The sequence below is a fragment of the Apodemus sylvaticus genome, chromosome 23 (genome assembly GCF_947179515.1).
Source record: "Apodemus sylvaticus chromosome 23, mApoSyl1.1, whole genome shotgun sequence".
Taxonomy (NCBI): Eukaryota; Metazoa; Chordata; class Mammalia; order Rodentia; family Muridae; genus Apodemus; species Apodemus sylvaticus.
The window spans coordinates 32,391,488-32,463,576 of NC_067494.1; the positions used below are offsets into that span (position 1 = coordinate 32,391,488).

At 44.7% G+C, this 72,089-nt stretch overlaps 2 protein-coding genes, 1 non-coding gene and 1 pseudogene across 3 annotated transcripts in view; 1 reads left to right on the plus strand and 3 right to left on the minus strand.

Moving 5' to 3' along the window:
- Positions 1 to 796: 796 nt before the first annotated feature.
- On the minus strand, positions 797 to 26,554 carry LOC127674203 (UL16-binding protein 2-like). Its single transcript, XM_052170041.1, has 6 exons — positions 26,407 to 26,554; positions 7,498 to 7,569; positions 7,065 to 7,181; positions 2,194 to 2,448; positions 1,591 to 1,860; positions 797 to 906 (listed from the first exon to the last, which is right to left on the minus strand). Exons 1-6 carry the CDS (start codon positions 26,552 to 26,554, stop codon positions 797 to 799), a joined length of 972 nt encoding a protein of 323 aa, XP_052026001.1.
- A 332-nt stretch (positions 26,555 to 26,886) lies between these two features.
- On the minus strand, positions 26,887 to 54,209 carry LOC127674204 (sperm motility kinase 4A-like; annotated as a pseudogene).
- On the plus strand, positions 35,467 to 35,572 carry LOC127674280 (U6 spliceosomal RNA). The gene has a single exon (XR_007975331.1). It is a non-coding gene; the product is annotated as a U6 spliceosomal RNA (small nuclear RNA).
- A 17,667-nt stretch (positions 54,210 to 71,876) lies between the features above and the next one.
- LOC127674205 (sperm motility kinase 4A-like) overlaps positions 71,877 to 72,089 on the minus strand; it is a 12,513-nt gene continuing 12,300 nt past the window's right edge. The window contains exon 2 of the mRNA XM_052170042.1: positions 71,877 to 72,089. This exon is cut by the window's right edge and continues 192 nt beyond it. Within this exon, the coding sequence (XP_052026002.1) occupies positions 71,877 to 72,089 (213 nt within the window).

The following is a 72,089-nucleotide window of genomic DNA, read 5'->3' on the forward strand; positions in this document are numbered from 1 at the left end:
CTTAGTGCATATCACACAAAGTATTCTATAATACTAATAATATTAAAAACTATCACCTTATGCTCAGAAGTTGTTTTGTGCCTTTTATATACAGCCATATAGAATAGCATATATGTATAATATATATATTGTTGGTGGTATAGAGAATGACACCCTGTACAGGCTCCCCCTAGTCTGTCTCACTTTGATGTAGATACTTGTGAGTTATATACACAGGAATAAAGCTTCACACTCCTACTAGAGAGATCTGGACATTCTGTTTTTTTGTTCTGGTTACGGATACATAACAATGTTTTTATCCAAATCTCTAGATCAAGTAATTCCATGTTATGAGCAAGTCATGCAGAGAAAAAGTTGTCCATGATTATATTAGTAGTCATGCCATTGGGCCATCTCACAATGTCTATGTTTATTTTCTAGTTCTGTGAGATGGAATCTTCTTCCCTCTACACATTAAGAACACACACATGTGTGTGTCCCCACAGTTTCCACATCTACAGCATGAGATGCTCCTAAGTAGGAACCTGTTCTGACCATGCACCTGCTGTGTACCCTTGGTTTTCCCCTACTCTGTGAACAATTCCTCTCCTGTCCAGGATAAGCATGCACAAGCCTTTGCTAGCAGGTGACCCGAACTCTGGGTCTCCTGCCTCCTGTCTCAGTAAGACTCTGCAACTGAGGGACCAGAACAGGACTCCTGGAACTCACTCACTCCTGCTTCCTCAGTCCTCACCACTCTGTCCCTTCCTCCATGTCCAACATTGTGCCCAGTACCTGTCGTTGTCAATGATTCTCCTCAGAAAACATAGAGGAGGAAGCAGCTGAGCATTATCAGCAGAATAGAGGGATTGGACATACACTCCCAGGTTGCAGATTTGTCCACATGTGCAGTAATGATTGGTAAGGCTAAAATGAAAAAAAAGTTGAGTCTCTGAATAGGACTCAAATCTGGACAAATCTTACATCAGCTTCGCTGTCCTCAGGAAATTCTATAACACACAGGGTTGCAACCACTTTGTTGTGCAACAGGTATTTGTGTGGGTCCTCACTTGGAAGGGAAAAACCATGTCCCTGACCTCAACAGACTCATGTAAGTAAGGGAGCAGGGTAATGATGGGGCCTCATCTCTCCTGTTGGCAGAAGAGGAGCTGACCCGTGAGAGGGTGAAGGGAAGAAGAGAGATTGGTTGAGAAGAGGGCAACAGCATTCTAGACTGAGGAGAAGGCAGGAAGTAGGATGCTCAGTCTGTGAGAGTGGAGAGACACGAGGACAGTGACCAGTGTGAACACAGTGAGTGAGACAGGAGAGGATGAGGAGGGAAATCAGAGATGGAAAGAATTCATTAACACAAAGACTCATGGGGAATACATCACATACCCATGTACACACACACGCACAGATAGATACATGGACACAAATGCTCATGCACACAGGAATACACACAGAGAGACACACACACAACAGAGACATATACACAACACAGACAGACACACACAGAGAAAGTGAGGGAGATCGAGAGAGAGCAGATAGACAGACAGACGGACAGACTCTCCACATCTGCAGAAAGATTACCCCCCTCTTCCCAGTTACCTGTAGGCACCAGGTTTTCTTTACACTGCAACATAGACTCCTTAAACTTGTTCTTGAGTTCGCAGTGTGAGGCCTGGTTTAAGAAGTCATTCATATTTCTGATATTATCCAATATCTCTTTTGTCCAGTTGTCTCCAGAATAGATGTGAAGCCTTTTCTTAGTGTCACCATGGAATATGATGCTTCCATTGAGGCGTACCTTCCAGGATCCCCTGACACATCCATCTTCTGCACACCAGCCACACTTGATGCACTGCAGAGTCTGGGGCTCTGTGCACACTGGAAAGAGATCAGTCTCTGGTGTTGTTTAATCCTATCTGCCTACCTCCCCTTTTCCCATCCTTATCTGGCTTTATCCTCCACATTTTGCCCCTGATAATGGACCTCTTAGGTGGGACTAATACTGGTTCATTTTGTTTGTTCACACAAACAATTAATGTCCCTAACCTGTTACAAATCCTGTTCTTTCCTTCATGGGGCATCTGATATGTTCTTTTACTAATTTTGTAGCAGTGGGGATGGAACCTAGAGCCTCATGCATGCTAGGCAAGAACTCTTCCACTGAGCTACACTCCCAGCTCTATGAAGCTATTTGAAACTTACCTGTGATTGTCTTATTCTTCCCCTGTATTTGGTACAGCATATCTTGCAAGTGATCAACTTGTCCTTTTAGACTGTGAAACTGTTTTTCACAGATCTCTGTGGCATTGAGTCTGTTCAGAAGAACACCAGTGGCATGACATTTATTATTTCTGCTCAGAAAGAAATGCTCTGTCTTCACTTGGCCTTCGACTTCATAGCTCAGCAGTCCAGACACTGAGTTGCTAACACTGAAACTGCAGCAGAGAGTAGCAGCCTCTGTGGAAGAAACATTCAGTGTGGTTAGTGGAAGGGACCAAGGGACTCAGAGATGTTCTCTACCTTGGGATCTTCTGGAAAAGTGACTTGACAGGTTGGGGACTGGAAGGAATCCCTGACCAATCTTCACTGTGCTAAGTCTTGCTCATTCTCTCCTGCTCTTCATCTGGACGATCCACTTGTCTGTTATTATATAATCTTGTTAGCCCTGGCTACTGTCAGTCAAGGTGAGAAATTTAAGGCTGTCTTTTCCACATATATTCACTCTGGAGAGTCTCCAGAAGCTGCCCACATAGATTATGAGGAGACAGGATGGTGTGTGAGGATGCTGGGTCACAGGGGAGCAGGGCAGGGGTGTTACTGAAGTTGCATGGAGACAGTTTTTCTGATCTGTACTTCCACATCGATTGAACATCTATAACAAGTTTTAACTGTCAGTGTGATCCAGCCTAGAGTCTCCTAAGAAATGGGTCTATTAATCTCATCTAATGAGACTGTTTTTGATGGTGAATGATATAAGAATGCCTATATTAATGTGGACATTATCATTCTCTGGTCAAGTGGTCTCTGGATGGATAGGAAATCTAGCTATTTATGAGCTCGTGATCCAGACTGAGCTACTATCCTTTTCTGTTCCCTGTTCCACCTTTCCAGCCAGGAAGTAAGTTCCTTGGCCATAGGTAAAGCTCTGTGGAATAGCACGTGAGCCTGCCTCTGAGATCCTGTCCTGACTTCCCTCCATGGCAGACTAGAACTTTGAAGGAGACATCTAATAAATCAGTTTCTCCCTTAAGTTCCTTTTGAGAAGAGTGTCTTATCACAGCAACAGAAGGAAACTAGAACCACACAATGCCAGCTCTCCTGGACCTAATGTAGCATTCCAAGGATGGTTTTCTGGAACTGGTCAGAGGATGGTCCTCACTACAAGAACAGCACCGATAGCAGAGAAAATCTAAGATGGTTAAATCTGATATTCAAAGAGTGGTGATAAAAAAAATCGCAGAGATATTCATGTTCTCAGATGAATGTAAAAGCAAACATTTCCAGGGAAATGTGAAGAGCCCATGCTACACTGTGGGATGCTCAAGACCCTTGTTCAGAAGCATATTTAGAATGACCAGAGTGCTGGACAGTGGTGGCACATGCCTTTAATCCCAGCACTTGGGAGGCAGGGGCAGGAGGATTTCTTAGTTCGAAGCCAGCCTGGTCTACAACGTGAGTTCCAGGACAGCCAGGGCTACACAGAGAAACCTTGTCTCAACCAACAAAAACAAAAACAAAAAACAAAAACAATGACCAGAGAGAAGGACATTAGCATGGTGAGAAACTCAGGGAGGGTGCTGATTGTTGAAGGCTGGGTGGGGTAGTAAGTATCTACATCTCTAACCTGAAATCCCAGCAGTGTGGTACAGAAAATCCCATCATGTGCAGTGGTCAGGAGACAGTAACATCAAGGACAGTGGTCCTTTGATGTGTAAAGGGTACAACACCAGATGCCTGACTGCTTTAGTGGACTTTGGCTAACAGAACCCAAGAGACTAAATATAGATGGATGGTTAGTCTACACATTAGGGGCTGGATTTAAAATATTAAAGACAAAACAGATGGTAAAGAATCTTAGAGCTCCTGTCCTAGGACAACCCCAGGCTCCTGTGCTCATGGTGTGAAACTGAAGCATTGGTGTTAGAAAGGTGAAGCATCAGTTAGGGCACTTGTTGCTCTTGCAGAGGATCCAGGTGATTCTCAGGAACAACACATGGTGGCTCACCACTGCCTACAGCTTTAGGTCCAGGAGACCTGATGTCCTCTTTTGGACTCCAAGGGTACCAGGGACATGTGTGCTGTACATGCATACATGCATGTACACATGCATACATACATACATACATACAAAACACTCATATGTATAAATGAAATAAACCTTTTAAAGTGAACCACCTCAAAGACAGATCCCAACTGACATCCTAGGGGGGCAGATCAGGTCCCAAAAAGCAGAGAGCACTCATCCCCACAGTATGTGAATTCTTTCTCTCTGAGTTGCTTTATTACTGCTCTGTAACTTCGGTATGATTCCCTACACTCTAATGTTAATACGTAGTGTGTTATTTTGAATGAGCCTCTACTCTATAGAGGAAGACATTTGCCCGAAGTTGTAGAAGCTGGATGTTTCTACATGTTTGTTTAGGTTTAGGAGGTGTGGCCTTGCTGAAAAAAGTAAGTCACCAGTATGAACTGGCGGTGTGTTGTTCTAGTGACATACGTGACAGACATTCCCATTTACTCATTTCTGGACCTTGCTTGAGGTTTAAGATGTTGTCTCCCAGTTGGGCATTATCTCACATGACTCTAATTCCAGCATTTGAGAGGTGGAATCACGTGTTTTTTTATGGGTTTGAGGCAGGCTGGTCTACATAGTTCTAGATCAACCAGAACTGAACAGTGAGACTTTGCCTCCAAACCAAACGCAACTAAAAGTAGGTAGAGCCTCAACTTGCTACTGGAGCCACCATGTCTGCCTGCTGCCATGCTCCCCTGCTGTGAGATGAAATTGTCCTTGTGAACTATAAGTCTTCTCAAGCTCTTCTTTTTGTATATTACCATGGTCATGTGTCTTATCACTGCAGTAGAAAGTAACTAAGACCATCATCATATAAGTACTGGAGTGTTTATAGGCCAGAAAATCTGTGTTACACCTGCTACATTGTGTGCTTGATGGTTGAAAGCAGCCAGAGAGAAAGCATCTTTGAAAAGGAAGGGTACACCTGCCGCAAGGGACCCATGAGCCAGGTAATCTGTCAGCCTGAGGTGCGAGTGCGAGAAAAATGTCCCTTGTCTGGAGTTCATGGCAGTTCCTAACTGGAGAATGACCTTTCTTGGGCAGAAGACACCATGACCCTCCTGCTGCAGAGAAAATGCTCTCTATTACAAAATGGCCCCTGCCATGGTATTGGACTCTGAGAGAGAGAAGTTTCTGGTTGTAGGCTATCAGGAAAGGCATCATGATCTGAACTCTTTCTCATTTCAGTATTAGGTGAACAGGTCATAGTCAGGCAAGATATACCAGAAATGTGACATTGCTGCAGGAACATAAGAAATCACTTGTGTGTTAAGATCGCTGTAGGAGGGAGAGACAAGTACATTTTTCTGACAGAACATCTCCTGCTCCCTAGAAGGCAGTAAATCTTATCTTGATAAAGTGACTAAGGTCAGTTCTCAAATCAGCTGCCTCCTTTCCCTCAGCAAGCATCTGTGGCATCAAGGAGAGTTTTCTGTGTTCCATGGCAGCCTAGGAATCCACTGGGTAGCAATGGAGAAGTGAAGAGGCCTTAAACCCAGGGCTTCCTCCTGCCATTTCTAGATGACCCAGAAGACACAGGCAGTAGAGAACCCACTGCTGCCTGGGAAAGAAGCAGCTTTCACAGACCTCTTGAAGACAATCTGGGGGGATGGACACCAATACTGGTCCATACAAAAAAATTCTAATCTGGGTTAGAGGACAAATCGCTACACTTTCATCAGCTTGTTGTCTTCTGCCTCTGTCAAAGCAAATGCAGAATTGAGTAGATGATGCGGGGATATACAGCAAAGCTTGCCTAATGACAGTGAAGATTTAGTGTCTTCCATTTACAGAAAAAAGAACCCTCTCCTGCCTACTGACTCCATTATCTGATGCCATTTACCTAGGATATATATTTCTTGGGACTAGGACCAAGGGCAGAAGCTTCCATAGGTTCCCACCAAGTACCATTGTCAGGCTCTTCCACAGAGGACAAGACTTTCCACCTCCACATTAGCTGAGGTCTACTCAGGCATCAGCACAGATATGCCTCATGGTGGACGAGGGTCTAAAGGACATTATTCTGTGGATGGACAAGTGGGGGAGGCTAAATGGGCAGAGAAGGGAGCCAAGCAGGCTGATGACTCATGAGCCATGTGGGCATTGAGGCTGAGCCTGCTGTCACTCACACACTGTAATCCCAGCTCTTGGTACCAAAGGAGAGAGGGTTTGTTTCAGATTCTCATGTGATAGAGTGAGGCCTCCAAACAATATAAAACAGAACAAAAGAAGGGAGGAGGAAAAATAGTAAGACTGAGAGTGGTGGTGGCTACTTTTTCCCTGGAAGTCTCTACTGTTATCTGCTGCACAAATACCATGGGAAGTGGGAAGAAAGGTCGAGTACAAAGAGCTCCCTGAATGGTGGAGGGCTTGGGAGGAATCCCTTGGGATGGCCGTGTCTATAGCACAGGCTGCCTTAGGTCCAGGGACCTGTCTGAGACTGCCTCCTAGTTTTGCACTGCTCTCAAAATACCAATCCTGTTGCCAGGGTTTAGGCTTCCTACAGACCAGATGGTGCTGGAGGCTTCTCCATGTACTCCCTTCTGCTGCCTGAGTTCTTCATTCCTGCCCAGCACCCACGCTGTAGCTTTTCTCTTAACTTCTTCAATCCACTGGAGCCTGGGTCTGGGAGAGCCACGGTTCCCAGTCACTGAGGTGCTGGACTGAAGGCTGAAGGAAGCCCTGGAGCTTCTGGTGCCCCAGGCCTGGGAACTTCCTGACATAAGCCAATCCCTGTTCCTTGCACCAACCCTGCTCCATGTAGGCGCTGGGAACTCACCAGCCAGCAGCATGGTGGATCCACAGCTCAGTAGAATTAAAAGCTTCAGAATCAGAGAATGTTTGCTCTTGGTGACTGCTGCCTTGCCATGTTTTCTTTCCACAAATGCTGTTGTTGCTGTTGGCAAGAGAATGGGGAAGTCCTTAGAGTCTCCCTGATGTAGCCCCAGGGCAGATTATGCAAGAGTTCCAGGCACCTGGCTGTGAATTCAGGCTTTCTGTGCTCTGACCAAGTATCCACCCAATCCACTTTTCCTCAAGTTTCTTTGGGGATTGCTCCTGTGCCTTGTGGCTTGGAAACTCCATCCCTGTGAACTGTGGTGGCCCCTCTCACACTGGGTCCTGTGGAGATTACAACTGTGAACCCAGTCCTGAGGACAACATTATTCAGAACTTCCATGCTCCACCCTTGGTCCTGTCTTCATCTCACTCACCTGCAGGGAATCTTGGCAACAGCTTCAGGAAAGGAGAAGAAAGAATTAAGTTGGTGACTTGAACAGGTGCCTCTGAAATGAGGGACCAGAGTTTGAATCATTTATTAGGGGCCACACCCTCAGCCTTGAGGACCTCATGGAGTTCCCTTGGTCACCAAATCTTTGCTCCAGCCTCTTCCCCAGATTCTTCTCTACCTTCACATCACCCTCAGTCTAGCTCTGCACCCTTCCTTCTGGGATCCCTGGGACACCCAGCCACTCTTCCTCACTTCCCACCATGTTTCCCTTCCTCTGTCTCATTTCTCCTCCATCACAGACTTATTTGCCCTTCCCATCACACCATCCCTTTCTCCCTCCCCTCCTCCCTCTCCTAAACTCCCCACCCCCATTTCATCCCTACTCCCCTACCCATGCCTCACATTTACTGTTTTGTGGGTAAGGAAGGCTGGTGCTTTTCTACTTAGCTCTGTGACAGCACAAGCTAAGACCTTCTAGAAAGTTCTGCAATCACAGTTCCTGAGGTCTGAAAAATGCTCAGAAGTTAATAGCACCCACTGCATTTTTAAAGGAACCAGGTTGGACTTCCAGCACTGACAGAGCAGCTCTGTGACTGCTGCTTCTGGTGATTCCAGGCTGGCTTCTGGCCTCTGCACACATTGCACGCACATGTTGTAGAAACAGAAAAAAACACTCATGCAGCTCATAATCTAGGCAGCTTAGTGCCAGCATCAGTGGCATCATGAAGGGGTCCCTGGGGAGCCTGCGAGGCACTGTGGGAACATTCAGATGAGTCCTGGCTAACCACTTCCACCAGCTGCTGGAGGAACAGTCAGACCAGTTCGACATCCTGCATGAGGAAAAGCTGCAGAGCTGGCAGCAGTTTCAATGCAAGTCTCACAGTGAGAGAGTGGCAGCCAGCAAGGCTGGGCACCTTGAAGACAGGAACCCAGGTGTGGTCTCAGGACAGAGGAAGGGTGCAGGTGACAACAGGGAGTTGCAGAAGAAGCACAAGAGCCTGGCAGCTTCAGGTGCACAGCAGACAGACAACCCTGGGAGCCCAGACGTGGACTCATAGAAGAGGGAAGCATCAGGGATGGAATGACACTGGGTGGGAGGAGAGACATGGTGCTCCACAGAGCAGATGGAAGGTCCTACAGGGAAAACCTACCAGCCCTAATTCTCATACCATTTACCTGTTATTGCTCAATTCTGAGAAAATTCCTGAGTTGTGGTTTAGACACTGTGCACCAGGGACAACCAGTCTGAAGCAGAGGAAGAAGTACTGGTTTTCAGTGGTGATTTCAGCTACCTCATGGTCTGTGTGTGCACACATTCTCACTTAGTAAGTGTGAGCAGACTTAGCATTCAGGTGATTGTTGAATATAATTGTGTTATCTAACTCACTAATCAAATGAAAAGGCTTCCTGATAAAGTGTATTTCTTTTCTCCCTCAACACTGTGTACTCTGAGCAGACTGACTTGCAACTCAAATTCATTTACTGACTGTGAACATGGGCTGCTCCCTCCTCTGGGCTGTGTTCCAGTTGTGTGTTGTTAAGGCCTCAGGTGGAGGTTTAGGGTTAGAGACACCCCCCCCCCCCTTAGAGGCTCAATCACAGAAAACAGCTTGAGACCTAGGGCCACCCACCCACCACTCACCCACTGGCAGAACTAGGGAAGATTCACTGTATGTGGGAGGGACCAGCCAAGGTGATGGACAGCTGTGAGATGGAGGTTTGCCTGTTGAGCTTGCAATGGAACCTTGCTCCCAAGACCTGTGCTCTCCCCACTTGGCCACAAAGGCTGAGCTGGTGCTGAACTGGAACCCAGGTGCAATGAAGGTTGGTGTTGTGTTTCCTCTGAACTTTGTATAAACGCTGAACTGAAGTATTGTCATCAAAATTGAAGCCCTAGACATAACAATTGGGGATGTTTAATTTGGGTGAGCACCTGCTTCCGGCCCCATGTTTACTAAATGAATAAGTACAATGGTAAGAATAAAACACTCCTACAATGAGATTTTAAAAAGTACTGAAGCTGGGCGGTGATAGTGCATGCCTTTAATCCCAGCACTTGTGAGGCAGAGGCAGATAGATTTCTGAGTACAAGGCCAACCTGGACTACAGAGTGAATTTGAGGACAGCCAGGGCTACACAGAGAAACCCTGTCTCGAAAAACCAAACCAAACCAAAAGAAAAAACCTTTTTCTTTCTGTTCTAGAACAGGCATCTGCATGGGAAATGTTCAAATACTTGGCAGATCATGTGTGGATCTCTTTTTTTTTTTTTTGAGTCTGTTTTGCAGATGCACTATATATTTGTAAAGGTGTGTGTGTGTGTGTGTGTGTGTGTGTGTGTGTGTGTGTGCTTACAGGACAGAGATTAACCTTTTGTGTAGATCCACAGGTTCCATGAACCTTGCTTTAGGTCCCAGAGTCTTTCACTAGCATCAACTCTCTGTGTTGGTAATCATGTCTGCCCAGAGACCCAGATCTGAATCCCACATGTCCTAGACCTCACTGGGGAGACATGTCTCAAAAGGCTTCTGTTCTCCTAGGAGTTCTTCTTTATTGACTTTCCAAATCCTCTTTCCACAGTCCAGTGAACTTACCCACCACTGTTACATTAGGCCCTTGTGAGCAAATTTGTGAATATGCTCTCAGTTGTGTGTGTGTGTGTGTGTGTGTGTGGTGTGTTTGTGTGTGTGTTTGTGTGTGTGTGTGTGTGTATGTGTGTGTCAGATGAGTGAATATACAAGACAGAGATTTAACTTTGTGTGAAGATTAACTAGTACCTCAAACTGGTGGGTTATTCCAGGAAAAGAACTCGAGGTGCTCACTGTTTGCCTGCACAGGATGACCTGCAGCTAATGACACCCACTGATGAGTCTGACAGGCCCCTGTGCAGTGCAATCTCCTCACACATTGGTTTGGGAACTTTCAAGGTGGGCAGGACCAGAGCTTGACTGACCAACATAGATGTCCAAATCCATGGCTTTCTGAACCTTAATCTTACCACAAGACTCCAAGATGGACTTGGGGGTTCATTGGTCCTCATCCCTCTTCCTATTGTGTGGGATTGACCAATTGAATTCATTCACACACCCCCATATAAGAGACTGAAATAGTCAGAGTCTGAGAGAGAAACACTGTCCTCACAGAACTCACCATTCCTTGCTTTTGGGATGTATTTAAAAGTACAGCTGATGATCTATTCAGGAACTTTTCCCCTATGCCCATGTCCTCAAGTGTCTTCCCCAGTTTCTTTTCTATTAGTTTCAGTGTGTCAGGTTTTATGTGGAGGTCCTTGATCCATTTTGAGTTGAGCTTAGTACAAGGAGATAAGAATGGATCAATTCGCATTCTTCTGCATGCTGACCTCCAATTGAACCAGCACCATTTGTTGAAAAGACTATCTTTTTTCCACTGGATGCTTTCAGCACCTTTGTCAAAGATTAAGGGATCATAGGTGTGTGGGTTCATTTCTGGGTCTTCAATCCTTTTCCATTGATCCACTTGCCTGACATTGTACCAATACCATGCAGTTTTTTATCACTATCGCTCTGTAGTAAAGTTTGAGGTCTGGGATATTGAATCCCACTGAAGTTCTTTTACTATTGAGAATAGTTTTAGCTATCTTAGGTTTTTTGTTATTCCAGATGAATTTGGGCATTGCTCTTTCTAGCTCTATGAAGAACTGGGTTGGGATTTTGATAGGGATTGCATTGAATCTGTAGATTGCCTTTGGCAAGATGGCCATTTTAACATCCTGCCAATCCATGAACATGGAAGATTTTTCCATTTTCTGAGATCTTCTTCGATTTCCTTCTTCAGAGATCTGAATGAAGTTCTTCTCATATAGGTCTTTCACTTGTTTGGTTAGAGTCACACCACAATATTTTGTTTGTGGCTATTGTGAAGGGTGTCATTTCCCTAAATTCTTTCTCAGCCTGCTTATCCTTTGAGTATAGGAAGGCAACTGATGTGCTTGAGTTGATTTTATAACCAGCCACTTTGTTGAGGTTGTTTATCAGCCGTGGGAGTTCTCTGGTGGAGGTTTTCGGGTCACTTAAGTAGACAATCATGTCATCTGCAAAGAGTGATAATTTGACTTCTTCCTTTCCAATTTGTATTCACTTGACCTCCTTCTGTTGTCTAATTGCTCTAGCTAGAACTTCAAGTACTATATTGAAAAGAAACAGAGAGAGAGGACAGCCTTGTCTAGTCCCTGATTTTAGTGGGATTGGTTCAAGTTTCTCTCCGTTTAGTTTGATGTTGGCTACCTGTTTGCTGTATATTGCTTTAATGATGTTTAGGTATGGGCCTTGAATTCCTGTTCTTTCCAAGACTCCTTGTACTAAGCTCACCTCCAAGTGGATCAAGGACCTCCACATAAAACCTGATACACTGCACCTAATAGAAAAAAAAAAAACTGGGGAAGACTCTTGAGGACATGGGTACAGGGGAAAATTTCCTGAACAGAACACCAATAGCTTATGCTCTAAGATCAAGAATTGACAAATGGGATCTCATAAAACTGCAAAGTTTCTGTAAGGCAAAGGACACTGTCAAAAGGACAAAACGTCAACCAACAGATTGGAAAAGGATCTTCATCAACCCTAAATCTGACAGAGGGCTAATATCTAATATATACAAAGAACTCAAGAAGGTAGAACCCAAAGAACCAAATAACCCCATTAAAAAATGGGGGACCGAGCTAAACAAAGAATTTTCACATGAAGAACTTCGGAGGGCTGAGAAACAGCTTAAGAAATGTTCAACAGCATTAATCATTAGGGAAATGCAAATCAAAAATACCCAGTCAGAATGGCTAAGGTCAAAAACTCAGGAGACAGGAGGTGCTGGAGAGGATGTGGAGAAAGAGGAACACTCCTCCACTGCTGGTGGGATTGTAAGATGGAACTTCCCATGGACCACTTTGGAAATCAGTCTGGAGGTTCCTCAGAAAACTGGGCATGGCACTTCTGGACAACCCTGCTATACCACTCCTGGACATATACCCAGAGGATTCCCCAGCATGTAATTAGGACACATGCTCCACTATGTTCATAGCAGCCCTATTTGTAGTAGCCAGAAGGTGGAAAGAACCCAGGTGTCCCTCAGTGGAGGAATGGGAAAAAAATGTGGTATATTTACACAATGGAGTACTATTCAGCCTTTAGAAACAATGAATTCATGAAATTCATAGACAAATGGATGGAGCTGGAGAACATCATACTAAGTGAGGTAACCCAGTGTCAAAAAATCAATCATGGTATGCACTCATTGATGAATGGATATTAACCTAAAAACTTGGAATACCCAGGAAATAATCCACATATTAAATGATGTCCAAAAAGAACGGAGGAGGGGCCCCTGGTTCTGGAAAGACTCAATGCAACAGTATAGGGGAATACCAGAACATGGAAGTGGGAAGGAGTAGATGGAGGAAGAGAGGGAAGGAAGAGGGCTTATGGGACTTGCAGGGAATGGGGATCCAGAAAAGGGGAAATCATTTGAAATGTAAATAAAGAATACACCCAATTAAAAAAATAAGGAAAAAAAAAAGTACAGCTGGATAATGGCCCTGTTTGTGTGTGTGTGTGTGTGTGTGTGTGTGTGTGTGTGTGTGTGTGTGTTTCTTTTTAGTTTTCAAATGATATTTCACTTCCTGGTTAGCCATCCACCAACCCCCTCATCCCATGCTATTCCCCCTCACCCACTCACCTTTCCCTCTATGAGGGTGCTTCTCCACCCATTCACCCCCTCACACTTCACTCCTCTAGCATCCCCCTACTTCTAGGCATCAAACCTCCCTCCCTTTCCCTTGATGTCAGATAAAGCCATCCTCTGCTACATATGTATCTGGAGTCTTGGATCCCTCCATGACTCTTAGGTTGGTGGATTTGTCCCTGGGAGCTCTGAGTGGTCCAGTTCATTGATATTATTCTTATGATGGGGTTGTAGTACCTTTTGGGTCATTGACTCCTTCCCCTAGCAATAGTCCAGTTTTCATTTCAATATCACATAGGGGATCAGTGAAACTCTTCAATATAATCTCTATAAATAAAGATTTCCTCAAATTTCAGGAAAGATAGAAATATAATTATTTTTTAATTAATTTTTGCCATTGTTTTTTTAATTAGAACACTTTCCCCTTCCTTTTACTCCCTCAGGAACTTCCCATGGACCCCTCTCTGACCTCTTTCAAATTCATGGACTCTTTTCCTGTCCATTGCTATTATATTAGTATATATAAATTTATATGGACATATGTATTTCCAAGCAGAACCTGCTGAGTCTATGTAATGTCACTCATATGTGCGTTTCTAGGACTGACCAGTTGACTCTGGACAATCAATTTGTGTGTTATTTTCTGTGCAGGGCCACCTCTCCTCCTCAAAGCATTGCTCATTTGCCTGTAGTTCTTTGTGAAGGTGCTCCCTTCACCTCAGCACTTTGGTGTGGACACTGGATTGCTCCTGGTTCAGTTCATATTAAGCCATCTGGTTTGTGAGTCTTCACCTGTATAGCTTCTGATGTAATTCACAGCAAAGTCCCTGATCCACAGGCTCTTAGACTCTTTCTGTTTTTTTGTCTACAATGTGTTCTGAGCCTTAGGTGTAGGAGAGGTCTGTAGATGTACTCATTGGTGATCTGAATATGTAGGCTCATAGGGATTTGCACTGTTAGGAAGTGTGGCATTATTGGAGGAAGTGCGGCTTTGTTGGGGGCAGTGTAACACTGTGGGGGTGAGCACAACACAGGTCTTCAGAGACCTTTCTTCTGGCTGCCTGCAGAAGAGAAAGACTTCTCTGGCTGAACTTAGGTCAAAATGAAGAACTCCCACCCAGTTCCTTCTCCAGCACCATATCAGCCTAGAGACTTTCATGATTCCTACCATGATGATAATAAACTGAACTTCTGAAAATGTAAGACAACCTAGAGGATTGTTTCCTTTATAAGAGTTGCCCTGGTTGTGATGTCCCTTCACAGCAATGGATATCCTAAGTAAAACAGGACTGGACTGCACAATTCTGCATAGGATTAGTTGTGGTTTTCTCTAGTGCTCTCTGTTGTAAAGAGAAGTTTCCTGATGAGGGTTAAAGACTACAATACCTGTATATAAGGACAAAGTTCATAGATTGATGCTAGACATTATTCTGGTTTAGTAAAGTAGTGGTTGTAGATTCTCCTCCAAAAATCATGATTATACTAGCACAGAATAGTTAGCTAGGTTTCCAGAATCAGCCATTGGCTCCCTCTTGTTGAGCAAGACTCAAGTTCATTGAGACATCTACTGGCTACCACCAAGGTATTTGTGCCTCTAATGCACATTCAAGGGTATCATGCCATGCTGGTCACTGTTGTGGCTCATAGTTATGCTGTCTGGTGGGACTGTTGGTTCCTTCACTACTTGGAAACTTGTATGGTACCTTTGGTTCCATCAAAGTCCTCAGTGAGGAGGTTTTCAGGTCAGTTCCAGCTAAAAGGCTTCATGACCCCTGTCCAAACTGTATGGTGTCTTCAGCAATAGAGACCAAACTTCCAATTTTTTACTGGCAACAACAATAGTCTGGATGTTTTGGAAGTCTCTTAGTCAGCCCAACCAACAATTTAAAGAATTCATCTCTTACTTCGGGTTGCATCTGCTGGTATTTAGCATATTGGGGAGAGTGCTATAAACTCAGAGGAGAAAAGCTCCATTATAAACATATACCTGTTTTCATATGCTGAAAGTGTGACTCCTTGTGGCTTTTTCAGCATCCACACTGTCATTTCTCCCTCCCTCCCTCCCTCCTTTTTCTTATTTCCCCATGGTATCAACTTTATCCTGCAATTCTCCTTTACCTCCTTCCCACCTTCTGTGTTTCCTCCTTCCCCTTCCCTATGGCGTACCTGTCGCCTTCCCATTTACCCAACCAGATCAACCTAACAATGTTTACAAACTATTTATTTACTCACTTATTTTTCTCTGATCTTGCCTACATTAATGTATGGGCGCCATGTACATGCAGTGTGTAGAGGATTTAGACATCAGAACTGGAATGACAGAGAGTTGGGGGCCAACTAGAGAATTGTGGGTTTTGAGCCTCCATCCTCTAGATGATCAACCCATTGTTGTAGAATATTCTTTCCAACTGAGACATATCTCAGATCTCATAATCAACTCTCTTAAGATATATTAATAAGCACATAGTTAGGACCTAGTTGTGCACAATCTTCCCTCAGGAACACTTTTTGACCCTCAGCATTTGAAGTCCTCTTATGTCATGGATCTTATTGGACTCAGAATCTCATTATCTGTCTCAGTGCTTAATCACCCTGATAATCAAGGGCATGTCTAGTTCTGGGACACACAATCCTTTCAGCCACCTCATCACACTAATGTAGGAGATTGAGTCTTCTCCCATAGAACAATAGATCACTAGAAACAGTCTGAATTGGGCCCTATCAAGTTTTCCCAAGTTCATTTGCAGTCAAGCTACAAGGCCTGCCACTGTGGAGGCATCTGTCCATGTTAAGATGCTGCATCCACAGAAGCTCAACTGCTCTGCTCTTGGGTGTTGCTTGCAGATTTGTCCAGTCTATCACCATTTCAATTGCTATGACTTGGGTACCATTGACCCTTCCTTACCCACTGACACCAAGTGACCACTGGCTACTCCATGGTTCACATTGAGTTCAGTATGTATCACTGCAGACAGAACTGCTCTCCTGCTCTGATTCCTTGAAGTCCTTTTGATTCTACAGCAGTGACTTTTCTTGTCACCTTTTCTATTTGTGATCTGGGAATTAAAAGGTGGGGCATTGTCTCAAAAATAGTTTCCGAGTATCGTGCTGTAGAGAACTACCCATGGGAACCTGGGCACTAATTTTAGACAGTCTGGCCAACCAGGGCTCAGGGCCCTCATTGCTGGTCCCTGTGCTAGGCTCCTGAGTCCGATCACCTCTACACCCCACCAGGCATCCACACAGGCAGAGCAGTAGAACAACTGAGTGGAACAGCAGAGCCTGTGTGTAATGACTGAGTTTGGGGTCTCCCTCCCAGGCCATGGCTCTTTTTTCAGAACCTGCAGGATCCTGGGGTGACTTGAACTGCCAAGAGACAGCAAAGCCCAAGTAGCTGTTGCAGGGTGCTGACTGCACTGGATACCATGGAACAGAAATCTGGGCTGTGTGTTCAAGCAGATCCTGACACCTACCTTTGCACATGGGACACCCAGTCTCTAATCCACATTCTGAGTTCCCAATTACTTTTCTAAGTCTCTCCTAGGACACTCCAATTCACCTGCCTCTGGTTTCCACTGTGGGAGTCCCTGATCCAAATGCCTTGTAGCACCAAAAAGGAATTTGGTATTCCAAGGTGTGTGCACTCTGCTCTCAGCCCTTCTCCTCCCTGTGTCTGATAGCTTTATGATAAAAGCAGCCTGGAGTTTGCAGCAGTGAAATGACATGACTAGTGATTGTTGCCTCTGAGTCACCACAGTGCCCTCCCCTCATGCATACTGGCTTGGAAACTTGTGGCCAAGAACTCACAGAGAAGTTAATGCTGTCTGCCCTCTTGTTAGTGTTAACTTCTCTTTGGTGATGTGAATGACCCCCCTCCCCATCCCTAACCCCCAGTGAAACACATTTTAAGCACAATTATCTCTGTTGTCTTTGGAGGGTTTTCATTTTCTTCCTTTAATGTAATACATCCTGTGCCCTTTGATCTTTAGGTCAACCTGTTAGCCAAGACTATAATTTGATGTATTTGTCTTCCTCCTTTAGAAAAGAGTTTGTGGTATAGAATGCATGATTATACAAACTATAATTTAAATTGCTTTTATAAAACGAGAGAGTATGTGAGTTTTGTTTTCAGTTCATAAAATCGCCAAAAGGTTATAAATTTGAACTTATGCTGCCCTGAGCTAACACAAACCCATACATACAAACAATGTCACTGGATGATTTCAGTTGTGTATAAAATTCAGGGCTGACTAAGGTCAGAGGATCTTTGGCCACTATAGTTGTAGGTGATGGCGAACCGCAGGTGGGTGCTGAGAATTAATGATCCTCAGACTTCTGTGAGAGCAGCCAGTGCTCCTAAAACAACATGTCATCTCTCCAGGCCTCAATTACAGGTTAAAATGGATTAACTAATAAGTGTATATGATTAAGATTAAAGATGTGCTTTCCAACATTAAATATATGGCTTAGAGTTGGACATTACACTACAAATTAGTTCAAAATCCCTTTCATGTGTGGCCCGGTTTTGGATCTTAGTTAATTCCAAGTGGAACCAAGTTGACAACCAAGAATAGCCACCACAAACATACATACTACAAACACATAAACATATGTGTTTATACACATAGCTGTATACACTGCATATACATGTATATACATGTATATATACATAAAATGCATTTATATATACACATATACACGTGATTTTTTTGAATGCCTTACATACCATAATCTAGCTAGTTCAACCTTGGTGTGAATGTACTGAAATTTCAAGAACCAAAAAATTGTCCAGTTTATGAGGCTGAGTGTCTCAGCTAGTTTTCCATCTATGTGAAAATTCCAAGGAAGTAAATTACAATCCCAGTGAATAAAGGAACATGCTAGCAAGAGTAGAGAGAAGCAGGCAAAGAGAGACCTTCCTTCTTCCATGTTTTCTTTAGGCCTCCATGTTATATATAGGTGACAGCCATCTGGGGACGTAATGCTTTGAACCATTGCACAGTCAGTTTTTGAAATAGCTAGCTTATTAATCAGTGCCAAAACCCTCCAGGCCCTTAAGGCTCTCAAGTGAAGGGCATTCTATTTGGCCTCATATAATACAACCAGCAAGTATGTGACCCTGTCCTACACACTACAGAGATTACTCCAGACTTTGTCAGGCATTACAACATTTGATTATAGCCAGTTTCAACCATGGAAGACATTTCTTTTGGTGTGAGGACACTGGCACTTGTGGTAAATGATCTGAATCTCACAGAGATCATAGAATTAGGCCCCTTCTGGGTAATTCCATATTCGTCAATACGCTCAAAAACTGCCTTCACCAAGGTTCTACAGCAAGGGCAGGGATGACCATTAGTATTTACAAAGACTAGCTCATATTTTCATAGGTACATGACCTGTGTCATGCAATCATTTGATGGGAAAGTCATCAAAATAAATTGTTTTTTTATATTTTCATTTATGTGGAAAATATAAATTAGCCATATCAACCATTGTATCAGCCTCTCTTTCCATTCCTTCTAGATGACTTTCTTTAAGGTTCTCCTGCCTCTGCTTTTACCTGTGTGTGTGTGTGTGTGTGTGTGTGTGTGTGTGTGTGTGTGTATTGACAAGTGATGAAGCTAGTTCTCAGGGCAGTTGAGAGTTCAGCAGTGCAATGGTGAGCTCAGGGCTGGAGAACAGCATTTCCCATCATTCCACCCCATCTTGCTCTCATATCCAATTCTTCCCCTCCTATCCCGTGTTTCCTGACCCATGGATGGGGTGATATACTTGTTTTGCTTGGGAATTGTGTTTGCCAGTGTTTAGAGACCTTAAAGTAACTATATGAAGATGACAGAAGTCATGAAAGAGGATATAAATAAATCATTTAATGAAATTCAAGAAAAGAAAAGTAGTTGAAGAGAAACAATAAAACTATTCTAGACATAACGATGGAAATAGAACCAATACAGAAAACAGAAACTGAAGGAATTCTGGAAATGGCAGGAAGTACGGAGGTAAACTTCACCAACAGAATAGAAGCCATGGCAGAGAGACTCTCAGGAGTGGACAATTCCACAGGAGAAATGGATACACTGGGCAAAGAAAACACTAAATCTAAAAACTTCCAGACACAGAACAATCATAATTGTTCCTGTTTAAAGGAACGGCAGGGACGCAAATGTAGAAGAGCCTTAGGAAAAGGAGGATCAGAGACAGGTGCAAATTGGAATCAAGCTCAAGGGGAGGCCCCAAGGCCTGACACTATTACTTGAGGCTATGGAGTGGTCACAAAAAAGGGCCTATCATGACTCCCCTCTAAAAGAGCCATCAAGTAGCTGAAAGAGTCAGATGCAGATATTTACATCCAACAAAATGTGCCGACCCCTGTGGTTAAATTAAGGAAAATCTGGAAGAAGCTGAAGAGGAGGCAGACCCTGTAAGAAGACCAGCAGTCTCAACTAACCTGGACCCCTGAGATCTGAGACACTGGATCACCACCAGGCAGTGTACACCAGCTGGTATGAGGTTCCCAACACACATTTAGCCAAGGACTGCCAGGTGTGGACCCAATTAGAGAAGATGTACCTAACCATGAAGAGATTGGTGTCCCCAGGGAGTGGGGAGGTGTGGTAGGGTAGGGCATAGGGCCTGGGAACATTCTCCTGGGGAAGGGGAGACAGGGACAGGGAGGTGTGTGTGGGGGGGGCTATTGGGGAAGATGTAGGATATGGAACAGTAAGAATGTGTACCGGAAGGGGAATGAAATCGGGACTGTAAATAAATAATAAATACAATTTTTAAAAAATGATAGTATACAATTTTGAAGATTATTATATAAATTAAATGGAGCAATGAAATGTGAATTCTTTAGTGTCTAATAAGTATTTGGCAAATGAAGGCCATGATCATCATCATAATCTTTTGAAACTAAAATTTATTTTAATCTTTAAAAAACTAAGAAATAAAGATAGAAAAGAGAGAGGGAGAGAGAGAGAGGGAGTGAGAGAGACTCCTAGTCATCGACTGAGTATCTGGTGCAGAGGCACACATGATATTCTTGCCAATCTGGAATTATTCCTGACCCAAATTTTATAGAAAAACAAACTTCTATCTAAATGAACACCATTACTGGGTCTGCATCTAGGGGAAGGAGTCTAGACAGGCCCAGGGGCAGGGGCAGAAGCCTCCACATGCCCACTAAGCACCATTTAACTGTGTTGTCACCCAGTGAAGGAAGGGCTTAAAGCCCTTTTCTGAGGGGATAGTGAGGCAGGACAGGGAAGGGAGGTGAGCTGGGTGGCAGGTCAACATACACCAAGTGAGTTGTAAAACTTGATGTGGTGCCACAGGCCTTTAATTCTTGTATCTTGGTAAGAATTTCTAGTTAAAGACTATCCTGGCCTTAAAAAACAAATGAACTCTTTTACAAAAAGTCACAGACTTCGGGGAAAGGGATGGGAATGTGTGGACCAGCTGCTGGTTGCCTGTGCTGTAATCTGTTAAAGCACACTGAGAAGTTTAAAAGCAAAAGAGTGTGGTGGCACATGCCTTTAATCCCAGCACTTGGGAGGCAGAGGCAGGTGGATTTCTGAGTTTGAGGCCAGCCAGGTCTACAGAGTGAGTTCCAGGACAGCCAGGAATACACAGAGAAACCCTGTCTCGAAAAAACCAAAAAATTAAAAAAAAAAAAAATTAAAAAAAAAAATTTAAAAAGCAAAAGGGCCAGAGAACTTCCAAAGAGAGAGCCAGTTTTGGTAAAGAGAGGTAGGGGTGGGGTGAGGACTAGAAGGAACTTGGGACCTAGAATCTTCTGGAAAGGGTCTCTGGGCTGAGGGATCCTGTCCTACCACAGTGTCCCAGGATTCTCCTTGGGTTCCTTTCCCAGGAAGTCACTGGTTAGCTCAAGACAGATACAGGTGAGCTTCCAGATCCTGCCTCCACGCTTACCCCTACCCCAAACCCTATGCCACCCCAGGCCTTGGAAATTCACAAGGTAGCATTTAACACAGACAAATTGTGTTTCTCCTCCCACAGCCCCAGACTCCTATCACCCTGCTGTCCCCATCGGATCTCTGGAACTCACCTTGTCTCCCTAAACACCGACAGACAAACAGACAGACAGACAGACAGACAGCATGCACAGCAGTTCCAAGTGGCAGGAAAAGACCTTGGCAGCAGCAGCCAGCTCCATAGATTCCTCTCTAGACCCTGGTGGCCAAAGGCGCGATTTTAACTGTTTGAAAGGCGGGTTGGCTGGGGTGTCTTGGTCATGTCCTGCTGATGGCCCAGACCACAGAAAGTTTTCGAAACTTGGCTATGAGTTCAGGGCAATTCCTACTCCTTGATGTAGGGAAGTTCCATTATCTAGTTCCTCTTTCTCCACATGTTTTCAGAGCAGCTCTGCAGCCCTTGCAGGCTGGTCCCTGCACCCTGCAGACTGAGGTGTAGCCCTGCTCTTGTAACTAGTCTCACTGCTTTGCGGGGTGGAGTCAGGAAGGAACGCAGCTGCACATGTCATGTGCTCCTTAGCATGTGATGTTCATGAAGCCCGGGAAGATGAAAAGCTCACGAACATGAGAATCGAGTGAAGATCAGGAAAAGGCAAAGAGCAGAAATAGGAGTGCCAGGAAGGTGTTGGCTGGGTGCCAGGTGGGCGGGGTGAGTGATGCGAGGGAGGGCAGGGTGGCAGGACAGGGAGGGCACTGGGCAGGCAGGGTGTGGTGACCTACAGAGAATCAGGAGCTCCAGGCTTCTGAGTGCATGGTGTGCAGATTCCTCAGGAGCACAGTCATGAGTCTTATTCCTGAGTGACTGATCCCCAGGATCAAACCTGGACCTAAGGCAGAGAAGAGAGGCAGTCACCCTGCCTGCAGTGTGCTTGCTTTTGTGGAGCCCCACCCCCACCCCAACACCTCCAGCTTCCTGCTGCCCACCAGGGATCCTTTCAGCACCTCTCTGGCTGTAGCTATCCATCTCCCCACCCCCACTTCCTCTATCTCACAGTTAGTTGTTAGCTTTCCAGTCAGGGAGAGAGAGAGAGAAAGAGAGAGAGAGAAAGAAAGAAAGAAACTTTTGGAGAAGAGATAGGTAGTGTCAGACACAATCCATGAATCAAGTTGTGAGGAGAGTTCTGAGAGCTTTTGAGGAAATTCCAAGAAACTAAGACAAGCCTTCTACCTCGTGTTCCTCCTAAACCTGGGTCTGTTCATGGAATGATCTTCCATGCCTCTCCCAGGTGTAAACAGCAGTAGGTTTGCTCCAGATTACACCTTGCTGCTTACTTGTGTGGCTAAGAAGTGTTTCCAAGCATGGCATCCCTGTGACTGTGTTCAGTCCTGTGAACTTTGCTCATGTGACCTTGCTTAACTCAAGGGTCTGATGCTTTGAATAAAGTTGGCTATTGCCTGAGACTTCAGTCTGCCTCATTTTATGCTCTGTTCCCCCTGCTTAAGGCTGCCACCTAGAGTAACAAGTTCCACCTCAGTGGGACCTGAAATCTGCCACAACCTAGGAGAGTGAGGACCCTGCAGAAGCAGGTGAGTGAGAATAATGGAGCCAGAATCAGGGGAGGCTTTGCCTTACCTCACGCTTGTGCACCATTTCTTAAAGGAAGGAGGAGCGAAACTGTCCAAATAGAAACTGTTAGATGCTCTCATCCTTATGCTGATTTCGTGGTTTCCTCTCTCCTAGGGATAACATTTTTACCATCTTTTGCCAAAGTTCACTCTTTTCGCAAAGTATTTAGCTAATGTTGCAATGAGGTGAAATGATAACATAGATCATATCAGTTTTCAGAGTCTATTTGTATCTGGTTAACGAACCTCCCAAAAACTTTATTGACATCCACAGTTAGTTTTCTCAATATGGTCATTGAAACAATTTTACTTTTTGTAGACTAGCTAACAGGAAAGATGTTATCCTTATAACCACAGGACTGATGGCATTTATAGGATGATGTGTCATGCAATATTAAAATGAAAAGTGATTATATGTACTAATCATAGGAAATCTTGAAGATACAGCTAACAGACTACCTGGACAATATTTCCTGTTACTTTTGCTAAAAGTAATCATTTTACATATACATCTAGATATTATTGATGAAATAGTTTTTATGATTTAATTCAAAAATGTTTATCTCTTTAGAAGAATATTAGGTACAATTAAAACACCCACAATGGTGGGAAATAGTCATGAAAGACTCTAATATTAGATTGGGTTACAAATGACTCTGCTGAGTCAGCCAATAGCTCTACTGAGAGGGAAGGGAACTGAAGAGAGAATGAAATTCTGAGCAAGGTAATTTACCTTGGACCTATTTAGAGTCAGTATGGTTACATGGAGAAACTGCTATGCAGCGAGGTTTATGGGTTTAAATGGTGTTTTAGGAGTACTTTAGTCAAATTTAATCTTCTATAGTTAGAGTTTTCACGAAATTAAAATATACAACACCAATTTTCATATATTATTTCCACGCCTCTCTAGAAAACGAACACCACAAAGAGAATTTCAGGAAGAAACTTCTCAAGGGCACAGTGTCTTCTGTGTCATATCTTCTCTCTCCCTCTCCCTCTCCCCTTTCTCTCTCCCTCTCCCTCTTCCCCCCCCTTCTCTCTCCCTCTTCCTCCCCTCCCCTCCCCCCTCTCTCCTGATATTCCCTCAGGGCCCATGGCCACTCTCCTGGTATGCTGCTGTCTACACAGCTCCTTGTGACACAGCCTGAGTCTGCTCCTCTCCTCTCCTCTCCTCTAATTGACTGTTTTCCATTGAGTTTAGCAGCATTTCTTCAGGCCCAGATCTGTTCACCTTCTGCTAAATAAAAAAGCATTGAAGATGAAAGCATATAAAGTAACAATAAATCTTTAAGCTGATGAAGGAAATCTTACTACCGCAAAGACTGGATCAGGGGTTCCTTCTTCAGGATGGCTCCTGAGCCTCGGGGCAGGGGATATGACATAGATGTGCCATTTGTATTCTGCAGACACACTCTCTGCACTTTCAACACAAACAGGACATTTCTACTTGCTTTCTTTTGTTTTGGTTTTTCAAGACAAGGTGTCTCTGTATACTCCTGCCTGTGCTGAAACTCTGTGTGGACCAGAGAGCTTCCTCTAACTTAGAGATCTGCCTGTCTCTGCCTCCAGAATGCTGGGATTAAGAGCATGAGCCACCAAGCCCATCCAACAGCACATTGCTAATCAACATGTATGAAATAAAAAAGGAAAGGGATATGGATAAATAATGATATGCACACAAAATATAAAGCAATGAGGGTGTGATATGTCTCAGAAAGATTTTAATATGTAATCGAAACAATAAAGTAATTCAATGAAAAAAAATCCTTTCAAAAGTTTACTGGTTTTCACAGATCATTATACAGTCTGACTAAAGAACAAAAAGAAGACTACAACTCTGTAATCACAAATGAAAGAGAAGCTCCCCAAACCCTGTAAAGTAATATAATTACAAGAGAATACTCTGAAAATATTCTGAACATTTCAAGTACAAACTATATAATATACATAGCACCCATTCACAGAAACCTAAACATCTGTAAACCAATCACATGAAGAAAGTTTACAAACATCTGAATAGAAAGAGATCCCTTTACAGAATTAAGTCAGCAATTAGACATCCAGAACCTGTGGTAAGAACCTTCTAGTAAGGAAATTGGAGGATGGACATTACTGTTGTAGGGGAATTCAGCAGACAGACTGCTCAAATATTTTTAAAGATTAATTGATAACTATTTTATATCCTGATTGCAGTTTCCCTCCGTGTTTCCTCCAGTACCTAGCTTCCTACAAAAGGTGTTTCAGCCATTGGAAAATCCTCATTAGCTGGCCCTAATGATTCTGAATGTTTGGGATCCCAGTGTGTAGAATGGAGCTGTATTAGTTTGGGTTCTCTAGAGTCACAGAACATATGGATAGTCTTTATATAGTTAGGGAATTTGTCAAGGATTTACAGTCTATAGTCCAACTCCCCAACAATGATCATCAGCAGCTGTGGATGGAAGTCCAAGGATCTAGCAGTTTCTCAGTCCCACGAGGCAAGCAGGCAAGGAAGAGCAAGAGAGAATCTTCCTTCTTCCAATGTCCTTATATATCTCCAGCAGAGGGTGTAGCCCAGATTAAAGGCTTTAGGTCTCCAACAGTGTGTGTGGCCCAGATTATTGGCCTGTGGGACTCCAGCAGAGGGTGTGGCCCAGATTAAAGGTGTGTGCATCCATGCCTTTAATCCCAAATGATCTTGAACTCAGAGATCTCCTTGTCTTAGTCACTATGCTTCAAGTTCTCCATGCCAAGATCCAGTTCAGAAACTTATATCTCTGAGCCTCCAAATTAGGAGTATAGGTGAGCCTTCCAATTCTAGACTGTAGTTCATTCCTGATATAGTCAAGTTGACAACCAGGAATAGTCACTACGGGAGTCTTGCCCAGGGAGATCTTTTAAGCACAAAAACCATGCTCTAGGCTGACATAACAGGGAGACTTAGCCCAAAGCAGAAGCCAAAAGCAAAGTTGTCACAATTAGAGACTCTCTCAGAACTATGGACTTTGATGCATTAGTTCTTTGTTTTCATTTTGGCTGGAGCTGTCTGTGTGCTGAGTTTTACAGCCTGGACAACACTACCATCATGGAGTCAGTTGTGCTAAGGTTGGAGGACCTGCAGTGGTCATCACTGACCCTCACTAAACAAACAGTTCTCCATATCTGATTCCTAGGCTTAGATGTGACAGGTTTCCTTTAGTGATGCTTCAGAAACATTAATAGTGCCTATCTACTCGATGCTGCTAAACTTTACAAAGGAATCTCGGTGAAACAGACTTTTTAAAGCTCTAATCCTTTAGTATCACACCATTAGAGCTTAAAATCCAGTGAGCAGACAGGCATGGTGGCACACACCTTCAAACCTAATGCTGTCCAGGTAAAGGTAGGTGGGTTCCTGTGAGTTCCAGGCCAGCCTAGTCTAAACAGTGAGACCCTGCTTCAAAATGCAAAGTGTTTCAACAGTGAACTTTACACTCTACAATCTCCACATTCTTAGCATGTGTGAGCACTAGTGCTCTTGTGCAAAAGTGTCATGTGAAGGTCAAAGGCAGCAATCATGATTTCACACTCCTCCCCCCACAGCTTCTGGATGTACACAGAGAAGCTTCTCTGAGCACTGTGGAGAGCAGCACTGACCCAGAACCTGCATCAGAGGGTGTGACTGAGGAGTGACAGTTGCCTGGACCTTCCAACTTTCACTGCCAGATTGACACTGCAGGGGCAGCCAGCCTGTGGGACCCAGCGGGTTCCAAGTTCTCTGCTGCTCCAGTGTGCATGTGGCCATGGCTGGACTACTCAGTGAGTACCATACAAACTAATCTATAAGAGTAATATTATTAACTATCACTTTATGCTATGAAGTAGTTACTTTTATATACAGTCATATAGAATAGCACATATATCTATTTGTTGGTGGTGGTGTAGAGAATGTCACCCTGTACAGGCTCCTCCTACTCTGTCTCAGTCTGACATAGACACTGATGAGTTACATACACAGGAGTTAAGCTTCACACTCCCACTACTGATTTCTAGTTCTTCTGTTTCTTGTGCTTGGTATGGATACATAAATGATTTTATCCTAGTCTCCAGATCAAGAAATTCCATGTTATGGGTGAATCACAGAGATTGGCACAGAGTGGGAAGGCCTGGACACTCTATGTCGGCAGCATGATGTTGCCTGTGCTTGAGGATGACAGAAGGGGCGGCGGCTGCTCCAGATGAGTTCTCATGACTTCCCTGGAGCCTCTTCACACTACAGCAAGGAAACACATCTTATGAAGGGTCTGAGGACAGCCTGGGTCAGTTCCCTGGGTGACCTGTCCCAGTCATCAGCACCCCTAACCCCTGTCCCTGAGGGTCATTCGTTCCCTCCTCCCATTACTCCTGGGCTCTGCCTCCGTGGAGCCTGCACTGTCTTCTTCCTCCACCCCCACATTCTCTTGCTCACTCTCTGGTGGAGATAGTTTTCTTTTCTCCTTAGCTCTGTGACACTGGCATCTAAAAGTCTGTGGAAAGTTCTTCAATCCAATAGCTTCTTCCATTTAAAGCATCTTCTGGGGACTGAAGGGATGCTCAGAGGGTAAGAGCCCAACTGCTCCTTTGGAGGAGCCAGGTTGGATTCCCAGTGCTCACCTGGCAGCTGCCATCCCCAAGGTTTGCTTTTCTTTTCTTTTCTTTTCTTTTCTTTTCTTTTCTTTTCTTTTCTTTTCTTTTCTTTTCTTTTCTTTTCTTTGCTTTGCTTTGCTTTGCTTTGCTTTTCTTTTCTTTTTTTCTTTTTTCCTTACTTTACTTTTTTTTTTGAGATATAGTTTCTATGTGTATCCCTCACTGTTCTAGAACTTGCTGTGTAGGCCAGGCTGGCCTAGAACTCAGATATCCCTGCCTCTGCCTCTAGATGCTGGGATTAAGGGTCCCTTCCACCATGCCTGGTGTCTCAAAACCTTCTGTATCAGTGGCTCCAGCAAAATAGACGCAAGCTTCTGGCCTCCATGGGAACTGCACATATATAATGGCATCACACACAGATAAAACACTCATGTACGGTAGTTAAAAATGAATGAACCCTTTTCTTCATGCTCTAGAACAGGCTTCTGCATAGGAAATGTCCAGATTCCTGGCAAAACTTGTTTGAATCACATTTTTAGTCTGCTTTCGCAGCTATACTCTAGGTTCCTAAAGGTGTATATGTGAATGTGTGAGTGTGTGTGTGTGTGTGTGTGTGTGAGTATGAGGGTGTGTGTGTATGAGAAAATAAGTGGGTGTGAGTATGTGTGTGTAAGAGGGTGTGTGTATGAGGGTGAAAGTGTGTGTGTGTGTGTGTGTGTGTGTGTGTGTGTGTGTGTGTGTGTGATTATGTGTGCATGCGTGCACACCTATGCACTTACAGGTCAGAGATTAACCTTGTGTGTGGATCCAGTTTCCATGCAGTTTGCTTTAGGACACAGGGTCTTTCACTAGCCTCAGCTCTCTGTGGTGATCATTCGCGCACAGAGAACCCCTGCTCTCCCCAGCTCTTAATCCTAAATGTCCTTGAACTCTGGAGACATTTCCCAAGAGATTACTTTTCCCTTAGAAGTGCCTTTTTGATGACTTGTAACTTCATTTGCACAGGAAATAAATTGTCCACAGCTGGCCCATCAGGCCCATGTATTTATCCACCACTGTTACATCAGGCCCTCAGGACAAATTTGTGAATCTGCTCTCAAGTGCATGTGTTTGTATGTGTGTGGATGTGGTTGTGTGTTGTGTGTTGTGTATGAGTGTGTGTATGAGTGTGTCTGAATTGTGTGTATATGTGTTGGAGTGTCGGGTGAGTGAATATATAAGACAGTGATTAACTTTGGGTGAAGAGTCACTGGTGCCATCTAACTGGTGGGTTATTCCAGGTAAAGAACTTGAGATGCTCAGTGCTTGACTGTACAGGATGAGACACTGATGAGTCTGACAGACCCACTGTGCAGTGCACTCTCCTCACACACTGCCTTGGGACCTTCCTGCAGGGAACTCAGACCATCTGTCTCTCCAGGGTGCTGAGGCTGATCTCCCTGGCTGAGGGGTGCATGTCTGTCCTGTGGAAACACTGCTGAAACATTCTCTCACTTTCTCTGTCCTTTGAGCTTCCTCCTAGACTGCTCAAAGCTGTTTTCAGGTAGTTGCTTATAGGCCATTGGGTTTGTGGGTCCAGCTGTTAGTTCACAAACATCCTTAACACAGTGGTGCACAGATCTACATATGAACAAGTCATTCATACGCAGTCAGTATCTAAAGCTGAAGAACGATGTTGACACTTTGAAGGCTGTCATATTTCAGTATGAACATGGGTGCCCCCCCCCACCATGGAGAATACTATTAGGAATTTAATAGCAATTACATACAATCAATCAGTGACTTTGATTAGTAAGACAATCAAACAATTATACCAATATTCCTTGTAATCACTGAAGGCAGGATGTTTCCCCTGCAATGTCTTTTCTTTGTTGACAGCTTTACAAACCCAGACCTTCTGCCCCTCAGCTTAGTTTATTTGGAAGTATTTCATTCTTTTTGATGTTACTGACAGCGAAACAGTTCCCTTAATTTTCTGAACATAGGTTATTAGTGTGTGGAAATACACTAGAGTGTGATTATGTTTTGCTTGCTGAGTTTTTAAATTCTATAACTCTGTATTTGATATATTACTCCTGGTTTCGATTTGCAGGGCTCTTCAGCATTTTCTAACTTTACTGTCATGTCATACAGAAGGAGGGACTCCCTAACCTCTTCATTTCCAGTCTAGGTGCATTTCAATTCTTTTTCCTGGGCCAATGACTCTAGCTAGGACACTAATGCCGTGTCAAGTCCAAGCCGTGAGCCTTCCTGGCTCAGCTCTTCAGCTTTAACTATGCTGTGAGCTGTGTTACATAAAGTCATGTAAGTAAGTGTGTGTGTGGGGGGGGGGAGACATGCTTCGCATACTTACTTCACTGACAGATTTCATCAGAGTGTGCTGAGTTTTGATCATTTCCTGTTTCTGCATTTGTTGAGGGCTCATGGAACTCTGCCCTTCATTTTCTCCATGTGGTGCACCACATTTGCTGACTTGGGTCCCGCTGACCCTTCCTTGACCATGGATGTCTTAGTGAGGGCAGGGACTCCAAGGATAAAGGACCAGTGTCTGCTCTGAATTGTTTCTCCTTCTCTGGTTTTCTTTTCTAGTGTATCCATGCTTCCTACTTTTGGATTTTCTTGTCTTACCTTTTTATCTTTTATTTATCTTGCATTTGTTTTTAGAGTTTACATTAAGATAGTTGACTGGAAGCCTTATTTACTTTGAATATAAGCATTGATTATCAGAGATATCTAACAGACAACACAGGGTATGCAGACATAGCCCGAGGCTAACATCCCTTGGGTCTCAGCCTGTCAGGCTTTTCCCTGTACCCAGGGCCTGGGCAGCTCTGTGGGCCTTCTGTGTCCCAACCCTGTCAGGGGGCATTTGCCTGCAGAGTGATCAACCCTTGGAAAAGGTCCCTGAAGCAGCCACCATCTTTGCTCCCTGACAAGCAAACAAGCAGCACCAAGTTCACAGAGACAACCATAGTATAGCATTCCTTGAAGGATGACACACCAGGGCTGCAACTGCACCCAAGAGTAGGACAGCACATCAGCAATCTGTACCAGGGGAAACCCTGTCATCTAGCGGTGTGGAAATAGCCTTACAGGTTCTCAAGTTGTTCAAGTAACAGCCAGTGACAATAAGACCATCTAACACCAGAGTTAACCAGATTGCAAAAGGCAAATGTAGAAATGTTAGTAACAGAAATCAGGGCAATATAGCAGCATCTGAATCCAATTCTTCAACAACAGGAAGTCCTGGATACCCGAACACGCCAGAAAAACAAGATTTGGATTTAAAATCACTGGTCATGATGCTGTTAGAGGAACACAAGAAGGACACAAATAAATCTCTTAAGGAAATACAGGGGAACATGAATAAGTTAGAAGCCCTTACAATGGAAACAAAAAAAAATCACTGGAAGAAATTCAGGAGAATATAGCTCAACAGATAGAAGCAAATAAAGAGGACATGCAAAAATCACTTAAAGAAATGCAGGAGAAATTGAGTCAACAGGCAGAAGTCATGAAAGAGGAAACACAAAAATCTCTTAAAGAATTACAGGAAAACACAAACAAACAAGTGAAGGAACTAAGCAAAACCATCCAGGATCTAAAAACAGAAGTAGAAACAACTAAGAAATCACAAAGAGAGACAACTTTGGAGATAGAAAATTTTGGGAAGAAATCAGGGGCCATAGAATCAAATATCAACAACAGAATACAAGATGTAAAAGAAAGAATCTCAGATGCCGAAGACACCAGAGAAACCACGGACTGCCTCAACAGTCAAAGAAAAGAAAAAACGCAAGAAGCTTGTGACCCAAAACCTCCAGGAAATCCAGGACACAATGAGAAGACCAAACCTAAGGATTATAGGTATAGATGAGACTTATGATTTACAACTTAAAGGGCCAGCCAATATCTTCAACAAAATTATGCAAGAAAACTTCCCTAACCTAAAGAGAGAAATTCCCATGAATATACAAGAAGCCTATAGAACTCCAAATAGACTGGAACAGAACAGAAATACCTCCCGTCACATAATAATCAAAACCCCAAATTATTAAACAAAGAAAGAATATTAAAGGCAGTAACAGAAAAAGGGCAAGTAACATATAAAGGAAGACCTATCAGAATTATACCACACTTCTTACCAGAGACCATGAAAGCTAGAAGATCCTGGGCAGATCTCATGCAGATTCTAAGAGAACACAAATGTCAGCCAAGACTACTATACCCAGCAAAACACTCAATCAAAATAGATGGAGAAACCAAGATATTCCATGACAAAACCAAATGTACACAATATCTTTCTACAAACCCAGCTCATCAAACCTGGAGGGACACTCTCCAGCTAGTGTGGTCAGACAAGATTGCAGATAAGAGCACTCTACCTCTCTACCTCTTGAAGGGTGAGAGAACTGGTGCCAACCATTGACCTGTCCCTTAGAACCCTCTCTCACCTACTCCCTGCCTGGCGTGATCACTAGAACCAGCAAGCAGCAGCTCCCAGGCCTTCTTTGCTGGCAACAAGCGATGCACTTCTGGTAACTGGTCCAAAGACAACACAGAACCATCTGCTCTGGGTCTCTTCATCAGTGTTCCTGTTACTCTACAGTCCCAGGGGAGCAGGGTGTGGCTTCAAAGAACATCAGTGCTTGCCAATGACAGGTTGTCCTCTTCCAGAGGGATTTTGTAGGAGTTAGAGTTCACAGACTCTGATTCATTGCTCCTGGGCCATGGTCAGGGAAGAAGGGTTCACATCAAATGGACACAGTGACTTACCTGCAGGCCCTAGGGGTCAGAACACTGCAAGACCAGTGCCTCCCAAAACCTCTGTGGCAGAGTCCCAGGCATCCGCAGGGACTTGAGTTCCTCTCATGTTTTGTTTCAGTGGAAAAAAGCAGTGGGTGGGAGAGGCAGGAGAATTCAATTCAGTGGAACCCAGGACCTAGGTCTTTGGAAAAGCCCAAATGCAATAGCCAATCAGGGGTTTCATCATTCAGGAGAGGCAACAGGAACTCTAGCCTGGCAGCCATGCTGGAGGGCTGTAAGGGATTATTTAAGGTGGGAGGAGATTCAGATGGACTACACTTGTTTGTTTGTTTGTTTGTTTGTTTGTTTGTTTGTTTGTTTAAAAGCTTCATTAATGTATGCACTGGGACCCTGATAGAAGAAAAGACTAAACTTACAGAGACTCTTTGGACCAGCAGGCAGGAATCAAACCAGATCTGATAGGCAAGCACTCATTGCTAAGAGCAGGTTTGCTTCTGACACAGGACACTTGTCAGGGAAGTCAGGCCATTGTCCTTTCCAGCCCCACCCCCACTACCAACTTTTTTTTTCACTGAGTCTCATGGCTGACTGGCCTTGAACTCACATAGATTCTCTTGCCTTTGCATTCCTAGTGCCTGCATTAAAGGTATGAGCAGCACAGCATAGCTCCTACCCCTGATATTTTGAAAATTAAAATTAAAAGCCTGACTTTATAACAAGCCAGGTCTTAGAACTACAGATGGACAGAAATCCAAGGTCTTCCCCATGCACCCTCATTTTACAGATGGGAGACCCACTCCTTAGAGCACATTTATGGACATCCCCCTCCATCACAGGGGAAGTGGGGTAGGCTCAGATTAAAAACACAGTTGAAGACAGCTGCAAACTAGAGTGCTATTGAAAGGATAGAAAATACAGCCTAACTCCAATGACCCCAAGAAGTCAGAAGTTTAAAATGCTATCTCACTATGTTAGAAACTAGGTAAAAGGTCACATTCCAGAGCCTGCACTTTGTTTAGACCTAGCATAAAGGCCTTGAATAGGTGATCATAGCCCCATAAGGTAACTGGAAATGGGCTAAGCTTATTTTGCTTCTGTATACTTAAGCCATTACCCCTATGCAGGAGTTCACATAGCTATAGATATTCAAGAAAATAGGAAACTAATTGGTCCATTGGCTCCGATAATTTAAACTGATGGGCCTAAAAACTATGGATTGGTACAAATCGATTGACTCGCATTTCTCGGGGTCTCCATGCTAATAAATGATTGGTTTGTCATTCACGGGCTTTGTCGTAAACTTATAAAAGCTGTTGCAATTTGGCACCCGTGATCCACAGTCCTCTAACCCTGAGATTTGTTCGGCTGTGGAACCCAGAATTCTGGAATAAAGAAATCCTCATGTTATTGCATCGAGACCATTTCTCATGAGTGATTTGGGTGTCGCCTTCCGGGGTGTGGGGCACTGGGACACCCTCAGTTTTTGGGGGGGTCTTACACTGTGCTTGCTTCTGGAGCTCACAGGCCTAAGAGCTAGAGTTCTCTCCTGACATGGAGACTTGCCATTTGCTAGGTGACATCCAACAGGGTGGGAAGATGAAAAGCTTCCACAAGATCAGGAGACATCTTCATGCTATGCCTTTCACAGAGGTGGAGAGGGCTGGGGCCTGTGTGAGTGAATCTTCCTGCTACCAGGGAGAAAGGAGAAAAAAAATCAATTGACCAGGAAGGCCCCCATTCTCCATGCTAGGCTGGGCCTGTTGAGCATAGAGTATGGACAGGTTTCTGTCACCATTTTTTTCATGCTAGGGTGAACCCAGTGCTTTGAGCATGCTAGGTACAGCTGTGCTTCTAAGTGGCTACATCTCAGCCTTCCTGAATGGTAATAAACAAAAGAAACCCTGACCAATTTGGACCAGTTAGAAAAGGAAAAAGGGTTTATTCAAATTTGTCCATTTATCCAACAGGCATCATCATGGGCTATGTGAGCCACCCCCCTTCCTTTAATCATTGTCTTTATTTTTTGAGACAGGGTCTCATGTATCCCAGGCTAGCCTAGAAAATGAATTTTGTGGAGGGCTGGGATTACAGGTGTGCATGTTGAAGCGTGGTTTGCACTGTGCTAGGGATCAGATTGAGACCAGCGTTTTCTGCACAGTAACCTAGAGCTTTAACTGAGCAGGTGCCTCAACCTCAGTCAGTGAATCTTTCTGGTAATAAAACAGCATCCCCGAAGGTCTCGTGAGTTTGAGGTTTTGAATGTTACCCATAATGATCCCACATATAAGGATTGGCTCCTCTTCAATGGTAACCCCACCCCCGTGCTGTGATGGCATTGCTTTCCATGCTTCAGTCCCTGAACATATAGAAGCAAACCATTGCAGATTACAACTAAAGGGCCCTAGCCAGGTCAACTGACAATCAGTCACAGGTCAAGGACTATGTGTAGGCCAAGAAATATATACCAGGGGAATGCTCTCAACTCTGTAAACAGAACATTCCCTGGAATAAAAGTAATGGGTACATTTTAGTCCCTCCTGAAGTCTGATAGGCCTGCTCTACTATCATAACTCCATTCATCCAAATGGAAGCACTTAATGCTTCCTCTGACTTTTGTGTTCTGGTTCAATTGGTTCCCAGAGCAACTAACTTGTAGAGAGCCCAGGGCTTGTATTTCGATGCTAATTAAACTCCTGGGAGGGGATGCAGAGGTGTAGTTAATCATGCACACATGTGCCTTGTGAACCTTCTCCCCACTTAACTTTTCAATTAAAGGCTAGAGCCAATGATTGGGTAGGAGGAAGGAGGAGGACCTGAGAGTTACTGGGAGGAGAAAAGGATCAATGAGGAAGGGGGAGGAACTATGGAGGATTGTCAAAGACAAGGAAGAGAAGCTCCTGTCCTGGAGAAACCCCAAGTGATATGGGATGATGTAGATGAGAATAGAGTCGTTTACTGGGAGATCCTCCCAATATAAGCTTACAGCTTGTAGTGATACTGTTTGACTTGAGATTTCTTTTACTGGGCAATTAGGTTGGAAAAATTCAGCAAAACCCTTCTTTCAATTCTAAAGTGAAAATTGCACATCACTAAGAGTTAGTCATAAAGTTATGGATGTACATGAAAGAGCTTGCAATGGTGCCTGCATGGGGTTTTCAACCTGACAAAGTTGTGACCCAAAGCTACAGCAAATACTCTTACTTAGTGGTACTCATTCCCTAAGCTTGGTGTGCTGGATAGCTTTAGGCTGACTAGAAAGAAGCTACAGTTTTTTGAGAGAAGGGAGGTTCAATTCAGAAAATACCTCCATAAAATCAGGATGTGGTACTTGCTTCAGCAGCGCATAAACTAAAATGTAACAATAAGGAAAAGAATAGCATGACCCCTGGAAAAGGATGACATGGAAATCCACAAAGCATACCATGATTTTACCAAATAATCACCAGAGGCAGGGAGAGGTAGAGACCTGATTAGGAGAGAGGAGTGGGAGGGAAAAAGGGAGACAGAATCATATATGTGGAGAGGCAGGAGAAAAACCTAGAAGGCCAGGAGAATGACCAGAGTGATAGGACTGAGGATTCTGATTGGAGGCAGACTAGAGGGTACTCCTAGTGTAATATATGTTGGCAAACATCATACACACACACACACACACACACACACACATACACACACATACACACACACACTATGCACATGCCTATATGTTTGTATGTATACGTGCACAAACACACATATATAATCACACATGTGCACACATAACACATGAACAGGCACGAAGGCACAGACAAACACATGTGCCACACATCTGCTCACTGAGAGCTTCTGAGACAGAATCTATATGAGGTAAAGAGTGCAGTTTAGAGAAGGGTGCTTCCTAAAGAGATTGGTGACATAAAGAAGCCAAGTGCTTAATACTGGGACAAGTGGAAAGATGGTGTAAGGACAGCTCAGGAATCTGAGAGCCATCAGTGACAGGTAGACACAGGAATGGCTTCAGTGCCAGTGAGATGAGGTTCTCTAGGCACTGGGAATCTACCAGGTATGATAGGGCTCAGAGTTGGCCTTGTTAGGTGATGTCACAGGCAGAGCACATCTGGTCTGTGTCACTAGAGATTGTCCTCTCACAGAAAACATCTTTTCTCTCTCCCAACACACATTCTCCTTCTACCCAGATCTGACTTGTTCACTAAAGGACACTTGCCTGCAATCAGACATAAGGGAATCACACTGTTCAGTGGATCTAAGGGGAAAATGTTACAACAGTGAGAGTGAACACCTTGTCTCATGCAATTATTACCCTGTGGGTCAGGATGGACCTGTGGCTCCTCACAACCCTGGGAACCAACCCATGCTTCATCTGCATGTGGAATTCCCAGGGTTACCATGCTTGCCTCTGTAGAAGTGGGTCAAGCTGATGGTACCTAATGTTCTCCATGGTACTTCTGAGAATGCTTGCTGGGTCCAGAAGAAAGTCCATACTTAGGTTCTATACTTCCCCCTTCAGGTACCTGAAATCTTGGTCCCTTCAAAGGCACTTTTAATGATTTGGTGAATTGGGGCCTGAACTTTGTCTTCCTGGGGCTTTTGAACACCAGAACATCGCAGGGCCAATTTTCCTATGTAAAGAAGATGCAGGGACATCTCCAAGTTTGTCTTACACAAACATCGATTTAATTCTCAGAGTTATGACAAACATATCAAGAAGCCTTATATCTTCTACTAAGAGTGAGGCAGGAACATGCACGTGGTGGAGGTGTCTGATGTGAACCTGGGTAGACAGAGGGGCTCCTGTCACTACCAGCTTTGGACAGGCTTTCAGCCCCTGCTCTGAATAGTGATGACTTTGCGATGGCCTCGGACAACCTGGGATATCTTCATTTGCTTCCTTCCTCCTGGCTGGAATCAGGGCACTGATTGAAGCTAACAGACCCAGAACATGATGACTTTCCACTAGGCTCCTCCTGAGGTCCATGTCTACACTTGTGTCCTCTCCAACACTGTGGCTGTAGGATGGTAGCATCGGGCATCCTCTGGTGATCTTCTAAAATGCAACAACACATGTGTGAGGGACTGAGAAACTCAGCTGCACAGGGCATCTCTCCAGCTGTGGTTACCCTGCTCCACACTGCTCCCCAAGCTGCCACCTCCTCTGAACCTTCCTCCCCCCATCTCCTAGTTCCCACTCCATCCAATCCTCCCCTCCCTCAGAATCTCCTCCTCTTCCTTCACCTACTTCCTCTTCCTAGCATGGTCAGTACCTTCCTGTTGTCTCCTTCTAGTGCAATGTGCCAGATACTCATTATAGATGCCTTATGGCATGCTAGATCTGTTTAAACATCATCCCACAGTGTCTAGACCTAGAATCCCCATGCATCATATCATATACATAGACAGAAGTATAATATTCCAGTTGACAGAGACATGATCACTGGGCAATGATTGTGCACACGTTTAATCCCAGCAGTTGGGAGGCAGAGGCAGGAGGATTTCTGAATTCGAGGCGAGTCTGGTCTACAAAGTGAGTTTCAGGACAGCCAGGGCTACACAGGGAAACCCTGTCTTGAAAAAAGCAAAAAAACCAAAAAAAAAAAAAACATAAAAACAAAACAAACAAACAAACAAAACAATCCCGACACAGACACAAATAAAATAGATACATTCTTGTTCACAAATATATCTGGGCTGGGCCTGAAGTTTTTCTTAACAGGCCTTCCCAGTGTTTCATTTTTGTGGGAAGTCTTTTCTGCCTCAGACGAGATCTGTATTGCATTGGAATACAGAAATACAGACTCAGGAGGGTTCTTCCCATCTTCCTGGCCCACCACGTAAACCCTCTGGGTAAGCCCCTGCAGGGTTCTGACATATCCTTTGCTGAGGTGGTGGGGTGGTCTGCTGTGCTTTCATTGCTCTGGCTATTCTTGGCTCCAAAGTGTATGGAGGAAATGCAGGGCACACTACTAGAACTTATGTGGGCTTGGCACATTGTGGGTGTTCTCTGGAGTGTCCTGCAGGGAAGGACACCAGGCCAACTGACACTTCTTGCTCTTCTCTCTCTAGGGACAGACATTTCACTAGTGGATGATGACCAGAGTAATGCTCGTTGTTTTTCTCTCCAACTTAGTTCAATTTTGAAAAGTATCAGGATCATCAGGGGAAGGTAAAGGTGTCCTCAGTGGATTCATGGTCTTAGAACGGGTCAGGCTGTCACATTCATGAACAGCCTGTTGTTTCAGGAAACAATAACAGGCCATGGCCTGGTTGTATTTTTTCTGAAATAAAGAATCTTTTATGTCTTGTTCTCTGAATCCAAGGTGTCCCATCGCTTTTATAATGGCCAGGTCTGGCCTGAGTGGGGGCAGTTCCTCACAAGGATGTGTGAACACCTGGGGATCTTCTGTGATCTAAGGATGCCTCATAAGTTCAGAGACTTTTGGGTTTGCTGTCAGTAAAAGCCTAATCAAGTCCTGGAGTTCTCTTGATAGGGGAGAGTGGACAGGATACTTCCCTGACCCAACCTGTCTTTGCAGCTCTAATTAAAGTTGGGAGCATCAAATGGAATTCTGCTAGTGCTCATAAAATACAGGACAACTCCCAGGGTCCAAACATCAATCTTGGGGCCATCGTATGGTTTGCCAAGGAGGAGCTCAGGTGCAAATGGGAAAGTCCCACACTGATAGCTCAGCTGCTCTTCTGGCTTCACTTGGGTCAATAATTTTTATTCGTCCATTGATGTCTATCATGATTTTGCCTGGTTTCAAGTCCCTATGAACTATACCTTGGTCATGGCAATAGCTCATGGCACTTAACATTTGTTTGAATATATCCCAGGTGTCATCCTCCTGCATGTGGCCAGCCTCTCGTATATGGTGGTAAAGTGATTTACGCTCACACAACTCCATGATGAGGTATACTCTCTTCTCTGTCTCAATTACTTGGAAGAGAGAGATGATGTTGGGGTGATTCAAAGTCATCATGATCTCCACCTCTGATGTGATAGGATGGAACCAGCGTTCTCTCTTATGAATCATTTTGACAGCAAACGGGGTGCCTGTGAGGCAGTGGTACGCCAGCTTGACATTGGAACAGCTTTCATGGCCGATGGTCTTTACAATTACATACTGAGAGTGGAAACTCTCTGTGCCAAAAAGGTTGGACTCAGGTCTGAGGTTTTCTGATTCTTCACTCCCAAACTCATTTGGGGCAACAAAGTATAAATGCTACCTAAAAGGTAGGGAAAAAAAAGGAAGATATGCATCTCATCTTCAGGGGTGTACCCTAATGAATGCAGCTGTCTCATACATTGTTGCCTGTCTTTGGATCTATTTCCCCTAGCTAGGCTGCCTTTCCTGGCCTCAGCGGTAGAGGAGAGGCTTAGTCCTACTAGGACTAGATGTCCAGGCACAGGATGGTACCCAAGAGTCAGCCTACCTTTCTCTGAGAAGGAGAGGTAATATAGCAGGAGGGGCATGTGAGGTGGTGTTGGATTCCATAGCTGCCTGCAGCTATTACGAAGTGTGTTGCTGGAACAGAAACTGAGGGATGGATAGGGAAGGGACAAAAAGAAAAAGGGCTAAGACAATATTCATTGATCAAAACCGGAAACTTTAATGGTACCAGACCTTTTAACAGTTTGGGCAAACCCTTCCCCCCTAGACTCCAGGCTGAGTTCTGGTGGAAGTTGTCTAGCTTCTCTTGGAGGTTGTTGTCTTGAATGCTCTGGCAGCTGGGTGGGTCACCTGCTTAATTCAGGAATTCCTGGAGGAACAATGAACTTAACCTTTACTTCAAGCACTCCACCCTAGGTGGAGCAGGATCCTGGCTATCTGGGAGAAGTTAACCTTGACCATAGTCAAGTACATTCTTAGCACTCCACCCAAGGATAAAAATTCCTGCTTTAACCTACTTCCCTATTATGTCCTAATGGCAGATTCCTGCCCAAAGCCAGGGATTGTCCTTGACTAATGTCAAACTCAAACCATGTGCATGACTGCCCCAATATGGCTCTGTACAAGGTGGAACTAGGAGGAGAGGAGTGAGGGGGGGCTATGATTGGGTTGGAGGGTTTTGGGAAGCCATTAGAGATCCCCACTTCAGCCCGGAGGACTGACAGGGCAAAGGTCCTGAGTAAAACAAAGAAGAGCCTCTCCCATGATTGCTGGTGGAAGGAAGTCCTGAGATAACTGTTGGGTGCTCCAGACTATGCAAGCATCAGATGTCTCCACCTGAGGAACCTTATCTCTTCCTGCAGAAACTGCTAAGATTGCCCCTCCTTCCTTTATTCTTGCCTTGAGAAGAGCTCTTCCTCTGAGAGCCTAAAACCTGTGTACCCCGGAACATTAAACTAGCCTCGACAATTGAACCCCCTTTGCCTGGCTTCCTTCTTCCCCCCACTTTAACCCTCAGGTAGCACCTCTTCAGGATACTGGAATAACTGGACCTGCTGGATGGGTCCTAGTGACCCGAAGTAAGGTCAACTACTGGACAACTGAGGAGAAAACCTGGGGAAAGTTGGACCCCACAGACCTCATCGCTCGTGAGTCGCTGGAGGGGCAGGTGAGTGGCCGAACAATTGTCGTCTGAATGTCATGGGGAAACAACTATCAAAATAAGCTTTTTTTTTTTAATAGAAGAAATCAAGCAGTCACTGAGGGAGGGAGGAATAAGAGTTAAGAAAAAAGATTTAATTATGTTCTTTTGTTTTATTGATAAAAAATGCCCTTGGTTGGTTTTAAGTGGACCTGACATTCACCCGCTAACGTGGAATAGGGTTGGTAAAGAGATTAATAGGATTTTGAAAACAGGTGAACCAGTGTCTGATGCATTTTTTAGTTACTGGGGCCTTATACGGGACATAATAATAGATGCTGAGAATGGAGGAGAAAGTGCCTGTCTGTTAGCTGTTGCTGGCAACTTTCTGCAAGCCTCAAGACTGCCGTCATGCAAAAGCGAAGGTGGCAAGGGTGAGCTGTGCTCTCCATGTCCCTCTGTGATTATAGATATGCCTGAGGACAGGGAGGTCCATCCTCCCAAGGTTATGAAATCCCTAGAGGATCCCAAAATTCCTAGAAGTATATACCCTTCTCTTAAGGAGTTTTCAAAAGGGCAAAATGAAACTTCAGACAAGGGCAGCCTGTGCTGCTTCTCAGACTCAAAATTAGACCCAGCCTCCGAGGCTGAGTTAGAGGAGGAAGCTGCCAGGTACAAAGAGGAAAGGTATGGTGATGCAAGCCGAGAACCTCAAGTCTTTTTCACACAAAGACCCAGATTTGCTTGGCCGCCACCATACCTACCTCAGATGCTGTTGGTCCCTCCTGCTCCTCTGCCAATCGCAGTGGTTGAAGGATTAACTCAAACAAAAGCTATGCTCCAGGCGCAAATTATTGGGCTCAGGCAGGTCTTACATTTGCAACAAGAATTAGGAGACCTTTCTTTAGAAATTCAGAACTTACAAGAAACTATGAGAAGAGGACAAGATTCCCCTAACAGAAGACCGCCCTGGAAGAAACATTAGCCTAAACTAACCTTCCCAGTCATGAATAAAGCCCGTGATAGGCAAACCAAAGATGAACCCGAGCCAGACAGCACCAGTCTTAATCAAGGGGGAGACAGAGATGAGGACCAAGAAACTGAGGGAGGACAAGACTATGATAAGGTTGCTGAGGACTCTGAGGGAGAAGAATCTGACCAAGGGGACTATGAGACCTTGTGCCCCATGTACAAAAAACTTAAATTTAAGAGCATTAAGGAATTACATTCAGGTGTAAAACAATTACGGCATGAATGCACCCTTTACCATGTCCATTTTAGAAGGGCTCTCGGGGTATGGATATCTTATACCTAGTGAATGGATTAAAGTGGTGCAATCCATCCTCAGCAGAGGACCATACTTAACTTGGAAATCAGAATTCATTGACAGAGCAGAGAACCTTGCTGCTAGAAATAGAAAAAAACCTTGAGTAAAACTGCCTCCTGGACAACAGATAAGCTGTGTGGAAGGGGTGCATTCACTTCCGAGGAAAAGCAACGGGGGCTATCCCCTGGTATCCTTGCTCAGACAGTGCAAGCCACCTTGTCTGCTTGGAGAGTGGTCCCTGCCGCAGGGGCAGTCACTACCCCCTTAACCAAAATAATTCAGGGAGCCCAAGGGCCCTATGCTTAATTTGTGGGGAGATTGCAGGAAGCGGCAGAAAGGATCCTAGGTCAAAATGAAAATGAAGGGCTTCTTGTTAGACAGCTCACCCTTGAGAACACCAACCCTGCATGCAGAGTAGCGCTACAGGGCAAAACTAAAGACCTTGATATCTCAGGAATAATTAAGCTCTGTAATGAGGTGGACCCCTTTACACAGCAGGTATCTAAATCCATTAGTTTGGCTATTGGGGCTGTCTTTCAAAAGACAGGAGACCCCAATCACCCCAGGAGCAAGACATGCTTTCAATGTGGACAGCCTGCTCATTTTGCAAGAGAATGCAGGGCTCCTAGGCAGACACCAGATCCTGCCCTTGGCTAAGGAACCATAAAACCTGCCCCTCCGGGAATCTGTCCCCTCTGTAAAAGAGGCAGACACTGGACTAACAAATGCCATTCTAGGACCGACGCCCATGGTCAAGCCCTTACAGCGTTCCTGGGAAACGGGCTGAGGGCCCAACATTGGGGCCCTTACTCTTAGGCCACAGCATACCCCCAAATACAGGAGCAGACACCAGTGCCAATGCCTTATCTAGGGCAACACCAGGAAGTGCAGGATTAGACCTATGTTCATCTATCACCCGGGTTATAACCCCCGAGGAAGGGACTGTTATTATAGAATCTAGAAAGTTTGGGGCCCCACCTTCTGGTATGTTTTTCTTGATAATTGGACGAGCTTCAAGCTCCCTTTAAGGCCTTATTATACTCCCTTCTATAATAGATGCTGACTGTTCAGGAGAGATCAAGTTTCTTGCCCCTGCCACAAGGGGCCCAGTAACACTCAGAGCTGGACAACACATTGCACAAGCATTGCTCCGTCCTTTAATAGGACATTTTCCCCACAAAGGAGAAAGGTGTGGCTCTTCCTCCCCTGGTTCTTCTGATATCTACTGAATTCAGAAGCTGACCGAGGAGAGGCCCATGATGACGCTATGGCTAGAAGGCAAACAGTTTCATGGCCTATTGGATACTGGGGCCAACACAACAGTGCTTTCCTCCAAGCACTAGCCTTCAGCTTGGCTTCTTGAGGCCACGGCTACACATTTAAAGGGAATAGGACAGTCACAAGATACATTACAAAGTTCAAGGCTTCTAGGTTAGAGGGATAAGGAAAAGAATACAAGAACAGTTAGGCCATTTGTAGTACCTGGACTCCCTGTTAACCTTTGGGGGAGAGATATTCTGTCCCAAATGGAAATGATGATGTGCAGTCCTAATGAAATTATTACAAATCAAGTGTTAAAAATGGGGTTCCTCCCTGGAAAAGGATTGGGCAAATGTGAACAAGGAATAACAGAACCCCTGGCTCCCACCCCTAATACAGATAGGAAAGGCTTGGATGCGGACCTTTTTCATAAAGACTGCTGATCCCCCTGCACTACAGGGTGATAAAATATCTTGGAAATCAAACGACCCAGTCTGGATCGATCAGTGGTCCATGCCTAATGAAAAGGTTCAGGCTGCCCTAAGTTTGGTGCAGGAACAATTATGTTTGCCCTGGAGGCCACCGAGAACAATCCTTAGGACAGAAATGTGGTTGCCATGACAAATACTTTTGTGCCTCTTGGGGCTGTGAGACCACAGCTGATATCTATTGGAATCCCTCTTCTTCTTGGGACCTCATTCAGGTCCTGGTGTAATACCTTTACAAATAACCTCTACAGGCCAGGGAGAGAAATTTGCCTGAGAAGCTTCATGAGGAGCTGAGTGGGGCCTATGTACCTATAGAGCAGGCAGACACCCATGTCTTTCCTTTAAAATGCAGTTGGAAAAGACATTACCCTATATATATCAAGCCTCCATTGGACTTAATCATCAATTACTTAATTTTGCCCCCTCATCACTCAGAGAAGCCCCAGAGCCTAGGAATCCATCAGCCACACGGGCTTCACAAAATTCTTCCTTGACTACTTTGTTCCAACCCAGCATCCCCCCGGGGCTCCGTGCAGTCATCTCAGTAATTCTTTCCACCCTTAGTGCATCTGCCTCTGCTTTGCTTCTTAAGGAACAGGAAGCTAATTCATCTAAATATGTAGAATGCTGGATATGTTTTTTGGCCTCTCCTCCATTCTACGAGGGTGTTGCTCTTTTTGGAAATTTTACATATACCAATGATTCTGAGGGTTTAAATGAAAATTTCTTAGGATTCACCCTCACAGAGGTATCCAGGGTAGGAAGCTGTGTTCTGGGAAAACATATGCTCCCCCCTCAACAATTGTTAGAGATATGCAACCATACCGTAACTATTGACAATCATTATGCGTATTTGCTAGCCCCAAATTATACCTATTTGGCGTGTTCCTCAGGATTGACTACCTGTATTATAATACCTGAATTCATACAGCATCACGATTATTGCGTGCTAGTACAAATACTTCCAGCGTTCATGAACCAAGAGACCTTTTAAACTTCTGGGATGATAACATTGAGATGCCCCATAGTGGGAAGAGAGAACCTATTACGGTTATCACCCTTGCTGTTATTCTAGGATTAAGGGCAGCCGGAACAGGAACAGGCATCGCCTCACTTGTTACCTCTCAACAGAATCTACAACAATATCATTTACTTAGTGCTGCCATTGATAAGGACCTGGGTGAACTCAGAGATGGTTTAGCCAATTTAAAAGACTACTGTTGCCTCCTTATCAGAAGTAGTATTACAGTTTAGGAGAGGTCTTGATTTGCTCTTCTTGCTGCAGGGAGGATTTTGCGCAGCCTTAAGGGAAGAATGCTGTGTTTATGTAGACAAGACAGGACTGGTAGATAACAGTCTGAGGAGAGTAAAAGAGAGTCTAGAGAAAAGCATAAGCGAACGAGAACAACAGGAGTCTTGGTATAAAAATTGGTTCTCCACGTCCCTGTGGTTTTCCACCCTACTACCTTCTATTCTAGGACCTTTCTTAGGGTTATTACTGTTAATCTCCTTTGGTCCCTGGGCTTTTCAATGATTAACCCGCTTCATTAAATCACGAATAGATTCTACCCTACCCAAGAATTATGTCTCCGTACAGTATCATCGGCTAGACACAGGAGAAATGCTGGACCCGGGGGACAAGACAGCTCCCAGAAACAACCGCAGCACCTGACACAGATCGCTCAATTTCAATAAACTCCTTTTGTGAGACTCTGTTTGGCTCCCACTTATTCATCCCTGGGCTTGTCTGAAGGGGGAGCTGACCCAAGGTAGCCGTCTTAAGGACGGGCAACTTCCTCCATCCCCTGACCAACCTAAGACATGGGGCCTTGAGGATGACAAGGTAACCCTACGACGGGTAAGGCTGAGGGATAAGAGAGGTCGATCCTAAGACAAGAGACGGCTACACATTTTCGGTCTGGCCCCCTTGCCCAGTATTTCTGCCCAGACCTTTCCACTTTTAATATAAGGAAAGGGAGGAAATGTGGGAAGCCATTAGAGATCCTCACTTTGGCCCGGAGGGCTGACAGGGCAAAGGTCCTGAGTAAAAAAAGAAGAGCCTCTCCCATGATTGCTGGTGGAAGGACGTCCTGAGATAACTGCAGGGTGCTCCAGACTATGCAAACATCAGATGTCTCCACCTGAGGACGCTTATCTCTTCCCACTGAAACTGATAAGATTGCCCCTCCCTCCTTTTTTCTTGCCTTGAGAAGAGCTCTTCCTTTGAGAGCTTAAAACCTGTGTACCCCAAAACATTAAACGAAGCCTCAACAATTGAACCCCCCTTTGCCTGTCTTCCTTCTTTCTCCCCTACCCTTATGACCCTCAGGTAGCATCTCTTCGGGTCTCTGGAATATTTGGACCTGCTGGACGGGTCATAAGGTGAATAAATAAATACATAAATAATCTTTACAAAAAAATAAGGTAGGTATCTTAGCTTAGAAACAATGGCCAAGCTAACTAAACGCCTCAACACTATCCCTTACACAGGTGTTCTCATACCTTCCACACATGCACCTAAAACACACTCGTGCACATGCACACTCTCTCTCACACACAACACTTTCACACACACTCTCACACACACCAACACAAACACACAGGTGCACTCAAACGCACCCACAGGTATCCCTACACAAACACACAAATAGGTACTCACACACAAGTAAACTTAAAACACAACACACACATTCTATATACATACAAACACACACACACACACACACTCAAGTAACACTCCTCCCAAACACACATTGATCTAGTCACGAATACATAAGCTCACACACAAACAAATCAAAAGCAAAATCCATATGCTAGCTGGATGGCAGCATACTCCCTCCTCATGAGGTCAGAGCAGGACCTGTCCTGACAGGGCTGGGAGGGACTCCAAGGCAATGGCCTAGGTGGGCTATGGAGACTGACATTAGGCTTTTAGAAATCAAAGCAGGTAGGATGTTTTGCTGTCCTTAGGACTCTGGTTATAATGATTGCTGCACCTTCTGCTTTAAAGTCCTCATGCCTACACTCTGGGTGTCACCATGCATTCAAACTAATGTGTCCCAGATGATGTTACAGCTTAACAACAACAACAAAAAAAAAAAAAACAATGTTCTACTTGTTAAGATCTAGGTGGCAAAGATCCTTTCCCATTTTTTTGGTTACTGTTTTGTCCACTTGACAGTGTCCTTTGCCTTACAAAAACTTTGTAATTTTATGATGTCCCATTTGTCCATTCTTGATCTTAGAGAATAAGCCATTGCTGTTCTATTCAGGAACTTTTCCCCTCTGCCCATGTCCTCAAGGGTCTTCCCCAGTTTCTTTTCTATTAGTTTCAGTGTGTCTCGTTTTATGAGGAGATCCTTGATCCACTTGGAGTTGAGCTTAGTACAAGGAGATTAGAATGGATCATTTTTATTCTTCTGCAAGCTGACCTCCAGTTGAGCCAGTACCATTTGTTGAAAAGGCTATCTTTTTTTCCACTGGATGGGTTCAGCTCCTTTGTCAAAGATCAAGTGACCATAGGTGTGTGGGTTCATTTCTGGGTCTTCAGTCCTATTCCATTGATCTACCTGTCTGTCACTGTACCAATACCATGCAGTTTTTAACATTATTGCTCTGTAGTACTGCCTGAGATCTGGGATACTGATTCCCCCAGAAGTTCATTTACTGTTGAGAATAGTTTTAGCTATCCTGGGTTTTTTGTTATTCCAGATGAATTTGAGAAGTTTTACCAACCCTGTATCTGACAGAGGACAAATATCAAATATATACAAAGAACTCACAAAGTTAGACTCCAGAGAGCCAAATAACCCTATTAAAAATGGGGTACAGAGCTAAACAAAGAATTTTCACCTGAAGAACTTCAAATGGCTGAGAAGCACCTTAAAAAATGTTCAGCATCTTTAGTCACTAGGGAAATGCAAATCAAAACAACCCTGAAATTTCACCTTATACCCTTCAGAATGGCTAAGATTAAAAACTCAGGAGACAGGTGTTGGTGAGGATGTGGAGAAAGAGGAACACTCCTCCACTGCTGGTGGGAATGCAAGTTGGTACAACCACTCTGGGAATCAGTATGGCTGTTCCTCAGAAAACTAGGCATAACACTTCCAGATGACCCTGCAATATCACTTCTGGGCATATACCCAGAAGATTCCCCTGCATGTAATAAGGACACATGCTCCACTATGTTCATAACAGCCCTATTTATAATAGCCAGAACCTGGAAAGAACCCAGAAGTCCCTCAATGGAGGAATGGATACAGAAAATGTGGTATATTTACACAATAGAATACTACTCAGCAATTAAAACCTATTCACAAAAGAACACACATGGAATATTGTCACTGATAAGTGGATATTAGCTCAGAATCTCTGAATACCTAAGATACAATTCACATATCAAATGACTCTCAAGAAGGAGGAAAGAGAGGTCCCTGGTCCTGAAAATGCTTGTTCCAGCATTGTAGGGGAATACCAGGACAGAGAAGTAGGAGGGGGTTGATAGGGGAATGTGTGGAGGGAAGAGGGCTTAGGGTACTTATCCCTGGGAAAGGGAAAATTATATTGAATGTAAACAAAGAATATTGAAAATAAAAATTATTAAAAAAAGAAAATAGACAATCTGTAACAGAATGCAAAGGTTCATTTTTTTTTCAAATAAATAGTAGACATTAAGAAATAAAAATATATAAATAAAAAATTAAAAATGACCTAGGTGGCACCAGCCATTCTGACATTACCATAGCCATTTCATTTTAAACCTGCACCCAGCCATCTTACATTATTACAGAGGACCTTTCTTGCGCCTGGCTAACCATTAACTGCACATCCCAATAAGTTCTATGTTCTGGTGTTCTGACCCTTGCCCTTCTTTAGGGACAACCATAACTAAGGTCAGTTAGAATTGCTTCCTATAGTTAGCAAGAATAAGCTTGAACCTGAACCAACCACCCAGCTGCCTGGCAAGATTCCCTGCATGTGTGTATGAGCTTTTATGGTTGCTTTTATAAGCATTTTCTGGGAAGCAGTCAGGGTTGCAGTCTCAACTCCCGAGTCTGACCTGCATCCTTGAGTGACCAGTACCAGGGTATGTGTCCAATAAACTATCCCTGCATGACCGTGGTGGATGAGTGGCTTGTGGGCTGTTTCCTGAACCCCAACACTGCTCATGAAATGTAATAAGGCAGCTTATTTACAAACATTAGAATGACAGATGCATTTCTCATAATGTCCAAGGTGTCTGATTCTCATCCAAAACCTGGGAGGAGTCTTGGAAATAGACAAGTGGTTAGAACACGTGCCCTGCAACGTGGGAGGGCCTGAATGTGAATGCTTGTGAACGATAAGCACTTAAACACCTGCAGTCGTAGAGCACATACACCTAGGAAGTAGGAAAAGCAAGACAGACAGCAAAATGCCTGGGAGTTGTGGGCCAGGTAGCCTGGCATATACAGTATTGAGCCACAAACCTAGTTTCACACAAGGAAGTAGCTAAGGTCTGACACAAACGTCCTCCAACGTCTACACATATGGTGAGCATATCAATGAACATACACATAATAGCTTGTTTCATTCTCCCTTGTCTCTGTCTGTCTCTATCTCTCTGTCTCTCTCTTATACACACGCACACACAAACACATTCACACACTATTACAACATCCACACACATATACACACTTTCTCACACACATTCATACATTACACAAACACACACTCTCACACTATTACATACTCATATTCTCACACATACATACACACATGCTTACACACATTCACACACTATTAAAAACACTCACACAAACTCACTCTCACACATTCACACACAGAGAGATACACAGAATGGGTGAGTATACCCAGTATTATATATAAAACAACAAAACAAGCACTCTTTATGAACTATGGTTCCCTAATAAAACTTTTCTTCAAACATAAGGAAGAAACTCACTAACTCCCACAAATGAAGACTGAGTTAAGGGAGTTCAGAGTCTCACCAAGAAATAAAGAGACCTGTGCACAATCACAAAATTCAATTTGAACTTGGCTTCTTCCAAGATGTGAGAGAGGCCAAGTCACATGACTCTAAACAGCAGTGCCACCAAGGCTCATGTGCACAGAGATGTCCTTCTCTGACACCAGTACCTGGAGAAATTGGTCAGGGCTGCAAGAACCACAGTAATACATGCCATTTATATAGGAGTGGTGGGATTTTAGCATTTTTCAGTGTGATATCCATGCTAACACAGAAAAAAAAACCTAGAACAACAGAAAGAGAAATTCAAGGGTTTTGATGTTGTTGTTGTTGTTGTTGTTGTTGTTCTTTTTTGTTTTGGGTTTTTTTTTTTTTTTTACTAAAATCCCAGCCAAAGGCAAAAGAAAATATTCAGGTAGCAGAGACAAAGCTGTAGAGCTAATGAACACAGCAAATGCTTTCTCAGTGGCTAGTACATTCTCTCTCTCTCTCTCTCTCTCTCTCTCTCTCTCTCTCTCTCTCTCTCTCTCTCTGCCTGTCTACATCAGTGTGCACCCACCCAGATCTGTGGGGAGTGTCCTAAGTTCATGGAGAATCATGGAGAATCCAGTGTGTTCTTAGGTGTCCTTGTTCTGGTGTCCCTACTTGGTGTCACCATAATCATTTGGACAATATTAATATTATGCAGAACAGCTAGTACCCATAATTCTGCCCTCAACACACCCAAGGGCAAAGGAGAGAATTATATGCATTATAATAGATAATATGGATTTTACAGATAAGAGCTACAGAGCAACTTAAAAGAGTTCTGGTGTTGCAGATCCAATCCTGAGCCTGGTGCCTATTAGACAAGCACTGCCCTGTTGCTTCACACCCTAGACCCAGAGCTTTTGAACTCAGTCTTATATACTCCCTGTAAAGTGTCCTGTGTTCTGTGTTGCAGTGGGAAACAAAAAGTCCTGAGTTTCAGCTGTGAATGGACAGACCCTCAGCTCCAGGCAGACTCCCTGCGCAGCTGCTTGAAGACTGCTGTAATCTTCTTAGTCCTTGAAACAAACCAGACGGGGATATGGGACTCTGGGCAGAAAAGAATTTCAGAAATAGCCAGACTGAAGAGGAACCGGGATTAATTACAGACATTATTAGAAAGGTGAACAAGAGAATAAAGGCATGGGTGAAGTTCCATGAGAAAGACTAGCCTGAAACGGGAAATATTAAAATCGACTGCTCATCCAATGGTCTTTGCCCGGGTAACTCTCCGAGAACGCGCCAGACCACGCCTCTGCTCTAGTGCCAGCAAGGCTGTCAACCAGAGGCTCAGAGCTCACACCTGGCTTCAGGTCTCCTAGCTGGAAGGAAGCAGGTTCCATAATCTGCCAACCAAACCTCTTTCCAGGTTCCACTCAGCTAACTACCATGCAGGATTCCCATGTGTTGTTCCTCCTAAGTAAAGCCTCTGTGCTCTGGATGAACTTCAGGGCAAGAAAAGTTCAACAAAGCCAGGATGCAGATGACGATTGTGAAGGATGCAGGGTGATAGCAGACTGCCTTTGAAAACAAGTAGCCTAGACACACAGAGAATGATCTCTCTCTGACCTCAGCTTCTCTATGGTGTCCACATTTAGTGGCTGAGTAGCATCACCTATGTCACCTGAACACTCTGAAATAGCCACCATTTCCTGTTCTCTGCCACCCATCTGCCCTACAGGTAGATGGGCACAGAACAGAAAGGTTGGCAAACATGAGAAGATCATTCCTGGCCTGTTCTACATTCTGTGTGCCTCTATTCCCTGTCAGTCCAGGAAACATTACAAGGGACTTGCAGAAAAAGAGAGACCCTGAGAAGGCAAAGAAAATTACATATGTACTGGAAGGACACTGGAGTTGAGTAGAAGCAAGAACACAGAAGACAGCAGGGAGGTTGAGGTCATCTTAAAACCAGCTTCTGAGCCAGGGACATGGCTTCTGAAGAGCTCTGAGTGCACTGCTGTGACAGGAGGGAGGGGGACAGGGAGGGAAGGCAGAGGGGAGGGGAGGGGCCAAGGGGAGAGGGTTGGGAGAGAAGGGAGTAGAGGGGAGAAGGATGGGAGAGAGGGGAGGGGGAGAAAAGAGAGGGGGAGAAAGGAGAAGGGGAGGAAAGGGGGATAGAGGAAGGAGGATGGGGAGGAGAGGAGGATGAGGAGAGGGCAGGGGAGGGGGAAGGAAAGGGGAGTAGAGGGAATTGTAGAAAAGGGATGGGGATGGGGAGGGTCAGGAGGGGAGATGGAAGAAGGGGAAGGAAGGAAGGAGAGAGGAATGGAGAAAGGCAGAACAAGAGGAATGAGAGAAAAAATGAGAGAAGGAAGGAGAAAGGGGGAGAGAACAGAAAGGAGGAAAGGACATTCCTGTCCCATGTGAAGCTTTGTAGGGCTTTAAGCAGATGGCAAATATTGTGTGTGATTGTCTTTCCTTTCGTTCACCTCATCTTTCATTTTGTTTTAGGTTTTCTTCTTTCTTTCTTTCTTCTTTTTATTCTTTTTTTTTTTTTTTTTTTTTTTTTTTTTTTTTGAGACAGGATCTCAGTCTCTAACTCAGGTTTGTCTTAAAATCAACGTGATTCTCCAGTCTCAGTTTCCTAAATGCTAGTGTGTTTAGAGTTATTGCTATTTTATGAAGGTTTGCCTATGTATGAGTGTGCACCACACGTGTACCCTCAGAGCCCAGTACAGGGCATGGGGTTCCCCAGAACTAAAGTTACAGGACCTTGTGAGCTGCCCTATTGGTGTTGCACTTAGCACCCAGACAGGTGATCTGCAAAATCAGCCAGCACTCATAACTCCTGAGTTGGGAATATCTCCAGCATTGCTCCCTGTGTTCTTATCCTTTTTAACATTATGTGTTAAACACAAGACATTGTGTTTTAACGGTTAGCATCTGTTTTCATCTGAGAAATGAACAGGGATTCTTAAACATACTGCTGGAGCTTCCTGACCTTAGGGCAGATGCTGTCATTTTGAGACAATGAATAGGAGGACCGTGTGATGGCGGTGACCAGGTGATACTCAATGACCTCGGCTCTGTGGTCAGTAGCTCTCTCAAGCTTTGTCTAAGGCCCGTCTTGTGGGAACCCCCTAGGTAAGCCCTGGGTACCCCAACTTCAGCTGCAATTGCTTCCTTTCTCTTTCCCAGCCACTGAGCGATTTCACCATTGCTATTGCTGGACAGAAACCTCCTTCAGGGAGTGACTGTGTCTATTCAGAAAGCTATATACCCGGAAAAAATTCTCATGTGTCAGACAGGAGCCATGATTTTGAACTAAGTTATGTAGAACTTCACTCAATATCAAAACAGCTAGGCTGGGGCTTGGGTTTCTTTTTATAGATTCTAGAAAGCTACACAGATGTTCACTGGGTACGGAAACACAGCTCAAATCCAAGGCCAGTTGCGTCTGTTTTGCCTATAATATGAGACCTGTGCTGCTCAATGATGCTCTGAAATATCACCTGCTTATTGCCCAGTCATGTATATTCACCTAGGCTGGTGACGGGTGTTCTTAGGCCTCTGTCAGAGGCACTGCCATGTCTGGGTGTCTCCCAGGGGCTCACAGGCTGAGAGACTGTTCTCCATGGTGGTGGCTTTGATGTGGTGAGAGCTTTGGGACTACAGCAATGATGAGGGATCGTGGGGTCATTACCTACAGAAGGGACTAGATTTCATAGGCCCAAGCTCTCTCTATCCAACAGCTGTTATAAAAGAACATTGCCAATCACCACCACTTCTTTGGCTTCCTGATAAGTGACTGCTCTGGTATGTGCTTCTGCCATTATGATGACATCAGAGGCTCATAGGAACCAAGCTAGGATGACACCATGACCCTAAATTTCTGAAACAGTCAGATAAATAGACCCCAATGGTTCACATATTATCCAGACTTGAATATTGGGCTATAACAACAAAAATTGGACAATTACAGAGATTGACCACAGTAAATATCACCTTGGCTCACTAGGAAGGACTTATTTTTTCCACATATTAATATCTGCATATTGTTACTGGCTGACAAGGGTTTAACACATAGTCTTCTCTTTCTTCCCTACTGCTACCCCTCTCTCATTTGGACCAAGGCAAAAAAAATTACATCAAGGGGCAGGGACACCCCATCCAGGGATGAGGAGTCTGGAAGAGAGAACACAGGGAACACAGGGTGTTAGAGCGCCTTCCACAGGAGCTGGACAGGCGGGGGAGGTGCAGATTTGCTCAGCAAGCAGTTTTTCTTCCCACTCTGTGCCGCAGTTTCTGCCCCATACTCTTGCCTTCTACACTGGGGTAATCTGGTTTTTTTCCGGGCTGGGGTGGGAAGTAAAGGTGGCTTTGACCAGGTTCAGCTCGCATCGTTACCCCAGCCCACCCCACCCCACCCCGAGTACAATTGGTAACTGGCTCAGTGCTCACCTTCCTCTGGCCCCAAGCCACTGTTGGTGCTGTCCAGGGACTCGCAGTCCCAGCTCTCCATGCTCCCAAAGCCCCAGGCATATCAGGGACTGGAGTCAGGATCAGAACCAAGAGGAAGAGGAGGACTAGAAAGGATCCCAAAGGCTAGGCATGGCGGGGTGAGGCGCCAGGACGCTGACTGCTGAGATTTGGATGAAGGAGCACAGAAGCTGTTGAAGGATAAGAGGGACAAGGATTTGGCATCAGTGTGGGCATTGTACAGGATCAAAGGCTCTGGGGGCCCAACAGCCAAGGTCGCTTCCTGCTGTACACACCTGGAGAGACACTCTCCAGCTAGCTTGGTCAGACAAGATTGCAGACAAGAGTGCTCTGCATCTCGAAGGGTGAGTGAACTGGTGCCAACCCCCAATCTCTGCCCGGACCTGTCCCTTTGAACCCTCTCTCACCCTGGCCCTGGCCCCAAGGAACCCCAGAAAGCTCTGGCCCATTCCCTCTCTGCTAGCCTTGGCCACACCCAATTTTTGGCAGCTTTCAGCTGCTGCCAAGGTCCCTGAGGGCGCTTGCTACAGGGGACGATCAAGGAAAGACTTATTTATTATAGGGTCACAACCCTGGGGGAGGTGACTGCCCATGACAAGACTGGGACAAAGAGTTTGGGGGACCTGGTGCAGTGTTGAGCAAGGGAGAAAGTTATTCCCAGTTTCTGGGAGCCCAAGTGCCCAAAAATATACCATGCACACACCTGGATGCAGGTCGGACCCTGGCGAGGCAGCAGACCTTACTCCATTGTCTCATGAGCATCAGTCCTCCAATCATTGCTGGAACCATGCATGCACTTTTGGTAACTGGTCCAAAGACAAGACAACTCAGAACCATCTTCTCCGGGTCTCCTCATCAGTGTGCCTGTTACTCTACAGCCCCAGGGGAGTAGAGTGTGGGTTCAAAAGGACATCAGTGCTTCCAATATGAGGTTGTCCTCTTCCAGAATGTTTGGGTAGGAGCTAGAGTTCACAGACTCCTATTCATTCCTCCTGGCCTCTGGTCAGGGAAAAGGGGTCACATCAAATGGACACAGTGACTCAGCTGCAGGCCCTAGGGGACAGAACACTGCAGGGCTGGTGCCTCCCAAACCCTCTGTGGCAGAGCCCTAGGCATCCACAGGGTCTTAGAGCTCCTCTCAAGCTTTGTGTTAGTGGGAAAAAAGCAGGGGGGCGGGGGCGCAGGAGAATTCAACTCACTGGAACCCAGGACTGAGGTGTTTAGAAAAGTCCAATGCAATAGCCCTCAGGGGTTTCATCATTCAGGAGAGGCAACAGGAAATCTACCTGGCAGCATTGCTGGAGGGCTGAAAGGGATTATTTAAGGTGGGAGGAGATTCAGATGGACTAGACTTATTAGTTTCTTTTTTGTTTTAAAAAAATCTTTATTAATATAGGATCCTGGGACCCTGATTAAAGAAAACACTAAACTTACAGAGACTCTGTGGCCAGGAGGACAGAAACCAAACCAGATCAGGCAGGCAAGCATCACATCTCTACAGGGCAGGTTTGCTTCTGACACAGGACACTTGCCTGGGAAGTCAGACCACTGTCCTTTCCAGCCCCATGCCCACAGTCCAATTTCATCTTTTTGAATAAGTCTCATGGCTGGCTGGCCTAGAACTCACAGAGATTCTCCTGCCTTTGCCTTCCTAGTGCCTTCATGAAAGTCATAAGCCAGACAGCATAGCTCCTACCCCTGATATTTGTAAAATTAAACTTACAAGCCTGACTTTTAAACCAGTCAGGTCTTAGAACTACAGATGGACAGGAATCAAAGGTCTCCCCCATGCACCCTCATTTTACAGAGCACATTTATGGACATCCCCCTCCCCCACAGGGGTAGTGGGGTAGGCTCAGATTAGAGACCCAGTTGAAGACAGCTGCAAACTAGAGTGCTGTGCTTGCCTCTGGAGCTCCTGGACCTAAGAGCTAGAGTTCTCTCCTGACATGGAGACTTGCCACTTGCTAGGGGACATCCAACAGGGTGGTGAGATGAAATGCTTCCACAAGAGCAGCAGACATCATCATGCTGTATCTTTCACAGAGGTGCAGAGGGCTGGGGCCTGTGTGAGTGAATCTTCCTGCTGTCAGGGAGAAAGGAGAAAAAGAATCAGTTGACCAGGAAGACCCCCATTCTTCCTGCTAGGCTGGGCCTGATGAGCATAGATATGGACAGGTTTCTGTCACCATTTTTTTTTCATGCTAGGAGTGAACGTAGTGCTTCGGGCATGCTAGGAACAGCTCTGCTTCTAAGTTGCTACATCCCAGACTCCTTCTCCCTCCTCCCTTTCCTCTTTCTTTACCTTTTTGATAGAAGAAAAAACAGTACTTCAAAGAAAATATGACATAAAGCCCTCCATCCCCCCCAAAAAGGCTTTATTTAATCTGAATGGTAATAAATGAATGAAACCCTGATCAGTTTGGACCAGTTTGGGAATTAAAAAGTTTATTCAAATTTGTCCATTTATCCAACAGGCACCATCATGGGCTATGTAAGCCGTCTAGCTTTCTTTAGTCAGTGTCTTTATTTTTTGAGATAGGGTCACATGTATCCCAGGCTTGCCAGAGCTTAAAATACCTCTTGAATTTTTTGGAAGTCTGGGATCACAGGCGTGCATGGTGAATTGTGGTTTGCACTGTGCTCGGGATCAGATTGAGTCAAGTGTTTTCTGCACAGTAAGCAAGAATTCTAACTGAGCAGGTGCCTCAGCCTCAGTCAATGAGTCCATCTGCTAATAAAACAGCCACCCCCAGGGTCTCTGAGTTTGAGGCCAGTCTAGTCTACAGAGCAATTCCAGAACTGCCAATGCCACACAAACCCTATCCAGAAAACTTAACTAATTAAAAATAATAAAATAAATACAATTAAATTTAAAAATTAACAAAACCATAACCCCTGTTTTCCCCTGAAACAGGAAAGGGTTGTGTTCCCAGATATTGGATAATTTTGTAGGGTTTTTTTCCTTATCCCAGAGAAATCTATCCAGAACCTGCTATATTGATGGAGACAATACCAGACCAACACACATGAAGCTCTGGGTTCCCCACAAGGAAACACCCCACAGAAACAGGTATGTGGCACACATGTACTCTGAGCACTTGGTGAAAGGAGCAGGAAGATCAGACATTCAGGTTCATATCAGATCCCACAGAGAATGCAAGACCTTGTTTTGACAAAAAAAAATTCTGAGCTTCTGTGCTTGAGGGCTGACTCAGCAGTGACAAGTATTTAACTGGCTTACAGGGGACCCAAGTTCTATCCAAAGGACGCATGACTGGCAGCTCACAACTCCAGTTCTGCAGATATCTGACGATGTACACATGGCATTTAACATAATAGAAGTACATTTACATTTTTTTAAAAAAGAAAATTACATCAATGTAACTATTCACATGACTGAGTCAAGTTTTTAGACCATGATTTGATATATGAAATAGATAAAAGTGTAAAGAGTATTTTTGCCAGGCAGTGGTGAGACCAGCCTTAATTCCTAGCACTAGGAAAGCAGAGGCTGGCAAATCTCTGAGTTTAAGGACAGCCTGGTCTACAGAACGAGCTCCATGAAAGCCAGAGGTGCATAGAAAAACGATGTCTAGAAACAAAAAGAAACAAAACAAAACAAAACAAAATAAAATAAAATAAAATAAAATAAAAATTTTTTCATACACCAGTAAAAAGCATTCTAGAACTTAATGTTCTTTCCAGAGAGGGTACTGTACCAACAGGACTGTGTGATTGTTCTGTGAAAAAATACCAACTACCTCAGACAGACAGACAGACAGACAGACAGACAGACAGACAGACAGACAGACGGACGGACAGATGGACAGATGGACTGGCGGATGGACAGACAGAGGGACGGACGGACAGACAGACAGACAGACAGACAGACAGACAGGAGTATAGGGAAATTGAGAGATGATTTCCTTTTTCCTGTTGGGTCATTAGAAGAAGGCTTGTCATCCCTGTATATGATCTGTTCCTTCCCTGGATCTGTCACTTGAAAACTTTCACAGAGATTTACATGTGTGTATCGGTTGTGCTGTCTAGCAACAGTTCTGGGCCTTTGGTTGAGATGTTCTCTTGGTAACGAGCAGGAACATGGGAAAAGAATGGGCCTTGTCCCCTCAGAAGCTCCACATTTCAGTGAACGCCCTTCAGTCATGGCTCATGCTCCTGGAACTTAGTACTCAGTTTCTGCATGGAGACCACTGCTGTGTCTGTCTCCCACGGGGGAACTCTGCTTGCTTCATTGTCTTTTAGTGTTCATGCAAGGGGGTGTTTTCCTGTGGTTACCTTCATCTGGTGCTCTAATATTTTACAGTTGCTTCTCCCTCAGGCATTTCAGTTGTACTCGGTGAGGAAATGAGTTTCCCATCTTTCCCTACAAGTTAGTGTACACTTCTCCTGAGTCCTCCAGAGTCAACCCATCAGCTTCAGATGAGTACTGAGACTAATTCTTGGCTGTATTCTCTATGATTGCCTTAACTTTACCTTTCCACATTAGTGCCGCAACATTAGGAACACGACTGTCAGATTTAGAAAGTGTTCTCTGAGCTTCCACCAATGTCTCTGTGGTTTCAGGGCTGTTACGTTGAATTAGAAGGTTCCTGGCATTTTTACCCTTCTGTTTGCTGACATCCACTGGAGGAAGAGTTCTCAGAACACATCAGGTATTTCTAGCATGTGACCCATAGTATGAGGCTCCAAAGAATTTTCAAGCTAATAAATTCCACTATTGAAGACATTTTGTTCTTGTCTATTTGCTGGAGGCCTGGGTTAGCAGAAACTGTCTAAGACATCTGATCAGTTATTCTACCTAGGTTTTATGGGACTGTGTTTAACTCTGTTTTAAAAACCTGCTGGTCATTTTCGCACATATTAAAATTTGTTCTAATTTTCTTATCAAGATCATTGCATGTCCTCAGGTGGGCTATGCAGTAAAACAGCTTGTGGGAAGTCACCCCAGCTCCTATAAGTACCTTCTCACGGGACTCCTCTTAGCAACCCCCCCCCCCAAAAAAAAGACGCAAGATGAATATTTGCACAGTTGCTACATTGGTCTGTCATTAAGTTCTATTTCAGGGGTGTGTGTGAGTGTGTGTAGTTGTGTTACAAATCTGTTATTCTTGGGAGGTACCTTCCCCATTTGTGACTCAGGTGCTCAAATGCGACTTTCCAGTCCTTCCCTTTTCTAACTCTTAGCTCGAAATCAGGTTATAGGAGTCTGGCTTCACAAGAAAGCCTTGATTGAGATCAGACCCAGTTGAGGAGTCCCCAAGAGGGTGCCTTGAATATGAACCTGGGTGCAGGGTCCAAAGCTGACCAATACCTGGCTCACCATCAGCACCGGAGTTACTTCTCCAGCTTGCCCACAGAGTGTAGACAGCTTGTCCTCTAGGCTCTGACTGGCTCCACTCCACTGCCCCTGATGCTCTACTTGGTGGTCACCCCATGGCACTGGCATGTCTAAAGTGCTAGAGTCTTCGGCTCTAGAGGCACTCTCACTGTCCAGGGCTCTCTTCATGGACTCCAACCCTGTCACACAGTGCCAAGCCTCAGGTGCTCTCCATCACCCCTTCACATCTTCAAAACCACCACCTTCAGACTGGCTGTTACACTAACTAGTTCAGATACCAACACGAGGTCCAACCTGACCGTGTATAGAGCTCAGGTTCTTTGTACTGACACTCAGGGAACACTTTCCAGATGATCTCACCTCAGCGATGCTGCTCTCTCCTGATGACTGCTAAAGATCACCATTCCCTTACTTCCCAATCCATTCTTCCCTATGCTGTGAGGTGTTTCCTGCATCTTGGACAAGGAAATGTGGATGTTTGGTCCAGTAAATACTTTGACCTGCATGCCTTGGGCTCTTCCTCCTGGGACAACATTTTGGTGGTCTGATTGGGAACCTCTCCTCTTGTCTCCTTTGGCCCATCGTTCCTCTGTGCCTAGTGGCAGTTGATGCAACAGGCCCTGAGTAGCTGAAGATTTCTGTCTGGGAAGGGTTTGAAGTGAGAGCCTGACTGGGGTTCTGAAAATGATTAGCTCTTGATCCCACCAGAGAAGTCTGAAAGTCACTTCTTAGCTTGTGCCCTGACATGTCATGACCCCTGACTAACAAAGATGATTTAGAGCTCCAGGTCCCCAAACCTCCTCTGAGACAGACCCATATCTAGGGTTGACAGCCATTATTGCATGGAGCATGGAGGGTAATGAGACAGAGAAAGTAAATGGGCAGTCCTAACTGGCTGTGGCAAAATACCTTTGCAATTATTCTGAGGATGGAGAGAAGCTCAGTGTCCCTGCATGTGACATGATGGGAGGGCGTGCAAGTGAGGTGCTCACAAGTTTCCTCCAGTCCATTCTCATGGTCTGAGCAGAAGATAGCTGATTGAACTTGAAGCCAGACTCTCAACAGGTCAGTTTTAATTGCTAGAAAGATGCTCAGTGGGTAACTGGCACTTGCCATGCTGACATGGGAAGCAGAATTCCCATCCCTAGTACCCACTGGGACACCTATTGCCAGTCCTCCAAAGAACAACCCTACCAAGGACCAAATGAAACCTCAGCCTTCTCCTTATGTCTTTGGGTACAACATTTCCTCTTGACATATAGGAAAACGCAGATAATAAAGAATGTGAAAATGAGTCCCACCAGGATAAATACTGCCTTATGAGAAAATTGCCTGTTAGGTGGAAACTGGGTGGGTGATGTAAGCTGAGTAATATTCAGGGACCTTGTTGTTGACCCTTAAAGTACGATAGGAAAGTTCTCGATAAAGTTTGAAAACACACCTCCATCAGCACCTTCTCCCCACCAGCAGCCATGAGGCACTCACATATAAGAACTATTTTACAAAGTCCTGAGTAGAGAGAGAAGTGGGAGTTGTATTTATGATGTCTTGACACAGCTTATTTCATTACAATAAAAAGTTGATGTCTATCAAACTATCACAAAATTTGATAAATGTACTGTGGATATCACTTTCTGGATGTTGGGAAATTAGTGATTTTTAATGGTGTCAGAGTAAGATAATAAATCCTTTAGGAGTGATGGTGGAGCTGGTGGGAGGACAGCTCTACCTGAGGATGAGGAGGCTGGAATTGTACAGTGATGCACACAGGCTTGGGGCTCATTAGCAGGCCATGTAGAGCCTGGACCACTGGGTTATAGGGAATGAGAGGGAAGGAGGAGTCCCTGTGATCATCACTGTCTTTCCAGACAGGAACACTACCAGACTTCACTCAGTCTATCGAATTAGAATAACTAACTGCCTTCTGATAATCTAGGTAATATCTACTTGGCTTTTACTTGTGCCGCTCTAAGATTTCATTGAGTTTCTCAATGCCTTCTGCTATGGAGAAATTCAGATGTTTCATTAATTTCACATCTTTCATTCAATCATGATAGCCCCTGTCACAACATTAGTCAGTCTCCAGATCATATTCATTGCGTCCAAGATGAAAAAGTCCTTTTCACTGATGTTGAATAGCCAGGAGGCACCAATAATTTCTCCTTGGCTGTGCTGACAAACCATGGCCTGTTTGCCACTCCTACTCCTGTGGAGTCTCTGTGACATGGCAAAAGTCGTGTTTTCAAACTTGAGGTGTGTGTTCCTTTGAACTTAGCCTCCTGGAGGTCCCTGGCATCTTGCTTCTGCAGGCTGTTCCAGTGCATTGATCAAAGTCTGTGGATTTGGGTTCTGTGCATTGTCTTTGATGATTTTTATGACTCTTCAGATGCACACATGTCACAAGGGAGATTTAGCTTACAAGTACATTTAGTGACTAATATCAAGTACTGTAGTATAAAATATGTCAGACAGCATCTATGTTCCCGGGTATGAAAATCTAGCTGAACACACAGGGGAAATAGGACACATAGAGCATTCAACATGGACCTGGTATGCAGAAAAGACCCTGGAGTAATGCTGCAGCCTGGCATGGAAAGAGAGCTGCCAGCTGTGAGCTCGACGCTCATCCCTGTTCCCACTGGGCCCCTTCACACAACACTGTTGGCATCAGATCTCAGGTTCTCCCATGCTAAACCACACACCTAATCCATTCTCAAGGAGAGACCTCTGTCTGTCTGTGATCTGCTTGAAGTCCCAATCTCTCTCCCATTCTTTAGGTCCTTTTACCTAGCATATTTTCACTAATAGCTAAAGAGTACACAGTACTCTAGAGCTATCCTATTATACAGAATTCACAAGGAAGCAGACAAGCCCTAATGGAGCATATACACATTTAGTGTCCTTTGTTTGTGTGAGCACTGCAATCTAAAAGTAAATAATATTTTATGAAAGGAAACCTTTAAAAGTATAGTATATAATTAAACTTAAAATGCAAAAGAAATGTTTAAAAATTGTTTTTCCTCTCTCCCTCCCCCAAACTTCAGGTGTGAAGTACACTGATGCAGGTTTGGGACCCCATTCCTGTTCCCTTCAGCCAGCTTCCTCTTTCTTCCCTTCTCTGCCTCTGCCACATGTTTTCTCCCTACCTCACCCCTACCTTACTTGCCTTATGCTAACACTCTAAGGCTTGAGTTTCTCCATGAGTGGCTGGGATTCCTTCTCACTGAGTAGGCCCCACCAGCAGATGTGGTGGGGAAGACCGGGAGCCCTCTGAAACCCAAGACTAATTTTGTGGCTGTGAACTAAAGTCACAAATTGCCACTTAGGTGGATCAGGATGAAATATGCATTAATGTTCTGTAAGAAAAGCCACTTAGAAGTTTAAGTAAAGAAAATTGATGAGGAACATCGAGTAACGAAGGTGACTTGAAGAAAGTATTCCTGACTTCAAATATTTGCACCAATAAAAATGATGATGAGGATGATGATGAGGAGGAGGAGGAGGAAGAAGAGGAGGATTGCAAATGTCTTAGAAGGAAGTATTATACACTAATCTCCAGATTTTAGTAAGGAAATCATTTTTATAACATCTTAAAAAATGCCCCAGTAATGCAGATTAGACAAGGTCTCTAAGATGCTTGGGACTCATCAAGTAGACTCAACAGGCTTACCAGTGACTCAGATCTTATTTATTTTTATTTTCTGTGTATCAGTATTTGTCTGGGTGGCTGTGTACCATGTGTATGCAGTGCCTTGGTGGCCTGTAGGTGTCAAAAGTTCCCTGGAAATAAAGTTGTACCCAGTTGCCTCTGCCTTGCTAGTGCTGACAAGAAAGAACACAGCACCATGCCCAGCCTTTTACAGGAGGTCCAAGGATTAGCTGAAGGTCTCACAGTTGTGAAGCAGGCAGTGTAAACTCAGCATTCTCCTCATGCTTTGGACACAGGTCTTTTAGTCATCAGCAAAGTGCCAGAATTCTGTGGAGTTTGCCTATCTCTTACAGGAACAACTGGCAGGAATCTGGTCAGAAACTTGTCCATACTGCATAAAATACAAAATCTAGAACCTCCAAAACTCGTAGTAAGGGGTTTGTGTAAAAAGGCTCATAGAAGTATACATGTCAACAGGGATGTATAATGAAATTGGGAGTGTGGCTTTGTTGGAGTAATTGTAGGCAATTAGGAGCAAGTAGATTGCTGGAGCTAGCCTGAAATTTGAAAAACCAGTTTGCAACCCAGAGTTTCTATCTTCTCCTGGTCTTTATGTAGGAATGTAGAACTCTCAGCTACATATCTGCCTGTGTGCTGCCATGCTCCCCAGCCTGATGTGGGGAAAGGCTAAACCTCTAAAATGGTAAGCAAGCCCAAATCAAATTATTACTGGGTCTTCCTTAGGACACTAACTGTATCAGGGTTTTGCTTCTGTCTATAGACACCATGACCAAGGCAACTCTGTGAAGGAGAGCATTTAATTGGGGCTGGCTTACAGGTTCAGAGGTTCAGTCCATTGCCATCAAGGTGAAAGCATGGGAGTGTCCAGGCAGACATGGTGCAGGAGTTGCTGACAGCTCTACATCTTTATCCAAAGGATGCCAGGTGCAGACTGTCTTAAGGCAGCTAGGAGAAGGATCTCAAAGCCCACCTTCATAGTGACACACTTCCTCCAACCAGGCCACACCTGCTCCAACAAGGCCAAGCTCCTTACTCCTGGACACAGATCTAAAAAGGCCTCTCCACAACTGCTTAGGGATCCTGGGCCAAGTACACGGACTCAGAAAGGACTTTTCCAATCATCCAGTCCTAGACACTGAGGTCCTTGGGACACAGATGGTAGCAGCTTTGTACAAGACAGAGCTATGTTGGGGAAGCAGTTTGCCTGATTCTGGACCTGCTTGGGCTTCCGTCCAACAAACTGGAACTTCAGCCCAAACAGCAGAGCTAATTGCCCTGACCAAGGCCCTCAACCTGAGCAGGGACCAGAATGCCAATATTTATACTAATAGCAGATATGCCTTTGCCCCGGCACATATCCACGGGGCCATGTATCAGGACAGCAGCTGCTTATGCCTGAGGGAATGACTATTAAAAACAAGCAAGAAACTAGGCTTATTACAAGCCCACTGGCTGCCCCCAAAGTTAGAAATTATTCTCTGGCCTGGCCACCAGAGGGCAGTAACAGCCGAAGCCAAGGGCAATCAGAGGGCAGATGAGGCAGAAAGGCCATGTTTAGTCCCACACCAGACCTGACCCTCTGGTGCCAGATCCTGGGCCTCCCTCGCTACAAGAGAAGCCTGAGCATGCTCAAGAATACAAAAAGCACATGAAACTCAGATACCAATGACTACAAATCAGAGACTGGTGGATGACCAACCGGGACTGTAAATTAATCCTGTCACCTTGCTCAGAACCTGCTCAGACACACTCACCAGACCAGTCGCCTGGGTATGAGGAAAATGGAGGACCTCTTTAGACATGAGAGGGGAATAGGACAGACCATGCCTTGAAGGAGCAGGAGGGTGAGATGGCCAAAATGTAGGTGCAAAGGGAACTCAGCCCCATGGGAGGGGCTGTTGAGATGGAATCAGGGCAGCAAAGGCAAAATCCAGATTTAGTAAGGACTAACTGAGGAATATAGTGTATTATTCCTCAATATAGTTATAGTGTGAGGGAAGTGTGTTAGCAATGTGGAAGTTTAGGAGTGACCCAGCCATTGAGTTATCTAGACATATTAAAAATAATCTAGTGTGTGTATGTTCATGTGTGTGTGTGTGTGTGTGTGTGTGTGTGTGTGTTTTACATTCTTGTATCCAGAACACTTGGGTAGGTGGCAATATGTATGCACGTGGCAAAATGTATGCCTGTGTACCTGCTTGGGAGCATAGAATACTTTTAATATTTACTGTATCATTTGCTTCTCAAGTTACACAGGGAATGGCCAAGACCATTTGTGGAAGACTGGAAATTGCATTGTGCTTATAGGCCCCCAAAAAGAACAGTTGCATAGGATGAATAGAACTCTGAAAGAGAACCTTATCAAATTAATCATGGAGACTTGCAGGGACTGGGAGGCTCTCCTCCCCTTCACCCTCAAAATGGTCAGGAACATGCCCCTATATCTTGGGACTGACCCCCTTTGAGATCATGTATGGGAGACTCCTTCCCATGATTCCCAAGTAAAATCAGACATATTAGCTTAAATGACTGATAGACATTTATTTGATTCCCTCAGTGCCTTAGCTTATACCTAGAAGGAACACTAGCCACACCTGAGAGACAGCTCTGAGGCTGCTCCTCTTCCTACTCCTCATAATTACCTACAGGTGACTGGGTACTTGTAAATAGACAACAGAAACAGAGTCTTTAACACCCCCACCCCTCCCAGTAATAATCGTATGTAGTTGTGCTAACTACACCCACTTCACTTAAGACAAACAGAATTGCCATCTGCCCCACCACACCCAAGCTTGCCTCAAATACCCTCCTTCAGACCCAGAGGACTTCATAACCATATGGTAGGTGGTCAAGGACAAAAACAGTCCTCTGAAACTCAAATTGCAAAGTTTGTTGTTCTAATAGCCTTGCCTTTAACCAATAGCTGCTCCTTCTCTAACACCCCTCACCAGCCTTACGTCCTAACTGGGATGATCTATAATGCCCCTGTGGGTGACATCCTTCAGCAGGTGCATAGGGTGGCCCCCACAGGCACCTGGTATCCCAACCTCATCTTCGACCTCTAGGACCCTGTGGTCTAGCACCCACCTAAAGGAACATTATTAACATGTCTGTCCAGGCCATAGAATTGAAGTGGCAATATTAGGAGGGGTGGCCATGTTGGAGTACGTGTGCAACTGTGGGTGTGGGCTTTAATACCCCAGGCCTAACTGTCTGGAAATGAGTCTTCACTAGCAGCCTTCAGATGAAGATGTAGAACTCTTAGCTGTTCCTGTATCATGCCTGCCAAGATGCAACCAAGCTCCCACCTTGGTGATAATGGACTGAAGCTCTGAACCTGTGAGCCAGCACCAATTAAATGTTTACCTTTTTAAGACTGCCATTGTCATGGGGTCTGTGTACAGCAGTAAAATCCTAACAAAAACAGAAGTTGGCACTGGGAGTGCGGTATTGCTGTGATAGTCCTGATCATGCTTTTGTTTAGAAGAACATGGATTTGAGGACTTTGGATTTGGAACGTAGAGGAATGCGTTAAATGGAGCTAAATGGGCCATCCTAGTAGCAGTATGGAAGCTGTTGTTGCTGAGAGTAATTTGAACTGTGCATACCTGGCCCAAGAGGTTTCAGAGGAGAAGAATTTCAGTTTGTAGTGCAGAGGTTGTTTTGTGGTATTTGGGTGCAGAATGTGGCTTCTTGCCCTTAGCTGAAGATTCTACCTAAGGCTAAGATAGAGATTTATCAAGGAAGTCTCAAAATAGCCCATCATAGACTTTGTTCTATAGTTCAATCACATGAAAAGCATTTTGAGTAAGTGTAGCAAGTTTAGAAAGGAAAAACATAAAATACATGGTTCAAGTATTAAAGGGGCACCAAGACATGAAATGGAGCCAAATTCTGTGATATAGGAGATAGCAGATTAAGGAAATAGGACTTAGGTGCAAGAGCCTACACAGCTAAATTTTAGATTCAGGCTTACACACACCTTTAATCTCAGGAGACAGGCAGGCAGATCTCTGAGTTCAGGGTCAATCTACAGCACAAGATCCAGGAGAGCCAAGCTAAGGCAGAGAGGTAGTTGGAAAACAGAAAGCTGGTAACAGAATAAGGGGCAACCATGCTGCAGCGCCAAAAAGCAGCAGAACATGCCAGCTTCAGCCATGTGGCTCTGGCTTTGGAGTCCAGCATAAAAGAGACTGCTGAGAAAATTGATGCTGGTTAGCTGGAGCTAAGAAATTGGTGGTTATTAAGAAGAGACCAGCATCACTGAGGTGAAATGTTGTGGGAAGCATATTATGAGAGCAAAAACCAGCTGTGTTCCAGAGATAGCCAAGGTTGTACCACATGCTGAAGCTGTACTTGGTAATGTATAAGAATCACTCAGGTAGTACTGGTTTTGAAGGCATGAAGAGGTCATGTAGAGCAGCTAAGGTTTGGGACTGTGAGAGACCATGGAAGGCCACTGGTGAAGGTGCAGCCACAGTTGCAGCTGATGGCCCAGGACTGAATGGGTCATGCAAAGGAGTTGGAGCTTGGCACCATGAAGAAAGCCTATAAGAGGCTACTGGTGAAGCCTAGTTTCGGCAGAAGGCCCCAGTGTATTGGAGATACCAGTACCATGGGATGCTCAGCAGACACAGCAGCAGCAACAGAGTAGATCAACCTGAGCTTAAATGCTACCGAGGGCAGAGCTGGAGAAGTGATTCCAGCCCCTTGGATGAGCCCAGAAGATAATGTGTGGGTACAAGACATTAAAACAAGAAGCTATAACATCAAGTTGCTTTGGAGAACCCAAGATGTTTGAGATGCCTGAGCTTTAGGCATTCTGCTGAGGGAAGCTGCGAACAGGGAGTGAAACTAACCCAGGAGAAATAAGTTTGTTGCAGTCAACAAAGGTGAATAAGGAATTGGAGATATGAAGACAGCTTTGACATCAGACATGGAGGTGGAGAATTTGTAGTTTACCTAGTTGGTTTCCTTTCTTGCTTTGGGAATTATAGTTAAATGGTGGCATATATCTCAGAACAGACCTTGAATTTTGGACTTTTATCATTGTTGAGTCTGCTATAGACTCTGGGGTCTCTGGAAGTTGGACTAAATATATTTTGCATAATGCTGATTAAGTGTGGCCCCCATTGACTCATAAGTTTGAACAAGCCTATGGGGGTCAGAGAGTGAAATGTCATAGTTTGTAAGTGCTTGGGCCAAGAAAGTGGCAATATCAGGGGGTGTGGCTGTGTTGGAATGGGTATGGCACTGTGGGTATGGGTTTTGATACCCTAGTCCTAGATGCCTGTATGTGAGTCTTCCACTAGCAGCCTTCAGATGAAGATGTAGAATTCTTAGCTCTGCCTCTACCATGCCAACTTAGATGACACCATGCTCTCATCTTCATGATAATGGACTAAACCTATAAACCTGTAAGCCAGCCCCAAGTACATGTTGTCCTTTATAAGACATGCCATGGTCATGGTGTCTGTTCACAGCAGAAAATCCTAACTAAGACATGGCCTAACAAACTCCAGTGAGGAGATCTACAGGAGACATGTACAGTGAGGAGATCTACAGGAGACATCTACAGTGAGGACATCTACAGGAGACATCTACAGTGAAGACATTTACAAGAGACATCTACAGTGAGGACATCTACAGGAGACATCTACAGTGAGGACATCTACAGTTATGACATCTACAGGAGACATCTACAGTGAGGACAACTACAGGAGACATCTACAGTGAGGACATCTACAGTGAGGACATCTACAGTGAGGACATGTACAGTGAGGACATCTACAGCGAGGACATCTACAGTGATGAAATCTACAGTGACGACAACTACAGGAGTCATCTACAGTGAGGACATCTACAGAAGACTTCTACAGTGAGGACATCTATAGGAGACATCTACCGTGAGGACATGTACAGTGAGGACATGTACAGTGAGGACATCTACAGTGATGACATCTGCAGGAGACATCTACAGTGAGGACTTCTACAGGAGTCATATAGTGAGGACATCTACAGTGAGGACATCTACAGACTTCTACAGTGAGGACATCTACAGGAGGCATCTACAGTGAGGACATCCACAGTGAGGATATGTACAGTGAGGACATCTACAGTGATGACATCTGCAGGAGACATCTACAGTGAGGACATCTACAGGGAGGACATCTACAGTGAGGACATGTACAGTGAAGACATCTACAGTGAGGACATCTACAGTGAAGACTTCTACAGATGAAAGGCAGAGCTCACTAGCACAGGAAAGACTCACAACTCAACACCATCTTCAGGTGATCAAAACTGCTTCTAATGTAGAAAAACAACCACAACCCACCAAAGGGACCCTGATCTTTAGAGGAAATTAATGAGAAAATGGAAGCAAGAAAGAGAAAAGGCGCTTGTTTTACCAAAGTGAAGTTCATCAATTTTGAATGATGAGAATTTCTTCCAGATGACTAACCAAGATCCTACCTTTAGACAGAGCCTCTTTGTGAAAACACCATTGAGAGGCCACATCTGACAAAACCCAGGTATGCTACCTGCAGATCTTCTCTTCCCTGTTTGTTCCCCCATATCCAATGCTCCAGTCTCAGCACCAGCTCTTTCAGTAGAGCACCCATGACATCTCTCCGTCTCCCAACCCCCAGCTCCCTTCTCCAGGTGATCACACAGGTCTTCCCCTGCTGCCTCCATCACCTTTTTAGTTGCTTATTTCCAACCCCAACTCCAGCAGTGCCCTGGGACCCTGCTACTGTAAAAATCACTTTGCCAGGGCCAGAAGCAGGGTAAAGGTGGACCTCCATTTCACCTTTGATCCTGGGATCCAATCCCATAGTCTCCTCCACAGATCTGTGGGTAGAAATCATCTGGGACCTCCCTTTCCTCTCTGACCCCAACCCCAAGGGATCACAAAGATCTTCTCTTCCAACCTTCCTTTCTCCAGATCATTCCAGTATCCCAGTTCCAATACCAGTAATCATTCCCCATGAACACACCAGCTGAGCAGGCAAGGGAAACAGACAATACACAACTAATATAATCTACAAAAATCCAGACAGGAAACAGAAACCAAGGAACAAATTGCCCACTGATAAAAAGAAAGCTCCAGACATCAGCACTTAGACCTATAATTATCTCAAACCCAGATGCCTAGATAACCAGAGCAAAAACACAATTACTAACAACCAGCGCAAAATGTCTCCATCAGAGCCCAGCTGTTGCACCACACCAGGACCTGAATATTCTAGCACTGTTGAAGCACAAAAAAGAGACCTTAAAATAACTGTATGAAGATGATAGAAGTTTTAAAGAGGATATTATTAAATCATTTAAAGAAATTCAAGAAAAGAAAAATAGTTGAAGAGAAACAATAAAACTATTCTAGACCTAACGATGGAAATAGAACCAATACAGAAAACAGAAACTGAAGGAATTCTGGAAATGACAAATCCAGGAATTTGTGCAGGAAGTATGGAGGCAAACTTCACCAACAGAATAGAAGCCATGGCAGAGAGAATCTCAGGAGTGGACAATACCACAGGAGAAATGGATACACTGGGCAAAGAAAACACTAAATCTAAAAACTTCCAGACACAGAACAACCATCATTGTTCCTGTCTGAAGGAACTGCAGGGACACAAATGGAGAGGAGCCTTAGGAAAAGGAGGTCCAGTGACAGGCCCAATTTGGATCCAGCTCAAGGGGAGGCTCCAAGGCCTGACACTATTACTAAAGCTATGGGGTTCACACAAAAAGGGGCCTATCATGACTGCCACCTAAAAGACCCAAAAAGTAGCTGAAAGAGACAGTTGCAGATATTTACACCCAATAAAAGTTTCTGACCCCTGTGGTTAAATTAAGGAAAAGCTGGAAGAAGCTGAAGAGGAGGCAGACCCTGTAAGAAGACCAGCAGTCTCAACTAACCTGGACCCCTGAGATCCCTCAGACACTTGGCCACCAACCAGCTGATGCAACCACAACCATCAAGCATGCACCAGCTGATATGAGGCTCCCAACACACATGCAGCAGAGGACTGCCAGGTCTGGAGTCAGTCAGAGAAGATGTACCTAACCCTGAAGAAATTGGTGGCCTCAGGGAGTGGGGAGGCCTGGTGGTTGAGGAATATGGCCTGGGGACAGTTTCCTGGTGGCGGGGGCAGGACTGGAGAAGGTGTGGGATCTGGAACAGTCAGAATGTGGACCAGGAGAGGCTGAAATCTGGACTGTAAATTAAGATTAAATAATTTTTTTAAAAAAATAATAGTGTTGGGGTTTTGTGTAAGCTCCACCCCACACCTACCTGGCAATAGCCAGGTATGCCCCGCCCCAGAGATCTGGCCCACTATAAGAAGGGCTACTTGCTCCTCCTCTCTCTCTTTGCTCACCGCTCTCCCACAGACTTACCTCTCTGCCCCTGGGGCTCTTCCCCCCTCTCCACGTGGTCATGGCTGCCTCCACACTCTCTCTCTCTCTCTTTCTCTCTCCTCTCTCTCTCCCTCTCTCCCTCTCTACCACTAACTCCCATCCCCTATTCTGAATAAACTCTATTCTATACCATGTCCGTGTTCACTGACTCCTGCACCGAATCGTTTTTACTCCTTCATTGGTGCGTTGACTCGGATACGAGAAACACCTGGGATATTAAGCCTCTTCCATCAATGGGTAAGTCTGGCACTTCCCGCGTTTGCCCGCAAGACTCTGGTGTTCTGTTCCCTCCCGTTCCCTCCCTTTCTGGTTTCCTTGTTTTCCCGCGCGCTGGCTTGTTGGTCCCTGGGGCTCATGGCGCTGGCTGCCAGAACCGCCTGGCCTTCCCAGCCGTCCCGGAGCCGCGGTAGAAGTGGGCCTGGCGGCGGCCGTTCGCCGGCCCC

Coding starts and splice junctions, on each gene's coding strand:
- LOC127674203 (XM_052170041.1), bottom strand. CDS start 26,554: ATGGCCACATGCACACTGGAGCAGCAGAGAACTTGGAACCCGCTGGGT. Junction 7,570..26,406: donor CCCTCTGATGCAGGTTCTGG/GTCAGTGCTGCT, acceptor CCCTCATTTCAG/AGGCACCTGTTCAAGTCACC. Junction 7,182..7,497: donor GTTGCCAAGATTCCCTGCAG/GTGAGTGAGATG, acceptor TCTTGCCAACAG/CAACAACAGCATTTGTGGAA.